This window comes from Adiantum capillus-veneris, chromosome 28, assembly GCF_014529385.1.
Source record: "Adiantum capillus-veneris isolate H3 chromosome 28, ASM1452938v2, whole genome shotgun sequence".
NCBI classification, from domain to species: domain Eukaryota; kingdom Viridiplantae; phylum Streptophyta; class Polypodiopsida; order Polypodiales; family Pteridaceae; genus Adiantum; species Adiantum capillus-veneris.
This window is the reverse complement of record NC_140958.1, coordinates 32,391,893-32,463,981: the sequence shown is the minus strand read 5'-3', so window position 1 is coordinate 32,463,981 and position 72,089 is coordinate 32,391,893. Positions and strand designations below refer to the sequence as shown.

Genomic DNA, 72,089 nt, shown 5'->3' with positions numbered 1-72,089 from the left:
CTCTACGTGTAGTCGTGCTGGGACAACTTTTTGTTCGCGTCAATTTTGCTCATGGAGAAGTATGGAATCAAATTTGGTCATCTTCATCTTTCTCGCTAGTCATTTTTCAAGCTTTAAAGTGGCCCAATTGGAGTTGTGCTCATCAGGTTACAACTAGTTCTGCAGGGTTATGGCTATGGCAGCCTAGTAAAGGGGAGTAAGCCCAAAGCTTTGCGGAAAGCTTCAAGCTTCTCACGAGACAATGCCTTTGTGAAAAGATCTGCAAGGTTGTCCTGTGTTGGCACATAAGCCAAGCCGATCTCTCCTGCTGAGAGCCTCTCCCTAACATAGTGGTAATGCACCTCAATGTGCTTGGTGCGAGCATGAAAAATTGGATTCCTCGCAACTGCCAATGCGCTCTGACTGTCAGTGTAGATAGTGTTGGCAGTGTCCTATCCAACACCCAAATCAGCTATAAGGCGTTTGAGCCATACACACTCAACCGTAGCTGTGAAGACTTCCCTGTACTCAGCCTCACAACTCGAAGTGGCCACAGTAGGTTGCTTCTTGCTCAACCAAGATATACATGAACTACCAAGCATGAAACAAAAACCACTTGTGGACACTCGCGTGTCAAAACAACTAGCCCAATCTGAGTCCGAAAAAGCATGTAAGTCTGGCGGCAATGATCCCCCCTTGGGATAAAACAAGCCAAGATGTAAAGTGCCACTAAGGTAGCGGAAAATCCTCTTGACAGCCTGCCAATGCTTAGACCCTGGGCTATGCATAAATCTGCTGACCTGCGAGACTGCAAACTGAATATCTGGCCTCGTGTTGCATACATAAATGAGGCAGCCAACAGCAGTTTGGTAAAGAGTGACATCAGCGGGATCGCCAGCATCATGTAGACTCAACTTCAAACCTGTTTCCATGGGAGTGGCAATAGGTTTGCAATCCTCAAGTCCAAACTTACATAGCAATGTCTCTATGTAACTTTTCTGACACAAGGCAATACCACCATCACACTGCTTAAACTGTATACCCAAGTAATGATGCAACAGCCCCAAATCTTTCATCTTGAAAGTAGCATTCAAATCAGCCTTAAATTCAGCAATATGTCTCTCATTTGGTCCAGTGATCAGCAAATCATCAACATAAAGAACCACAATGAGAAATACATCATCAATATCGCCTACATCTTCAGAACCAGGACGTACATCAATGCCCTGCACAATGTTCCAGACACCTTTTGACACAAGAACGTGTTGCATCATATAAGCCCACATAGGGTAGTTGTCCCCATCCAACCTGTCCTCAGCAGCAAACATCTTGAACACATCTGTGTTGTTGTTGTCAGCCATGGTAAATGCTGCACCTGATGTGAAAACTGCCCGAAAATAGGAGAAATGGAGCGGGAACAACTTGTGCTATATAGCACAAACCGTAGAAGACTATAAGGCACCTGTTATGCAGAAAACGGCACTGACAGAAAATCTGCACAAAATGACGAAATAACCTGTGCAGTACTGCCCGTAGTGGAAACGGAGGCCGAAATGAGCCCAAATCAAAATTCTGAGCAGACCGAGCTCTTCGAGCCCTCCCAAAATATTTGTCGACCTGCGAACACTTGCCAAAGCTCACTGAAATCGGAGAAAGTGAGCAGGCGTGTGCTGGAGCAGCTGGCGACTAAGCCTGGGAGGACGTGACCTGCTCTGATACCAATTGTTGGAATTAGGGTTGCAGAGAAACACACACAGCTTGGAGAAGACGAAGGAAGCTCAAGGCACACAATAGAGAGTGTGTTACTTAGTGCGCAATGGAAAGATAGATAGCCCTAGAGTGATGGGCGTATATACAATGCATGGGGGAAAAAACCTCCTAAAGAGGGAAAAAATGCCCCGACGGTCCTAGTGTGTTCACACACATCACTACCACATGTATATGGTAACAATGTTCTATCTTTTGTAAAGGATTGTCCTCAATGTCAAAAACAAACACCCATAGATGTTCTATCTTTTGGAGTACCTACAATATGTGTCTCATGGACAGATATTGATCAGAACAATGACTCGGCAACCTATCTTCAAGTGAAGATACAATACTGGGCAACCTATCTTCAAGTGAAGATACAATACTGGGCACCAATTTCAAAGAAGAAGAATGCAAGTGATGTGGAGATTTACAAGGATTGTTGGAACAAGTATTGGACAGAGAACATCAATGATCCTCAACGTTGGGAAGACACTAGCTGCATCATTTGGGCATGGAAGCCCAAGGGTAGACAAATTCCTTAAAAAATCAAGATTCCAAAGGCAATAATCCTCAAGGCCAAAGAGAGTCAGTTGAAACTTGATGAACATGAGGCACCATCAAATGTCAATGCAAATGAAGAGGAATGATCGCTTAGCATTCGCCTTTCAACTTTGTAATCTTCTAGCAATGGGTCCAATGACTCCACCCATAGCTATGGTCATTATCAACATTGATTATGGCATCCCACCTTTGTAATCTTCAAGAAATCTTATTCAATATGAATGGTTTTTTTTTTCACATTAGTCACCCAAGTTTTTCTTGCAACTTAAATTTTAATTGTTTTATCAAATGAAGCATGTGTGGGAAGAAAATTTTGGGTGCATGAGCATGTGTGTGTGTGTGTGTGTGTGTGTATGTGTGCACGTGCGCGTGAGTGTGTGTGTGTGTGTATTTGTAAACTAACATGTGCAAAAATACTCTAGTGTATAGTATGGTTGTTGAAAACGGACCATATTGGATCTTGTAGACTCATAAGCATCCACTAAACATTGTATCTCACTTTTCATATGTGCAACAACCTAGTACAATACAACCTTAACTCAAGTCCATGAGACACAAAGAATCATCCCAAATGTGTGAATTTTTCCCTATTTTCCTAAATAGGTGTTCTTGAAGAAAAAAAACAGTACCTACATCAAGAACATGTTACCATAGTAGGACTTCACTTTGCGGAACACCAAACTATGCAACGAATCTTGAGACTTGGAGTATTTTGGTCGACTATGAGGGGTGATGTTCTATCTTTTGTAAAGGATTGTCCTCAATGTCAAAAACAAACACCCATACCTCATGTAACATTGTTTCAAATGTCACATGTTCCTAAGTAGAGTAGCTATTTGTTTACTTACTTATCAAACCGAACATTTCCTTAGGAAAGAGAATTTGAAACTGAAGCAAGAGACTATGCTCTTATTGGGAACCAATTGTATCGGAGAGGTAAATATCAACATTTGTGTCTTTGTGAAAATGAAGACGAGTATATTTCGATTATAGAACAAGAACATGTGGGATTAGTTGGAGGTCACTTTTCTAGTGAGACCACCGCAAGACCAATCTTGATGGCAGGCATATGGTGGCCAACACTTTTTGCAGATATCAAAGAATATGTTCAAAGGTGTGATGCTTGTCAACGAGCAAAAATGCCAACACGTGTAGATAGCATGCCCTTAAGATCAATGATGTGGGCTAGAGCTTTCGCAAAATGGGGTATAGATTTTGTTGGGCCAATACAGCCACCTGGTTATAGAACCGAAGCTCAATATATCATTGTAGCTACGGACTATTTGACCAAGTGGGCCGAGGCTAAAGCAACTCAAAAGAATGATGCCATAACCACTGATGCATTCTTATATGAGTATGTATTCACGAGATATGGACTGCCAATAGAAATTGTCAGTGATCGGGAAACTCATTTCCTCAATGAGGTAATTGAGTATTTGCTTAATGAGTTTATGGTCATCAATAACAAATTAGCTCCCTATCACCCACAAGCAAACGGATGAGCATACGAATAAAATTCTTAGCTCGGTGCTGACTAAAGTGGTTAGTTCAGGAAGAACAGACTAAGAAATGAATCTCCATGCTGCTCTATGGGCTTATCGAGTTTCATTCAAAACAACTTTAAATGTTACACCGTTTAACCTTGTTTACGGTCTTGATGCCATACTGCCAATAGAATTTCTATTGCCGACATTAAGGGTAGCTAAGGATCTTGAGTGGACTGGACATGAATTGTCAAAAAAACTTGAAGATTTAGAAACACTAGATGAGCAAAGGCTAACTATTGTAGCTCACATCTATGCACAAAAGCGAAAACAAAAATAGTTTTCTGATTCCCACTTAATCACAAAAATCTTCAAGAAAGGGGACTTAGTTTTAGTCTATTCCCTTAACACTAGAATGGTAACCTAACAGGACATAAAAGTGTCCTTTCAGGGTTTTGGGAAAAAATTCCAAAACCATAGTAGATCCACTCATTTTGAAAAATCCTTTCATGAGCTTATAGTTCAATAACTCTTACATATGGAAAAAATGAGAAACTTGTAACTTTTCTCATCCCTTGGTCACTACAAGCAATTTCTTACGGTTGATTTCATATAAATAAGAGTGGAGATTTTTGTAGACATGAGACAAAATGCCCCGTTAACATCAATGGGTTGGTGACCAAAACATATAGTTGCTTTTACCTCACTATTTTTTTTTTGGGCAAAAAAAAAAGATACAAAAAAGTTGCATGTTTTCCATTCTACGGACCTATCATCAAAGTTTCTATAGTCACGCTCAATACAGATACTATATACATGTTTTCTTAGTTCCCTTTGGGCCTCTGGATTCAAAAGGAGCCATGCAGCATGTCAAAAGGATAATGGATCTCTTACAATTGGAACCTTGGGGGCAATGATAAAGTGCTAAATACAGCAAACATGAAAAAACTGGGTTTAGCATTATGACCTCTAGAAACCCATAGAAACTACTCAATATCTAGCCAAGTTTGTAGTTTATGATTAGATATGGTTACTACCTACAAACTACACACAATTGGCCTAAGAAACTAGCAATATTGAGAAAGTTATACTTGCTACTCTAAAATGTATCGTATTCTTCAACAATCAAAAAATTGAACCATCATCATATACTATGCTATATAGCATATTAGGTCCCCCAAAACTCAAGGAATATTAGCTTTATGTTATACATTACACTTACACAATCAAAATTGAATTTGGATATCAAGAAAGCCACCAAAAAAATCATAAAAGTCCTAATTTTGGCAAAAAAACAGGATTATGCAATTCTTGTAAATTGGCCATAACTTTCAATTTTAACACTCAAGCATCAAAAAATGTTGAGAACTATGAAGGCCTAACCTCTAGCCATCTAAACCTCACAAACATGAAGTTTAGAGTGGTATAGTTTCCAAAAATTGAAAAAAAGCCAAAAACAGGACCCGTTTTTTCACACAGTTTAGGTTCAAAAATGTTGTGCAAGAGTAAGGTTAATGGTGAGATCGATACTCAAAAAACAATGCTAAGTTTTTTTCAGCTCATAAGGCAACTTTGTGGATATATAGCACCTAGAAATTCATTTTCATACTCTTCAAATAATTCAAGCAAAATGGTCACTTAACAGGACACAAAAGTGTCCAAGGACATAAAAGTGTCCTATTACCATTCTAGTGTTAAGCAACACATTCCCAAGTTTAAGAAAAAGAGAAACGGACCGTTTATCATTGAAGATGTATCTCCGAGTGGAGCAGTAAGATTGTCTACCCTAGATGGTGAACCAATGACTAATTGGATTAGTGGATGTCATTTAAAGAAATACAATTTGCGGCTAACCAATGAATTGCTAGAAAGAATGCATGCAGCCACGCAAAGGAGGATTAAACGACAATAGGTTATTGATGAAACCCAAGAGGAAGCTCGGCTTCGGATACTCAAACGGAAGGTTGCTCTCAGGAATCAACAGATACCGATTCCCATCAACACTCTAGAAATAGATGATCGACAATGGGAATTACCTAAAGATGCAGTTTCAACAGATAACGACTCGTTAGACGGAATGGACCTGCGCATCAAAGTACAACTCAACAATCATAGCACCAATGCTTTGGTCGACACACGCGCTATAGTAAATGCAGTTAGTTATTCCACGTACAAGAAAGCAACAAGTCAAGCATTGACAGCAGTAGGAATAGCGACAATCAAAGGATGCAACAAGAACCCAACCCCAACATTAGGAGTAGTCAACTTGAAGACGGAATGGACCTGCACATCAAAGTACAACTCAACAATCATAGCACCAATGCTTTGGTCGACACAAGAGCTAGAGTAAATGCAGTTAGTTATTCCACGTACAAGAAAGCAACAAGTCAAGCATTGACAGCAGTAGGAATAGCGACAATCAAAGGATGCAACAAGAACCCAACCCCAACATTAGGAGTAGTCAACTTGAACGTGACAGTACATGGATGTTCATGTCCTCACCAGTTTGTATGCTTACCAGATGAACACATGAATGAGACGATGATTCTTGGAATTCCTTGGATGCGGACATACAAAGCAGTACCAGATTGGGATACAAATTAGCTCAAGCTATCACCTAAAGGCGGGCAACTCATTGTTCCAACTGCACCATGCAAGGAGGTGTAAAGAATGAGGATGCAAGAGAGCTACACAAGACAAGCACAAAGCACACAGAGATGGAAAGCTTCTTCTTCTTCTTCACAGAAAAGAGAGTACAAAATGACTAAGTGCTAAAGCTGAAAAGTAGCACATATGTACATGCGGTCACTAAGTCTGAACTCGCTAGAAGCGTACTAGGTTGGCACTATAAGTGTAGTCCAGTTGTAGAATCACTGACAGAGATCCTCCGTGTCGGTCACCTAACGCACCAGTGAGTAAATTCCATAAGCGGCCAAGACCCGTAGTGGATGCCAGCTCAAGGTGTAGAGCTCGACATCTCAACACTCCCCCTCGAGCTCTGCATGTCGCAGAGTCCAAGCATAGTCCGGAAACGTCGAAGCTTCTTAGCTCCGAGGGCCTTGGTAAAGATATCCGCTATCTGCTCCTCTGTGCTGACGTAGACCAAGTCGATGTCTCCCGCCAACACTCGCTCTCGAACGTAGTGGTAATGGACCTCTATGTGTTTGGTCCTGGCATCGAACACTGGGTTCCTAGCCAACTGCATGCTGCTGAGGTTGTCACAATGGATGAAAATCTGTTGGTCCACCTGCACTTCCAAGTCCTCAAGTAATGTGCGTAGCCAAGCTACCTCGCACGCCGCAACTGCTGCACCTCTGTACTCGGCCTCTGTGCTCGATAAAGCAACCGTAGGCTGCTTTTTTCTGCTCCAAGTAACAGCAGCACTCCCAAAAGAGAACATGAAGCCACTCGTAGATCTCCTATCAACAATGCTACCTGCCCAATCTGCATTTGTATACCCATACAATGCTAATGGTGCATCTGCTGCATAGAACAATGCGTAGTCAAGAGTACCTTGCACATACCTAAGTGTGCGTCGTACTCCATCCAAATGTGGCTTCCTCGGAAGCTGCATGAACTGACTCTCCAAGCCTACTGTGTAGCTCAAGTCTGGCCTCGTGATAGTCAAGTAGATTACACTGCCCACAATCTTCCTGTACATATTGACATCCTCAACAACATCACCCTTCTCTGCACTTAGCTTTGCATTCACATCCAAGGGAATAGAAATTGTCTTACAATCAGCCATACCATACTTTGACAACATGTCCAAAGCATACTGTCTCTGTGATAGCCATACACTTTCTGGAGTCCTGATCACCTCAATGCCAAGAAAGTAGCGCAACTCGCCTAAATCTTTCATTTCAAACTCCTGTTTGAGAAGACCCTTCACATGGTCAATCTCCATAGCATTGTCACCAACAATAATAAGGTCATCTACATATATGGTAATGACCACAATCCCCACATCACTCTCACGTACATAGAGTGAATGATCAGTATGAGCTCTCCTAAAACCAATACTGACAAGATACTTGGAAATCCTGTCATACCATGCTCTAGAGCCCTGCTTCAAACCATACAAATCTTTGAGAAGTTTGCATACATAATCTGGGTAACCTTGATCGACATAACCAGGTGGTTGATCCATATACACTTCCTCTTGAAACTCACCATTCAAGAAGGCATACTTTACATCCATTTGATGCATAATCCATCCTCTAGATGCAGCCACTGCTATGACAGCTCTCACAGTCGTCATCTTTGCCACTGGAGCAAAGGTCTCCTCATAGTCTATGCCATACGTCTGTGCATAACCCTTTGCGACCAGCCTTGCCTTGTGACGCTCAATGTTACCATCAGCCTTATGCTTGGTTTTATACACCCATTTACAGCCAATAGCTTTCTTGCCACTTGGCAATGGCACCAACTCCCATGTGTCGTTTGCTTCTAATGCAGCCATCTCTTCATTCATTGCATCATCCCAATGCACATTTCCAACTGCATCCTCAAAACATGTGGGCTCCACATCCTGTATCACCTTAGCCATGTAGGCTTGGTGATGCGCTAGATACCCATCATAAGTCAATTTCTGAACTAGATTTCTGACTCTATTAGATCTGCGCGGTCCTGGGTCACTCCTTTGCCCTCTAGCATCTTCTTGTACTTTCCTTACACCAGGTGTCCTGACAGCCGGAATTCCAAAGTCCTCATCAAGACTTTGTTCAGAACCATCTGAATCCATGTCTACATGTGAAAAACCTGATGATGCATCAGCCATAAAGAGAGGTTCATCAACCTTTTCCTTTCCTTTTCGTGATACATTCCCTGTACCTGTTGGTGGAGTAACCTGTGTATGTAGTCTACCATTCCATGGTTTCTCAACAGAGCCACGAGAAGAGGACTCTTGTGGTCCACTCAAAACCTGTGACTGTGGCCTCACATTTTTTACAACCACATCAGCCCCAATAGTGCCATGTGCATTACTGTACCAGCTGCTCATCTCATCAAAGACTACATCTCTGCTCACTCGTAATTCTCGTGTAGTAGGATTGTAGCACCTGTACCCCTTTTGTTCAAGGGAATATCCCACAAGAATACATTTCTCTGCTTTAGGATCCAATTTCCTACACAACTCATCTGGTACATGCACGTAAGCTATGCAGCCAAACACTTTCAAGTGTGCCAAATCAGGCTTTGTACCTGTAAACTTTTCCTCAGGTGTTACATCATGCACCGCAGCTGTAGGTGTCCTATTCATAATGTACACAGCTGTATTTACGGCTTCAGCCCAGAAATGATGAGGCATGTTCTTCTCATTCATCAATGCACGTGCAACCTCTGCAATGTGCCTGTTTTTCCTTTCTGTGACCCCATTCTGTTGTGGAGTATATCTGCATGTAAACTGCCTGCGTATACCATGCATTCGCAGAAAATCTGAAAAATCATTGGAGAAGTACTCTCCCCCTCCATCTGACCTCAATGTCTTGATTTGCATATCTGTCTCCTTATCAATCATGACTTTGAAGTCTTGAAAGTGACCAAACACTTCACTTTTGTTACGCATGAAGTAGACCCATACTTTCCTTGTATGGTCATCAATGAAAGAGACATAATACCTGCAACCATGTATACTTGCAGTATCGGTTGGACTCCAAACATCTGTGTGCACCACCTCAAGTGGCTTTTTACATACATTGCGCTCATGTGGAAATGAGCCCTTTGACTGTTTTCCAAACTGGCATGCTGCACACACTTTATGCATACCATCCACCTTGAATTTGGGCAAACCTTTTACAATCTGTTTTGATTGCATGCTGCACAATCTCTGCTCATTGACATGGCCAATGCGTTTGTGCCAAATGTCAACATCAGCCACAACACCTGTGCCCTATGCAAATAATGCAGCTTTTACCTCAGGCATATCTACATTCAGCGTAAAAATTCCGCCCACACATTTGCCCTCTGTGATCAGCTTACAGCCATTCTGGAAATCTTCTACATAACAGCCATTTGGATTGAAGCGAACCTGCAAACCTTGCTCAACCATTTGTCCAACAGAAACAAGATTCTTTGTAATGTTTGGGACATGAAGTACATCTGCTAAGTACTTTGATTTCCCACTCTTCGTATTTAGAGGTATGTCCCCTACATGAGCAATGGGGTGAGCTGTGTCATCTCCTGTCTGCACATAGCCTGACACATCTGGTTTGCGCATATCTCTAAACCACTCTCCACGAGACGTCATGTGATTAGAGGCACCTGAATCCACATACCAAACATCATCTTGGGTGGAATTCTCTGCAGTCATTGTATTCATTACATGTTGCATAACAAACATGCTCTCGTTTTTGCTGTCATCTACATCTCTGCTAGTAGATGCATAGTTGCCCTGTTCTCTCTTTCCACTTGCTTTTCCCTTTGGACAGTCACGTGACATGTGACCTCTTTCACCACAAGTCCAACATTCTCTGCTATCTAGAGTATGTTGCTGCATGCTTGATCTTGCACCACGACCTCTTTGACTCCCCCTGCCTTGAGACTGCTTTCCCCTGCTACCTGTATTGTTTTGATTTGATTGACCTTCCAGAAATTGGCCCCTGCAACCCCTTGGGCCTCGACCATGACCTCTACCTCTACCTCTATTGGAGTTAGAATAGAAGGCCTGTTCAGAATTATTTCTGCCATGAGAAGAAGATGTGTCAAGGTTCTTCTCCTCAAGAATAAGCATAGAAATCAAATCTTGGAACACGGGGATGTTGTCTCTTGTATTCATGGAAGACCTAAAATGTACATACTCATCTCCTAGACCATCCAAGCATGCACGGACAATGTCATCGTCTTCCACTGAGACTTTAATCGATCCAAGAGCCTCAATGATACTCTTGATCTTCAAGGCATAATCATTGATTGAGAGGTTGTTCCTCTTAGCCTGATTTAGCTCCGACTTTAGTTGAAGCTTCCTGGCCTTGGTGTTCACCTTGAACACTCTGCCTAAGTTTCTCCATGCAATGGCGGGGGTTTCAGCATCCTGTAGATAGCCCATCATGCCATCTGTGATGCTCATAGAAAGCCAATACATCACTTTGCTCTGGCCTTGTTGCCTGTCCCTCAAATCTTTCCTTTGTTCTGCTGTAGCATTTGCCTCGGGAATCTCTGGTTCCTTTTCATTGTCTCCTTCTACATAGTCCCAATAACCTTTTCCTTTTAGGAAATTTGTTATTCTGAACTTCCATGCAGGGTAGTTATTTTTCGCAAGCTTCTCACTAACAATCTGACTGAAACCGTCAGACATCTTGAAGCACTAAGACAAAATAGCTGCAATCTGCAAAAACCTGCAAATCTGTTGAACCTACTATCGTGGTACCTGTAACGCTTTCTACACTCAACGAGTGTCCACAATCAAGCGTACATACAACCACTGTACTTGTACAGTAAATCTCTGTATACTGCACTTTGGATTGCGAACGAAGGGATTGTGATGCTCTTGCTCTCTTAGCCTCTCTTGCCTGCACCAGGCTTTGATACCATGTAAAGAATGAGGATGCAAGAGAGCTACACAAGACAAGCACAAAGCACACAGAGATGGAAAGATTCTTCTTCTTCTTCACAGAAAAGAGAGTACAAAATGACTAAGTGCTAAAGCTGAAAAGTAGCACATATGTACATGCGGTCACTAAGTGTGAACTCGCTAGAAGCATACTAGGCTGGCACTATAAGTGTAGTCCAGCTGTAGAATCACTGGCAGAGATCCTCCGTGTCGGTCACCTAACGCACCAGTGAGTAAATTTCGTAAGTGGCCAAGACCCGTAGTGGATGCCAGCTCAAGGTGTAGAGCTCGACATCTCAACAGGAGGAATGGAAAGGAAGCAATCAGCAGACCTAACCACGAAGTAATCAACCTTCTCCATCCCCTTGACAAGCAAATGCTACAAGTAGCATGCAAGGAGTCATGCAAATTTGGGTACCAAAAGCACATCTTAAGGATAAGCCGATTCAAATCTGGGTGCCCAAAACATCACCGACAAAAACAAAAGAATGTTCCAAGGGTAAAAAAAACACAGAGACGAGCATCTTCAAGCAAGGAACCTAACTTGTAATGGATTTGGAAGAAAAAGGAGCACTTATCTTCTCCACAAACCGTAAAACCAATCAAGCAATGGTGAGTTAAGTCTCAAAAGACTCCACCACACCATACAACACCAAGCAAACCAAGCTACCAATGGCGAGAAAAAGCCCAACAACAGTCAAAAGTGCTACCGACATCTTAGGCAATTAGCGTGCTCAAGCATCCTGATGGTACAATCAAACAGAGAGCACACAAGCTACAAAATTTTCTCTTTGGAAGGCAACATCAGAAAGCCTCGACATCAGACGCCCTTGAGTTAATTACTCAAGACCCAGCTCTTGCACAACATAGTGGTTTGAATTGCATTGATCTTCAAAGCATGGTAGAGCCAACCACGGCTATGCATAGACACGGTTGTTCAACCCATGAACACAGTCGTCCCGGAATACGCCATCTAGGAGGAGTTGAAGGGCACTAAGTAATTAAGGGCAACGTTTAAAGAGGGAGAAAAAAGTTCGATGTTAACATGTGAGTTTTTACAAAATTACCTAATAATGCCCTCATAATTCATGATCAAGGAAAAATTCACTTATAATATCTTCCCGATGAGTGTAAATAGTGTATAAACTATCAAAAAATAGTCCTTTTTTGTTGTTTTTTATCACTTTTACTGATAATGAGAATTAAAAATAGAGAAATCCAACAGAAAACAAGAAAACTGTGTTTTTCAATGGATTTTCTTAATTATTGAATTTTCATTTTACTTTTTTGGAGCATTTTGTTATTTTCTTTGATTTTTTCAATAAACAGGTCAAAAATTAATAATAAATAGCAAAGAAGCTCAGACTGAAAAATGGAAGACATGATGGTGATCAAAAAGACAAGGCAGACAAGCATAAGAATTTTTAATGAAATCAGAAGATGGAAGCGGGAAGCTCAAATTAGGCCCCCAGACCTACTTTTGCAAAATTCTTACAAAATGAACTACACGAATCCGATCAAGGAAATTTTTGAGTTTAACATAGATTTAACGGCCTAGTAGAACTAACGAGGGAATTTGGAGAAAATTGGCTCGGGAAGTCCGGGTATAGATATCCAAGGTAAGCTAAAACCACCTCATTTCCACTTGTAGCCTTTGTAGACAGAGCTTTTCGACCTCGTTCGCGTGTCTTTTCCGGAGTCTATAGTTGCCCGTTTTCAGCGCCATCTCACACGAGACATGAGGGGTAAGTTCTTTACTCATCAATGATCCATTTTGTACGGCCGTTAGCTAGTCTAAACCCCTAGAAATCGAGTAGTGCATGAAGACCTACGACCAAAAACTGACCATAGCGGCATGTCAGCTCGACCAAATCGGATGGGATTTGAACTCTAGCATGCCCTAACATAATAGAACCTTTCTATATCATCAGTTGACCATTCGGCAGGGGTCGAGGGGTCCCCAGTAGAAAATCTAGGTTTCTGTAGATACTAGAATTTGGATCTGACTCCACAGACAGCTTGCCTACGAGGTTCATATACAATGTATATGATCGATTTAGTGAAATCAATCAAGCAAAGCTCTCTTAAAGCAGAAAACGGCTCGAAGGCTACAAAGAGTCAAATTCGACATATAGGGTCAAACTGACTCCAAATGAGCCAGAATTAAATGAGTTACTTCACGACTATGTTGCGGACAAGTCCAAAGCCTCAAAATTGACTGACCAACTCAACAGGCAGTAGAGTCACAGAAATCAGAGATTTCAGAGTCAACAAAGCACAAAGTGATGCCAGCTTGACCAAAATCAATTTAGGACTTGTTTTTGCAAAAAAATTGTGACTGCTGTAAATAATTGCGATTATTACTTTTGCACTATTTTTGCTTGGAAATTGTATCATCACCTCACCTATCATGTGTACACACCTATTGTATGCCAAAATCAAGTATGAGCCAAAATGAGCATCTATAACTTGGAAAATTGCCAAAAAATGCAAAGAAGTCTTTGCAAGCCAATTTTTGGGTTATGGACCACATTTCTTGATTCAAATCACCTCATATCTCATACACAGAGTCTATACAATGCCTAGAACCAATTTGTACAAAAAGAATGTTGATTTTGGTAGAAATGTTAATAATTGTGATTATTTACTTTCTAGCCAAAATGGGGGAGTTTTGATATTTTGCCATCATACATCCAAAGTACATGATGTGCTAAGCCCACTAGCCAAGTTTGAACCAAGTTGGAGCTCAAAATTTCAAATTTCCATTATATCGACTGTTTCAAAGACCTAAAGCCAAAAGCTGGAACCATTTTCACCCTATGCATCCAATTGAGCCCATATTTCAATCAGAGCATGTATTTAGTATATACTTCAAGCCTGAAATGCCAAGTTTGCAAAAAGTTGGAGAAATTACTCAGCTATAAATAATCGCGATTATTTACTTTGGTTGCAAATTTCTGTTTGAGCTTGACATTTTTGTTCCTTGCATGTTTTTATGCATCTATGCTTATTCAAAAATTGATTTGAAGCAAATTGGACTAAAATTGTCAGCATTTCAGACTAAAGGACACTTCAGAGAAAAATCCGACAAATCTGCTAACTTTGACACTCTATTCACTGAAAAGGAGCCATGCAAGCAGCAGACAGGGCCAAGAAGAAGCTCAACTAGAAAGAAAAGTTGCAGGAGCTACCCGCATACCAACTGGATACAGATGTTGTCAAAGCCGCCAAGGCAGCCTATCTTTCAAAAGAACAGCTCAAAGAGCATCACACCATAGTGTTCACCGCCGGCAGATTCAAGAGTGAAGAGGGACATCAGGTAGAGTTGTAATTCCTACCAAAAGAAGTGTATGATGTCGCCGCTAAGCCTGAGACCAAAGAAGCCAACCGCAGGCTAAGACTCATAGATTTCTATGAACAAGGAAATATTACTTACCTGGGTGCACCAAGAGGTATTGACAAGAAATTCATACCATGCCATCGGCATGGCCGACAACCTACCACCTACCCCAGACCAAAACACTTGGATAGTGTCAGCTTAACCATCTTCTTGAGCTACAAGATCGACCAAGATATCCTACAAATCTGATGAAGAAGTGGTTGAAAGCTCGCTGGAAAGTCACGGCAGTGAAAGCTCGAATAATGAAGAAAAGAGAGCACGAAGGGAGGAAATGAAGAGGAAAGCCGTGGCAGCATACCAAGAAGAGCCTGTGCAAAAGCAAGCCCGGTTTTAAAGAGAGAAACACGCATACCAACACAGACGACAAGCACAAGGAAAGGACCCCAAAAAAATGGGTTCCTAGTGGACTTAAGGGACCAAGGACCAAGCATCACACCTGGAAGCAAGCTGAAGAACTTGCTGAAGTACTGGAGCGGATGTACCAAGAAGCAGAAGCTTCAAAGCTAAAGGAAGCTGAAGAAGCGGCAAATACGGCAAAAGAGGCGGAAGAACATCAAGAGCATGCAGAAGAGACCACTGCACAAGGAGAAGCACAACATGCCCAAGGTGACGTGTCTCCCCGCATCTCTTCTTCTGTCTCTGAACACCAAGATGAACCAATGCCGAGCCCACCACCATCACCGGCAGTTAAAGACACAAAAAATGAGCCAACGAAAGAAGCAAAAGTTGAACATTAAAAGGCAGATGAATCTGCACAAGAACCAGAACACAAAGAGGCAGCTGAATTTACACAACGAGCAGTTGGATCAACTCAAGAGCAGCCAATAGAGAAAGAGTTAGAGACAGAAAAGGCAGCAAGTCTTGCAACGAAAGAGGACACCACAGAGTTTGAGCAGCCAAAGGAGCAAAAGGGAGAGGAACCACCCTCTACCGCAGCACAGCAAGAGAAGGCCGAGGCACCACCCTCTACCTCCACGAAAAAAGAACAGCCACAACCACAAGAACAACAGCAGCCAACCGTCCTGACACAACCAACAGACACCCTTGAGGCTGTAGAAACATCAAGACAGCTGACATGCAATGAAGACTGGCAATCGAGTGACGAAGTCATCCTGCAGGTTAACAAATATGCTAAGAAAATGCAGGAGATGACAGAAAGGCTTCGCTTAGCAACACTTGGCCATAGTCCATGGGCCAAAGAGTTAGAGATGGTGATTGATGCACTCCAAGGGAAGTTAGACGATAGACTTAATGTCATCACCGATCTGTAAAGGCAAGTGCAGGAGCTCAGAGCAGAATCTGAACAACATCAGCTCGCTAGATATAAGCAACAAAAAGAAATGGAGGAGCTGGGTGAGTTGCTTACCAAGCTGTCAGATGCATGCAAAGACAAGAATGATCAGTTGACGGAAGTTACAAATGAACTTCTCACTACCACCCTATCAGCTCAAAAAATCCAGGTACAGTTAGATGTAGCCAATGCTTCTCTATAGTACTCAGAACAAAGAATCAATGATCAGGCGATATTATTGCATCAAATACGCGAAAATCCAGCGGTTGCCTCGATCAAAGGTACAGACGAGGTCTACAAGGAACTAGGAAAGAAAAATAAAGACCTCGAGCTGGAGCTGAAGTTAGAGCAATCTCAACGCAGAGACCTGGCCTTGATGCGGGTCCAAAGACAAGATGAACTACTAAAGGAGATAGTTGAACTCAAAAGAGTCAACCAGCTACTGAGAGAGGGAAGGTCGGAAATGCAAGAAGAGGTAGGCACTTAGGAGCAACCTCAGATAGAGATACCCTCAGTATCATTTGCTGAAATGGAGACACAGTCCATAGTAGAGTTGAGTAGCGAGGAAGAGTTTCAGGTACCCATCACAGAAGAAGACACAGTGCCCATGGTCTAGCTCTCAAAGGGCTGAAGAAGATGCACTAAAAGAAAAAGCTACACAAGAGGTAGATGAGCAGTGGAAGGTAGCAATGGATTGGGAGCTGAGAGTACTTCATTTTGTCAATGTCACACAACTCACTCCCAATCAAATAAATGCACAATGGCACCAACAGTCCCTGTCCTACCCTCTGATTAAACTTGAGTTGCTACAGGTAAAAGAAAGGCATTACAGAGACATGCAAGTCACGGGCGTAGATAAAGACCACCCGAAGTGGAGGTTGAGCTGGTTGAACAAAACCCCAAGATACTTGATTCTGTTCACGAGAGCACCTGCGGCCCTGCAAAAAGATCCGAATTTTTGTCCTGTATCAAGAGTAAGGACCTGGATAGCACATGAGACACTACTAAGAAGCGGCCAACTTGGCTGAATTACCCCAGATTTCCTGCTCCAAAAAAGGGACCAGCGAACGATCAAAGAATACATGGTGAAAACTCTAAAGGGTGCCATGTCATTCTTTAAAAGTCTACCAGATTTGTCATGTGCTATGCTATATAAGATATGCCGAATGCTGCTCACATGCATCAAAGCGTTCAATGAGCCAGAGCAAGCGGGCACCCCTTGGATGTCATTCCTCGAGGGTAACAAAGGTTTGTGCTATGATCTTAGTGGCCAACCTTCCAAAGAAGTCCTCTATGGCTTCTACGCCAGATGCATGTTTCTACCTTCTCACAATATGGTGGCGTTCGAGGAAGCATTCTACACGAGATTCTTCACCTGGCGAACGAAAATATTTGCACCAGTGATAAGCAACTTCACATCAACGTTTGTAAGCTACTCAGCGGTGGAGCTCAAAAATAGAGTAACTATGCAGTTTTTGCAACAAGTGACAAATAAAGAAAGAAAGATCAAATACCAAAAGGCACTAAGTGCGCTTAAAGACCGCTTTTCCAGTCACCAACCCGAAGACTACTTCAGCCCATAAAGTTGTGTCAAGGGATGACACAGACAAGGAGGGGGGAAATGTCAGTAGCAAGCTAGTACAGATACCATTTTTCGGAGTTCTCATTGTAAAGCACTTATAATTTTGATAAATCATGAATATTGTTACTCCTATTTTCTCGGATAAACTCTGTAATTAATGAGCCGAGACTACAAGCTTCCAGATTGTATCAACATGTCATTACCCATCTTTGGTAGAACTCTCAGATTATTAGTTTTGACCACCAAAAACCTTGGCTAAGGTATAAAAGCCAATTTTTGGAAGTTATTAAAAAGTTTTGGATAATGAAATACACAGTGTGAGCTAATGGCACTCACTCCTCTCCTTCTCGCGCTTCCTACTCCCTCCCCGGTTGTCACATTGCAGTCGTGTTTGTTGCATTGTAACCACAGATAAGAGCTCTAAGCATTGACGTAAACACATCACAGTAATTCGTAGTTTTTGGCATCGCCGACTTGCGGCCTAATTCATCATAAGTAGGAATTTACACTTTCAAATAAAAAACTAAGCATAGGCGGGGTATTGGGGTATCATTGCTAAGCATTTAGATGCATTCTAGGTCGAAAACGACTAGGTCAAAAATCCATTGTTGTTAATAATCGCGATTTTGAAACTTGACCTAAAGTGGGGTTTGAGACCATAAGTATGTGTGCTTAGGTCTTATAAACATGTCCTAGAAGTTTCATATGTTTGGATGTCATTTGATGCTGTAACGGATGTGATTTGTTTGTCGATGAACGATTGGCTTTTGGTGATTTTAGTCACTTGAGTGTAGCTTGAGTTAGATGCGATTTGTTAATTGTTTTCTGAGAGATTGAAAACCTCTTGTAGCCTCTATACACTAGTTGAGTCAGCTTCATCCCATGGATTGACAATTTAATCGTGGTTCTCGCTAATACTGCAATAAGATAGGATGGTGAGGTTAGACATGCGTCCCACACACTCTTTGTACGGCATAATGCATACAACAATGCTATGAATTTCTCAATGCAATTATTATTATGATGATTATTTATACGTCCTCTTTGATCGATTTGCAAACAATAAGACACATCTAATTTCAAATGCCACAAAGAATAATCAACTTCTAAACTGAACGATGTCAATTATTTGCAAAAAAACAAGAAAGCAATAATATCTATGATTAGTCATTTCATAAACTAATAATCTTTCATAATAGATAATGTAGTCTCTGTATAAACCAATGCATAAAATAATGCAATGAAATCTTCAATATAATCACACAATTGAGGACTACTTGTACCCAGTCAAGAATTGTAGCCCTCTTATGCAACCAATTCAATATATAAAAGCTATTTTCACCCAATTAAGGATTATAGCTCTTATATTGTGCAATGACAATGTATATCAACTCAAATCTATGATGGTGAAAAATGCAAGACTTCAAGGATCTTTATATGCTTAGTACACTAGTACAAGACATCCAACCCTTGACTATCGGCTCGTCATTTGCATATGCTCATCTTTGTGAGTGCACGAATGCGATGCGTGTACGGAGAGTGAGAAGGAGAGAGGGAATACGACACAGGGATGTGGGTGGAGCTCCCAAATCTCACTGTATGAGCACAATGTGAGAATGAGTGAGAGATCCTTATTCTTTGTATGTATAAAGAATAAGGAAATAAACGTGGACAGTTGGACAGTGGCCGACAGACACTGGCAAAGCACAGTGAGGCACACCGCCTTTACCTAACATTCTCCCACTAAATGTTGTGTGCCGATAAGTGGCGAGAAGACTAGCCTACAACTAGTATATACAAGAGGTGAGAGAAGACGGCTCTCAACCTATGTCCACTAGCTCACTCTGTAACCGCTCTAGTGTAGATGCAACATGCATATCACTGGCGCTAGAGCTACGATGAAACTTCTGATGCAGGTATTGAGTGACGGCATGTATGGCTCCACAATGCACAATGCCAATGTCAGTCATCGCATGACTGACAACTCCCACTGCAAATGCACCAACCGCATAAGCAAGATCAGGTCTCGAGACCAAAAGGTCAAACATGAGAGATCCAAAAGCCGACAAAACATGCACTATGTGTGTCAACCTATCCCTATCAGCAACCTCAGTGCCATATGCATCCTCATCAGGAACCACCTGACTATGCATCATCATGTCAGCATCGTCTGGCAAAGGCATCTGTACTGAGAATGACTGCAGAATTAAAAAATCAGTAGCACTGCAATCACACACAGCTGTTTGAAGGACACTGTCGCCTTCAAATGTATTAGACACATCATAGAACAATGCATTGGTCTCTGGCTCAGCTGATGTCACCTCAACTAATGACTGACCAAGTTGTGCATTCCCAGAGATACCACTGTCTATGTGAACGTCACCACAAGACAAATGCACAACCTGGTCTCCATACAGCACATCCGCAAAAGAGACCCGCCTCATATCTCGCTCCAAACATGACTACAAATACACAGAGACTACACTGCCTCATGTGTTAGAAATATGCAAAGGATATACCATACCACTTCTATCACCTATGGCTATCACCAGTGATCCCCTATGCATCTGAAATGACTGCTCTCTAAGCATTACACAATGTCCACTACTCTGCAACTAATGCACTAAAATGAGACTCTGACTGAGTCCTGTTACATAACATACATCTTGTAGCATAAGAAATACACCGCATACATCTCCAACACCCTCTATGTCATATGTTGAACCATCAGCAAACTACACACAACCAAGTCTCCCACTAGAGAAAGAGAAAAATAAATCACGACGTGGCGTTACGTGAAAAATTGGATGCTCGTCTAGTAGAATATGCATAGACAATGTGCTATCCCAAGACACAAAGTAGTCTGAAGGCAAGATAGACTCAAAAGTGACATGCCCATCACATGCATAATCTCTAGCATATGTCCTTATAGTAGCACCATGCATCTACCTCTTTCGCTGCCTCATACGCCTGAAGCAACGACGCCTAATATGTCCATTGTGGCCGCAACATGTCTGTCGGTCGCGATCGTGAGCGAGAACCGCCTCTAGCCTGAAGCGTCTCCATGTCCATGCCAAAACTATGGCAAACAATGCTCGAGACTCGAGATCACAAGACTCTCCCACCCAAGAGAAAACCACTGTCTCAAGCAAATAAGGTGAGCAAATGGTCAAGCTCACTAGCATCTTCAATAGGCATACATTTCTGGTAAAATTTTGACAGAGTCTGCTTTGTAAAACTAGAGCAAAAAACTCAACTGTAAAACGTAATGGAGACAACAACAAATGCCCAAATGGCCAATCTGAGAATGTACTCATCCACAATCACCTCTCTCACAAAGTCATACACTGAGCCAAACCGCTCTAGCCGGAGTATCACGCAACGGTGCCACAAATGACATTCATATGTGAGTAAAAAGTTGCTGCCAAAATGTGTCAATGAATAAACAATATGCCAGAAAACCATAGCATACACAACTCCTATTGCTGTCAAAGTGGGAATATATTGACCATTGTACCATCAGAGAGCAAACTGCGAATACGCATAAATCATGGCGAGAAATCTTGTAAAAAATTCTACAGAGTTTCCACTAGAAACTGAGCAAAAACTCAAAAAATCTCACCAAATACGCATGACAATAGACAGTGTCTCAGAAGAAAAATCCACAAATGGTCTACATGCAATGCCAAAAGCCTGGCAAACTCGCTCACTCCTAACCGAGTAGCTCTATGGACCTGTCCCAAAAACATTGCAAAACTATAAACCTACTACCCTGCGAGCTATGGCTAACTCAAAGTGTATCCGCATAATGCATACATAGCATGAAATTGCACAAAACCATGCTAAAAAAGCTCTTTGAAATACCCCACATAGTCAAATAGTGCGCATGAAACCGCATCTGGATGTGTAACGTTCCGAAAGTCACATCCCAAACTATCACTTGCATAAGCAAAAACAAGGTGAATTCTCTCTCAAATAGCACTAGAGTGTTCCATAAATAGCCAAAAATGCAAACCGCATCACTCTCTACACTGTAGGAATCAAACTGCAAAACCTCGATATGTCGAGATTGTTGAGAGGCTGCTACAAAAAATTCAGCACTTAGAATTTCAAAATTTTGATATGACAAGCGCATCCGGAACATGCCAAAACCTCAAGGTAGACTCTTGGATCACATGTAGCTGAGTCCGAGTGTGAGAGATATGCCAAAAACCTTTGTTTTGGTCCAAAAACGCAGCATAAACTTGTTGTTGTTGTACTTGCCGTAATTCAGAGAAAAATTTCAAAAATGAACATCACCATTGTGTTTAGAATGTGTCAAAACCCCAACCTAGACTCCTAGATCATATCCATCCGACTCCGTGTGACGGATATGCAAAACACATTGTTTCGGGAGCCAAAAACAGCAAAAACGAGCTGCAACACTTCTTGTTCCTTCTCTTTTTCTGCAAAATTCAGCAATGGCTTGCTACACAAACTCTATACAAGTTGAATAAACATGCCTAAGCTGAGATCTAACACCGTCGAGCTGTATCCACCTCCGCTAAGCTCAAGCCGCCATAGTCGAGCTTCGTCGCTTCCGTCTCGTCGGGAAGCCGTCGCACATGCGTCGCCAAAGCTCTGATACCAATCATGAGTGTGAGAATGTGATGCGTGTGCGGAGAGTGAGAAGGAGAGTGAGAATACGACATAGGGATGTGGGTGGAGCTCCCAAATCTCACTGTATGAGCACAATGTGAGAATGAGTTAGAGCTCCTTATTCTTTGTATGTATACAGAATAAGGAGATAAATGTGGGCAGCCACGGGCAAAGCACACTGGCACACTGAGGCACACCACCTTTACCTAACAATCTTCTCAAACCAATTACAGCCCTCATTTGGACCAATGGCTTCGCCGCAATGAGCATGACTCTCTAAATTTTCAATTGTTTTGGTTTCGTACCCTTATGTTCCGTAAAGGATTTAAATATTTTTAGAAGTGGTTACTGAATTAAGAATCATGACCAACCCAAAAAAAGGACTTGTGACTCTGTAACCTTAGGTCAATTAACAAGGAGATGATTGTACCCGGCACTCAGATACACTCCCCAAGGATTTGCCTAGTCAAAACACCACGATAAGCACGTATATAATTACGTGCATCGAGGTCTTTTATTTTCTCGGCTGGCCCGTCGGGCTATTACCCGGCGGGCTTGTCGAAAAAATAAAAAAATATTGATGGGACCCTCAGGGAATATGATTTTAACCAACGGGTTAACCGTTTCTATGGGTTGTTGCAAGTCATCATCAAAGTCACGTTAACAATTAACGTGATCACATGTTTTTCTTGTGTAATTCCTAGAGTTATTAACGTAATCACACAATCATGATCACGTCAATGGAATCCCCGGGCAGAGAGAGAGAGAGAGAGAGAGAGAGAGAGAGAGAGAGAGAGAGAGAGAGAGAGAGAGAGAGAGTACAAGGAACCATGTGCTATGATCCGCTACAAATTGAAAGGAGTGGAGGAAATTGAGGGACAAGGATTGCTTGTGATCCATGAGCTTTGATAGGAGTTGTGCCTTGGTGTCACGTCCCTCTTACAAAATGTCTCATAAGAGATACTCCACGGGCAAATTACTCTAGATTAGTGTAGAAAAGTTTTAACACAAGCACAAAAGAGATGAACAGATTGTTTTCAGCCTATAAGTGTTGTTGTATGTGAGTGTGTGCCCTCTCCACGAACAAAGCAACCATGGATTTGGCTAAGGAACCCAATAGACAAAATAGACCAAGATGTGCCTAAAATTCTTCTAGGGCACCAATTTCTTATGAGTGTCTAATGTACTCTCTTTCCCTAAGAACTAAAAGGAACCTTGAGCAAATAAAGATCACTAATCTTGAGAAAATACAACATTCATTCCATTGCACCTTACATTGGTATCAGAGCTTTGGAAGTGTTCTGCATTACTCAAGGAAAGAACCACAAGAACCACAAGAATATTTTTTGCTTGTTGCGATCGGATCGTGCACTTAGCGGCCAGCCCATCGACGTAAGGTGGGAAAAAGCAACCTTGGTGTGAGCGCAAGGCCTCCAAGGGGTGCGCCCGCCGCAGAAAAGGGTAGAACTTGGGTGAAGAGAAGATCCTTCTCCAACGCGATTTGCAAGCGAAAGAAACCCTCAAGAACCTCAAGATCCTCAAGAACCCAAGAACTCAAGAACCTCAAGACCCTCAAGAACCAAGTTCCTCGTGAACTTAAGATCCAAAGATCCTAGTGCATGGTCGTCACCCGAAGCGGCATGGATACTTCGCATTCAGGTGATGAGCATGAGAGAGGCGATGAAGGATTCTCCCTACCAGGAGATTTTTCCAACCCTCCCCCTTCGCCATCTACACCACGAGTTGTCCTCACTCCTATGGAGATGATGGTCAAGTCGATGTTGGACATGATGGCACAACAACAAGAAACGAATCGAGTTGCATTGGCACAACTCACAAGAAAAGCAGAAGAACAAGCAACAAAGGACCGTGCACAAGAATCCAAGGACCGCGAGCGCGATGAAAGAAACGCCACACTTGCCGCAAAACAAGAAGAAAATCACCTTGCTCAGGACCGTGAGCGCCTGGCTCAGGCCGCAAAACAAGAAGAACATCGACTTGCTTTCGAACGCGAGCGCAATGAACGAGAGGCTCAAAGGGAGATTCGTCATCAATAATTTATTTCCCACATCCTAGCCTCGAAGACCGAACCACCCAAAGATCGTGGAAGTTCGTCAAGTGGCGCAAGCCACGACGCGGATTCCAACCATCCAGTTACAGAAAAGTTGACTTCCAGTAAGTATGACGGCGGTAAGATGGATGCTAAAGTTACTCATTCTTGGTTGCATCAATTTAATGCTTATTTTGCGACAACTAAGAAGACTTGAAATAGCAAAGTTTTGACGGCAGCTATGTACCTTGCCGGTGATGCCATCAATTGGTACCATGCATGGCAAGAGGCACAGCTAGCCGCGCACCTAGAGGCAGCCGACGATTTCACGCCCCTCTCCTTTAGTTGGGCTGATTTCCAAGACAAGCTCAAGGCGCGGTTTATGCCACCTCAGTACCTGGCATGATTGAAGGACGATTGGCGTGCTCTTAAGCAAAATGGTATTCCGGTTATGTGTTTTTCTAATCGTGTTTTGCAGCTAGGTACCCAATTACTCATGTTAGATGATGAGCGCAAAGAGGCTTTTCTCTTTGGATTGGATGAGTATATCAAGTAAGATGTCGAGGTATTCGATCCAATCGATCTCAACAAAGCGGTAGCGATTGCTCTCGCACAGGAGATGAAGCACAACAAGGGAAAGCCTAAGGAGAACAAGACTTCCACAAGAACCTCACAAACTTCTCAGAACCCGCAGAACGGTAAGAATGATAACTCCTCTAACCAATCTTCCAACAGTCTCTCATCAAAGAATTCTTCTAATGAATCTAAGGGTAAGGCTAACACAACTGCTAAACCTAAGCTTACTCCAGATAAAAAGGTAGCACAAGGAATTGTAGGAGGATACATCACTTCGGAAGAACAAAGCACTTATTCTAAGGAAGGTCGTTGTTTTCATTGTCACATTAATGGTCACATAAAACGAACATGTCCTAAGCTTGAATCAAATGAATCTAAAGAACCCACAGCACCCACTACATCTGTCAATGCAATGAATGATAACACGATTGTGTCCAAAGTTTCTCAGGACCCTCCCATTGATGATTCTCTCATTAAATGTTATGGTCGTACGTTGGGGCACCGTTTTGTCATATTGTTTGACCCAGGTAGTATGCATGATGTGATCAATCCCTCTCTTGTTGAGAGAGCCCGCCTCGAAGTAAGTCCGAGATCTCCTATCAAGGTCTCTGGCTTTCGTACTGGTATGGACGCTCTCATCACGAAGGAGTGCCTTGATGTGTTGTTTTTAATTCAACAGACTGGCTTCACTAGAAGATTTGTTGTTTCTCCTCTCTCAGGATGTGATATGATTTTAGGCATGAAATGGTTTCGTGAAATAAACCCTCTCGTTGATTGGGAGGATAACACTTTAACTCTCAATGCCAAAAGTGATTCTCCTACTATCTTTCATGGAGTGGACATTGTTCCTTCTCCATCTCTCATTGCTAATATGCAAGACAAGGTTGAAAGGATTCGGGACAAGGAGATTCTCTTAATCTCTTTTTCTCCATAGCATGATACACAGGATTTGCATGATTATGAGAAGCAGGATGATTTGGATGATAAAGATAAGCATGATGATTTGAACGATAATGATTTACATGATGATTTGGATGAAAAGACAAGCATGATGAATTGCATGAAGATGAAGTGATTGTTCACAAGAATGATGTGTTAGTTGAGGCTTTTTCTAGGGACGCTAACCTCGTTGTAGATTCGATCAATCACCAAGAATCGATCTTGGCTTTTGAGTCGAGGTTCGCAGATCCCCCACCAGAAGATTCGATAGATCCCAAAGAACCGATCTTGGCTCTCGAGCCTTGGTCCAAAGAACCCTCACAGGAAGTATTATGTGTTCGCATGATTGATACGCACGCATTGTTCGAGTGTTTCATTCGTGAAGGTTTCCTGTATTTTAGTCAGCATCGTTATGTGATCCCTTTTCCTAGGCAGGACATATTGTATGTTGAGCACGTTTCTCTCATGGATGAGCACGAATGTATGCGGATTGTTCATGAAAAGCTGAAAAGTTTGTATGTAAGGAAGTCACATTCCATGTCTCTTCCTTTGCATGACACAGTTTCTGAAAGATCACATGATAGTATGAGCACCAAACATGGGCATTTTCATTGTGATTTGCCATAGTTGATTGATCTCGATCAAACAAAAAAGATTCGACCTCATTGTTTGCATGTGTTTGATGAACGGTTTGTCACTCAGTCTCTATGTTCATCCACATTGCATACTCAGTCTTTAGAGAAGACAATATTTTTTTCCTTCACTTTGCATGGAATAGGTATGTTCATGGTTTTGTGTTGGAGATGGTTTCAAAAATTTTCAGCCATGGAGATTCTTGAAGACGAAAGAATCAGGATACTCGACGACAACATTTCTAAATTTTTACCTAGTAGTGCTTACTATAGGAGCTATTTTGGTTTAGAAATAAAAATACTACAATCGTGTGGGCTTTTACAACGTTTCTTATTGAGGCAACAAGGCCTGCCCAAAGAACATCAAAATATTGGATGCAAATCCACAATCTTACGACAACCCTTACGGATAAGGCTAAACCATGCTTGGTGTGTTCGACCTCTTCGCTTTTGCCAAAACGCATGGACGATCAACAAGCTTGGGCTTTTTTTTTTTTTTAAAGGTGTTTTGAGCATCAAACCTTTTGTACAAAACATTAAGGCACAGTGGCAAGGAAAGGGGCTGGGTTTACTCCCGTTTGGTCCTTCACCGTGGTTAGCAAAGGGGGGATGGTTCTATATATTTGGGACATTTGCTCCAGAGCACTAGAGCCTGCTGCTGCAGACGATGGCATTGAACCCCCGTGGGCTGTTGTATCCCATATGCTTATCTTTGGACTGAGCCCCTTGATGGCCTCTGCATTGATGCGCCCCATCTCTTGATACACCCCCCTGTCCAACAGCAAGAACTCGTGCACACTCTTGTAATCCCCATTCAACTCCTTCATCAGCTTCCCCAACAGCACACTCTTTGCCTCCGCCATCGCTATGATCCCCTCCGCCTCCTTTTGCGCCGCATACAGCTTCGCGTCCGCCCTCCTGATGATGGCATACGCCTCTGCATCCGCGGTTTGGCGTTGCGCGTCCGCCCCTCGCTCGCTCTGGTATGTGATGGCATCGGCCTCGCGTTGCTGCTCAAAGAGCTTTGCATCAGCAGCGCGCTGGCGTTGAACCAGTGCCGCCTGTGCTTCTTGCACTGTGGTCTCGTACTGAATGGTGGCTGGCACCACTTCATTCGCGCGGAGACGCTCTAATTCTGCTTGCGCCCGCCGGATTTCGAGCTCCCGTTGTAGCTCCGCATCTCGTATGGCAGCCACATTTGTGCTTTGTATCTTCGCAACCTCTACTTCTTGGGACCACAATGCAGATTTCTTGGCAAGCTCTGCATCTGCTTGAGCCATTTCAGCCTTCCTTGTGTTCTCAAAGATCTTGGTCTCTGCTTGAGTCTGCAGCTCTTGCTGCTTTGCCATCTGCGCTTGCTTGATTGAGAAGACCTTGGTTTCGGCCTCGACCCTTGCGGCGTTCTGCTGTGTAAGCCCTTGCCGCTCTTTGGCACCGACATCTCCCTTATACTTGGCTTCCGCGACCGCAACCTTGGCACTATTGGCAGCCTCTTGCTGTATCTTTTGGCCCAAGAAGGAGAAATACTCATGGCCAGGAACATCCACAAGCTGCTTGACGTTGGCATTATAGATGAGCAGCCCAAACTCATTGAGCTCCAATTGCACCTTCTGGAAAACCTCATGCTTGAACTCTTTGGTGCCTTTGAAGATCTCCTCCATGGTCATGGCAGCAGCGAGGACGCGCGTCTCGCCTTCAATGATGCCTTTGACAAGATCTTTGACATGGTTGGAGTGCTTGTCATGGGGGGCGACGAGGCGGGCGTATTTGATGAGGGCGTCCTGGTTCTCGGCTTTGGGGCCGACGGTGAAGACGGCGGGGAGGACGAAGGGGAGCTTTTCGGCGCTCATGGCTTGGACGTCGAAGTCGTAGTTGACGGGCATGAGGTCGATGTTGGTGCATTTTTGGCCAGGGAGGATCCAGGCTTTCTTGGCGAGCTTGATGTCGGAGATGCCCCAGCCAGTGATGGCCAGGAATTGGGAGGCACCTGCGACCTTCCACATAGTTAGGAAAGAAATGAGCAGCAGTGAGTGAGTGAGCAGCAGAGAGAGAGAGAGAGAGAGAGAGAGAGAGAGCTTGAGCTTCAGGAATCGAATCAGGGTATTGTACAATGTAGATAGGGCTAATACTGCATTGTGCACCTTTGCATGCAAGAGCTTTTTGTAGGTAAGTCTGCGTCACCCTAATTTGACTTGACAATTAGGCTTTCTGTTTTAAGGATTATTTTATACACACCCTAGGTCGAAGGCTCCATATTCATCATCAGAATCTCCACTTATTTTGTAGAACTCCATGGCAGGACTTGGGAGTACGCGGCTTCTGAAAAGTCAAAGTCTGCCAAGCGCGTTTCTCCTTCTCGCTTTAGACGAAAAATAATACCCCTGCAGGCTGCTTCTTGTTGGTTTTTGGATCAATATTGTAATAGCTTGTGCTAACTTTAGACTTTTAGCTTGCCTCGAAGAAAACCGCCAAATTTACACAAGTTTTAGTGTTAATACCGGCAAAAGCTTCAGATTTTTGACCTAAAAAGCGGTAGACTTCAAGTTTGCCCCGGTTAGGAAAATGTATTTTTCTAGCCCTGAAGTCTAGCATGCAATTAGGAAGGAAAGAATGTCAACACATGTGTAGGAGACATGGAGGGCACAGGCAAGGTTGTGCTCCTAATGCGGCTAGGGATTCAAGGTGTTCAGCTGGCGATTCTTCTTCAGAGCCATCAAGGCTGCTTTAAGACCATTCCCCCTTGAGTGTCCATTGTTTTAGGATTTGAATATAATGCCACGTTCATCCATTTTTCTAACACAAGCCATAAGGTGAAGGGGCCAATCTTGTGGCACCAAACTTGAGGAATTCTACGTTCAGCTGAAATCACTCGTAGAAAAAGCTTGCAGGTGACATTGTGCTCCATAATTTTGCCACTCCAACATGGAATTGATGCAAAAAAGTAGTATTGCATGTGAGGGCCACTAGAAGAGCAGGGTCAAACTAGTCTTACGATCACGGTAGCCAACCCATCGTTGTGATGCACTCTAAGGCCCCTGTCAGACTAGGGCACCCGCCCCTCTCTCTTCATGCTCGTGGGCACGCAAATGCAGTCACATGAGGATTTTCAAGAAAAAACCGTGCGTAGAAGGCAATCAGTCAGTGCTAGCCAGGTGATTGGGTATCCGCTTCCTGCGCTGACTGCCAGAGCTCGAGTCATGTAGTCTTGTTTCCCGCCTCGCCTTTTCGCAGATGGGCACCCGTACAAAAAAGTTGGTTGAGGGATGTTGCCCGCCCCTCTGACACGAGGTTCTGGCCATCTTTCGCTTAGGCAAATGGATGCGCGCCACCTCGGATTGGCCAACAATTGCTCGTCCCAATGTGACAGGGTCTTGAGATAGTTGTTGGGCGCTATATTATTGGGGTGCGCCATTCTACAGGGCCCCTTAGTATTTGGAAACATTGGTTCTTAGCATGATAAAGAGTTGGGCACATATACTAATGCATTAGCATGACTACTTATTTATTTATCTTTACCCCCTTGTCGTCAAGTCGCACTCGCCCTCAACTTACTCCGCACAGCCTCCCAAATTGGATTTTGCTACTATGTAGGGATTTACAGCTCCCAAAAAGCTACACCTATAATTAATCTCCGCACAGAGAGAGAGAGAGAGAGAGAGAGAGAGAGAGAGAGAGAGAGATCTCCCTCTCTTTTCAGGTCAATATGGCATTTCAATTCAATTCTTTCTCTCTCTACCCTCCTGCGAGAGAAAGAATTGAATTGAAATGCCATATTGACCTGAAAAGAGAGGGAGATCTCTCTCTCTCTCTCTCTCTCTCTCTCTCTCTCTCTCTCTCTCTCTCTCTCTCTCTCTCCAGGTCGTTCCAAGCAGGCTGCACTTGCATCCGCGATTTTGTGAACCTTGGTTGTTGTGCGACATAAAGGCAGAAGGCCATCTCCAACAACGGCAAACCCCCCCCCCGGGACCTCCTTGCTAGTGCTTGAAAAACTAACTATCTCTCTCTCTCTCTCTCTCTCTCTCTCTCTCTCTCTCTCTCTCTCTTCGCGCTCAGAGAGCATTGCCAGGGAGCTCAGCTGTCAACAGCCAGTCGCCTCTCTCTCTCTCTCTCTCTCTCTCTCTCTCTCTCTCTCTCTCTTTGTCTCTCTCTTTCCGAGCGCGCACGTGCAAGTAGTCCCTGTGACCTGTCTCTCTCTTTTCGAGAGCGCAAGTGCAGGCTACACTGAGTCTGCTCTCTCTCTCTCTCTCTCTCTCTCTCTCTCTCTCTCTCTCTCTCTCTCTCCGAGCGCGCACGTGCAAGCAGTCTCTGTGACCTATCTCTCTCTTTTCGAGAGCGCAGGTGCATTCTACACTGAATCTGCTCTCTCTCTCTCTCTCTCTCTCTCTCTCTCTCTCTCCGGTGTTCGGGAAAAATGTGCCTCAATTTAATATCGTGTCATTCTCAATTTCCAATATGCCGGTTCACGGCAAGGGAAAAAGGAGAAATTCCGCCCCATAATAGAGAAAAATAGTGTAAAAACCTGAAAAAGTAGCCTAATTTTCTAAAATTTCCTCTTAGTGCAAATGACAAACCCTACTTGACGGTGCCAGACAACCTCCAACAATGACACCCCCCCACCGGCCGGACCTCCTCACCAGTGCTCGATAAAAACTTTTTTCCAGAAACTTGGCAAACCTACACATGTGAAACCACAGAGGTAAATTGACAAAATTTGAAGGTTTTCTTACCTTCAAAATAAAAAATTTAGAGGTAAACTTCAAAATTTGTAGGTGGGACTACACTAAACCTAGGTTTTCTTCGAGCACTACTCCTCGCAATCTTTATAAGAGGGAATAAAGCACTCATAAAACTATAAAAGCAAGGGACACACGAAGAGAAAAGAAAAACAAAAACAAACAAACAAACTAACTAAATCACTTTGATTGCTTCGAAACAAAACTAGATAAAATAAAACATTATTAACTTCAAAATGTTTTCAGAAAAGGCATGTGTAAAATAAGTTGACGCAACTTACTTGGCTTAAAACAAGTACTCAACTTTAAGGCAAAAAAAAAAAAAAAAAGGATAAGACATCTTAAAAATTTAATCCTAGAAATCAAACTTCACACAACAACCTATTACGGAACACATTCTTAAGTCCTCAGGTAAGCTAAATATGAAATCGAAAAATGAATACTACTACAAACCTACGAAGAGCAAAGAACCAAACTTGACAATATGTGATCTCAACTTCACTCCTTGTCCAAACAGGAAGAATAAGATTATCACCTTTATCATGCATAGCTTGGACAACAGCTATGACATCCCTACTCACGTCGTCAGTGCCCAAGAGTAGGTACAGGTTTATATAGAGGTCATTCATGCTTTGAACGTACTCTACAAAACCAACGAGCTGAGTTTTTATCACCCTCCGGAGGTGATGGGCATACTCAGCCATGATAAAGGCTAGCAATTTTCAAGCTATAGTGAAAATACTAGAAGCTCTAAAGATCAAAACAACAACATAAGGTGTTATTAAGTCAAACAATAAGTGGGCGTTTTAGCTCCCCACTTCTATTGAATTTACTACTGATTATCTTGAACATTCCAAAGGAAGAAACACTAAAAATAAACTTACTACGATGCAAAAATGAATGAACTTTTTTCATGATTCTTTTGAATGAGTATCCTTTTTCAACTAGTAAAGAAATAAGATGGCAAGATTGAACAACAAAAGTAGATTTACTAGAACAAAGACGAGAAAATCTAAATAGTTGAGAGCAAATGACACTGTACTTAGCTAAAGGAGAAATGTTCGAAGAAATATGAGACATGCGGATGCTTTTTAGATTGGCATATTCTGGTTCAAGGCGCTTATCATAGATATCTACTTCTAATCCCAAGGGAGTCTGAAAAATCTTAAGGTCTAAAAAGGCACAACAATCACTATTTGTGGTACAGTTAAGTTCACAAAACTCCTTGGGATAAATCCCTCCGCCTATAGAACTCGAATTCAAGTACATAAAATCTTGAAAAGAAAGAACGTCAGGGACAAAAAGATCATCTACAAAGCGTCTTACATTGCATAACTTGTGCAAAAATATTGGGCAAGTGTTAGCAAGGACAAGACGCTCCATAAAATCAAACTCATAAGTAAAAAGGTACAAATTAGCAAGAAAAACAACACAATTGGTACCCATAGGGATACCAATTGTTTTCTTGAAAAGAGAGTCGCCCATGGTTATATATAAATTTTCCAAAAGAAAATCTAACCAAGATATGATGTCAATGTCATCTACAATCCTGGTGAATCTCTTTCTTCCTTTGTCTACATCTACATTCTTATTTTTCAGCCATAAGAAGGCAAAGTTCAAGGCTGACTTTTCTACTAGCAATGCCTTGTACCTATCCTTCTCAAGCTTGTACGCAAAAACTTTTGAAATAAGAGACTTGACTCTAAATTTAAGGTCCTCCAAATTTAGCTTCATGTATAGCGTTGTAAAGTCAAAAGTTTGGAGACATAAAGGAGAAGATTTCTCCTTAAGGCTTCTTGAAGAGTTCAAAAACTTTAAAACAGGAATCACACCTACTGAATCATTTAAAATCCAACTTGAATCGGTACGTACGTCTGCTTCCTTTAGCATATTATTCCACAATTCATTTACGCTAGGTAAAATGGCTTTGAAACAATAACTAAGCCATTTGGAAACCTCGGTCAAAGAGCTGTTACAAGAAGCAGCTATAAATCTAGGCTTTATAGGGTTCTTGTGGAACTTCCAAACGGTATATAAACAAGGTAATTTAGGCTGGCACTCGAAACCAAAAGACTCACAAAAGTCTTGATGTTTCAAGATAGCCTCTTGCATTCAAAGATCACAAACACTGTATGTCTGAGAATTTACTTCACCTAACAAGCATTCTAAATAGAACTTTTTGCACGTAACAACAAAGTTATTAGAGCACTTATCTACATAAGAGATTACAAAATCACGATGAAATTTCCTAAGAGCATCACGATTAGAAGAAGAGAAGTTGTTCTTTCCTAAAGAAACGTGTCGAGAGCAAGATGCTAATTTCAAAGAAGCTTTCTTGAGGATTACAGACTTCCAATGGGTAAAAATACCTTGAACTCCTAAAGACTCCTCAAACTTTACTACGAAACTAGAAATTCCTTTTTCTATGGCTTTGAGAAGGCAAGAGTCGTTTGAGGAAGGGAGCCTATATTTAGTACCTCTTGAGAAAAGGTCTTTCGAGGAATCCGAAGGAAGGATAGAACAATCGGCAATAACTACATGACCCAAAGCTCCATTTACGTAAGAAGAAAAGGCAGTTTTACTACAAGGGCAATCAATACTTGAGATTGCAAGCCTCTCTTGCTTTTTAAGATTACGTCCTATGTCACTATAGTTGAAAGCTTTTTAATTTGTCCTAAACTTTTCACATATTTGAAAGCTACGACAGGATGGTTCCATACCTTTCTCACACAAGGAGGGAGAGCATCCAAAGCTTCTTGAGATCTCAAAATAGAGCTTAATCCAATCTTGTCTAAGTCAAGGGAGGTAAAGATAGTTATCAACAAATCTTTCTTTCCAACCAAGGGATTTTTCAGACTAGGACATTTGGACTTCAGAAATTTGCCTAATAGTACTCGAAGTTGAGTACTATGAGACTCTCTTAGCTCCAAATCTTCATAAGAGTAGTTCTCAAGGGTATACAAGAGCTTAAATAGGATCCTTATATTATACCTTTCAAATATTTTATAAGAAAAAGAACCCAATTCCATGGCACTAGATAGGTAAATCAATCTCCGTTTGAAATCTCTATAAGCAAAAATTCTATGGTTAGAAGGGTCATCACTCTCAATTCTAGAGATTGAACCCCTAGGGAGACCTTGTACTCTACTAGAAATAGTGTTGTGCAAAACAACTGGATTGATTTCAGGGATAGAAGGCGGATCTGAACGAGAACCTTTAGGAATCCAAATTCTTTTAAAATGACTTGAAGGGAGAACTAACTCGGGTTTGGGATGCCTTCTCCAAAGCATAGGTTTCTTATGGTAAATTGTCTTATTTTTACGTAAAGAACACTTTCCTTCCAAGTTGAAACCTTTAGGGAAAAAAGTATGCAAAGTTCTCATCCAAAACAACTCTCGAGGCCACGTTGATTTATAGAACTCATTAGAGTTTCTAAAATTACCTTCTATGTGCTCAATGGGAAAACAACGAAAAGACTCAAACCCATGTTTTGCTATTGCCGCATACAAGGGTTTCACACTTTCACGTACGGTGCTCTTACTTTGAACTTTTCTCGCTTCTCTTACATGTTCCTGAAAACGAACAAAATCTGTTCGAAAAGTTTGGCCAACATACATCATAGAACTATCGTGAATATTATAAATAACATAAATAACTTGAGAGGTATGAACCGGACTCAGAGGACGATCTACCGCAAGATGTTTTTTCCTTAAACGCCTCAAACGATTGAGGGCTTTTATGGAAGAACTTGTGTAATGAGTACTAACTAAGACATTCTTAAAAGAAGCCCAACGAATAGGACCATCACCAAAAACATGCAAATTCTTCAAATTAGACTTAGCTAAAAACTTAAATCTTTCTTGATACAGACTATGACTACTTCTAGCTACTGAAAAGAAAGAAGGGTCGAAAAGACGTACCTGAGAGTCATCAACATTGCTGGTTGAAGCTGAAGAAGAAGTAAAAGTGTTTTTTATTTTTGTAGTAAGGTCAGTGTTTCAGATCAACGCCCGCCTCAAGGCTAACGATCCTAACACTAGATTGGTGCTAGCCACACCCCTCATTTGTATAGCAGGGTTGTTGCCAAGCATTGAGGTCCTTAAATAAGGCTGCTTGCTACACTCAAAAGATCATCTACAATAGCGTGCAATCGAGTGTCTGCGATCCCTTGCTAGAATCACTACTCAACCTCTCCTCTCACAAGAGATATTTCATGAAATCGCACAAGAAACCCTTGATCCAAAGGACCCAAATTAAGAAGTTATTTTTACTTTTTAAGAGATTTAAGAGAAAAACATTATTTATTAAAAACATGCAATCTACAAAGTTAGATTTATAACTTTCTCACCACAACAACCAAACACACACACGCAATCAAAAGCAAAAAACAACAAATAGATAAATCAAGACAAATTAAGAAATAAAGGACATAACACTCACACAAACCAAAATCAAAACGAAAAGAAGCTCTACACAGTAATTCAGGATACAACCAAAATTACAAAAAGACCCATTACTTATTATAAGAAAAAAAAAAGTTTATTTAAACCAAAGAATAAAAGTAATACACACATAAAATTACATCGACACACACATGAGTATAAGATCGATAGCTGTTGGGGTATGCACACCCTCCCAATATATCTTCATGAAGCTCAACAGCTGGTCACCACTTGGACGAAAATCAAAAAGATTTGCATGTCCGCTAGATGACTGAAAAATATACCTTCATAAGTTCAGAATAGTCTAAACTCACGAATTATAAGAGGGAGTAAAGCACTCATAAAACTATAAAAGCAAGGGACACACGAAAAGAAAAGGAAAACAAAAACAAACAAACTAACTAACTAAATCACTTTGATTGCTTCGAAACAAAACTAGATAAAACAAAACATTATTAACTTAAAAATGTTTTCAGAAAAGGCATGTCTAAAATAAGTTGACGCAACTTACTTGGCTTAAAACAAGTACTCAACTTTAAGCAAAAAAGAAAAAAAAAAGGATAAGACATCTTAAAAACTTAATCCTAGAAATCAAACTTCACACAACAACCTATAACGGAACACATTCTTAAGTCCTCAGGTAAGCTAAATATGAAATTGAAAAATGAATACTACTACAAACCTACGAAGAGCAAAGAACCAAACTTGACAATATGTGATCTCAACTTCACTCCTTGTCCAAACAGGAAGAATAAGATTATCACCTTTATCATGCATAGCTTGGACAACAGCTATGACATCCCTACTCACGTCGTCAGTGCCCAAGAGTAGGTACAGGTTTATATAGAGGTCATTCATGCTTTGAACGTACTCTACAAAACCAACGAGCTGAGTTTTTATCACCCTCCGGAGGTGATGGGCATACTCAGCCATGATAAAGGCTAGCAATTTTCAAGCTATAGTGAAAATACTAGAAGCTCTAAAGATCAAAACAACAACATAAGGTGTTATTAAGTCAAACAATAAGTGGGCGTTTTAGCTCCCCACTTCTATTGAATTTACTACTGATTATCTTGAACATTCCAAAGGAAGAAACACTAAAAATAAACTTACTACGATGCAAAAATGAATGAACTTTTTTCATGATTCTTTTGAATGAGTATCCTTTTTCAACTAGTAAAGAAATAAGATGGCAAGATTGAACAACAAAAGTAGATTTACTAGAACAAAGACGAGAAAATCTAAATAGTTGAGAGCAAATGACACTGTACTTAGCTAAAAGAGAAATGTTCGAAGAAATGTGAGGCATGCGGATGATTTTTAGATTGGCATATTCTGGTTCAAGGCGCTTATCATAGATATCTACTTCTAATCCCAAGGGAGTCTGAAAAATCTTAAGGTCTAAAAAGGCACAACAATCACTATTTGTGGTACAGTTAAGTTCACAAAACTCCTTGGGATAAATCCCTCCGCCTACAAAACTCGAATTCAAGTACATAAAATCTTGAAAAGAAGGAACGCCAGGGACAAAAAGATCATCTACAAAGCGTCTTACATTGCATAACTTGTGCAAAAATATTGGGCAAGTGTTAGCAAGGACAAGACGCTCCATAAAATCAAACTCATAAGTAAAAAGATACAAATTAGCAAGAAAAACAGCACAATTGGTACCCATAGGGATACCAATTGTTTGCTTGAAAAGAGAGTCGCCGATGGTAATATATAAATTGTCCAAAAGAAAATCTAACCAAGATATGATGTCAATGTCATCTACAATCCTGGTGAATCTCTTTCTTCCTTTGTCTACATCTACATTCTTATTTTTCAGCCATAAGAAGTTAAAGTTCAAGGCTGACTTTTCTACTAGCAATGCCTTGTACCTATCCTTCTCAAGCTTGTACGCAAAAACTTTTGAAATAAGAGACTTGACTCTAAATTTAAGGTCCTCCAAATTTAGCTTCATGTATAGCGTTGTAAAGTCAAAAGTTTGGAGACATAAAGGAGAAGATTTCTCCTTAAGGCTTCTTGAAGAGTTCAAAAACTCTAAAACAGGAATCACACCTACTGAATCATTTAAAATCCAACTTGAATCGGTAGGTACGTCTGCTTCCTTTAGCATATTATTCCACAATTCATTTACGCTAGGTAAAATGGCTTTGAAACAATAACTAAGCCATTTGGAAACCTCGGTCAAAGAGCTGTTACAAGAAGCAGCTATAAATCTAGGCTTTATAGGGTTCTTATGGAACTTCCAAACGGTATATAAACAAGGTAATTTAGGCTGGCACTCGAAACCAAAAGACTTACAAAAGTCTTGATGTTTCAAGATAGCCTCTTGCATTCAAAGATCACAAACACTGTAAGTCTGAGAATTTACTTCACCTAACAAGCATTCTAAATAGAACTTTTTGCACGTAACAACAAAGTTATTAGAGCACTTATCTACATAAGAGATTACAAAATCACGATGAAATTTCCTAAGAGCATCACGATTAGAAGAAGATAAGTTGTGCTTTCCTGAAAAAACGTTTCGAGGGCAAGATGCTAATTTCAAAGAAGCTTTCTTGAGGATTACAGACTTCCAATGGGTAAAAATACCTTGAACTCCTAAAGACTCCTCAAACTTTACTACGAAACTAGAAATTCCTTTTTCTATGGCTTTGAGAAGGCAAGAGTCGTTTGAGGAAGGGAGCCTATATTTAGTACCTCTTGAGAAAAGGTCTTTCGAGGAATCCGAAGGAAGGATAGAACAATCGGCAATAACTACATGACCGAAAGCTCCATTTACGTAAGAAGAAAAGGCAGTTTTACTACAAGGGCAATCAATACTTGAGATTGCAAGCCTCTCTTGCTTTTTAAGATTACGTCCTATGTCACTATAGTTGAAAGCTTTTTAATTTTTCCTAAAGTTTTCACATATTTAAAAGCTACGACAGGATGGTTCCATACCTTTCTCACACAAGGAGGGAGAGCATCCAAAGCTTCTTGAGATCTCAAAATAGAGCTTAATCCAATCTTGTCTAAGTCAGGGGAGGTAAAGATAGTTATCAACAAATCTTTCTTTCCAACCAAGGGATTTTTCAGACTAGGACATTTGGACTTCAGAAATTTGCCTAACAGTACTCGAAGTTGAGTACTATGAGACTCTCTTAGCTCCAAATCTTCATAAGAGTAGTTCTCAAGGGTATACAAGAGCTTAAATAGGATCCTTATATTATACCTTTCAAATATTTTATAAGAAAAGAACCCAATTCCGTGGCTCTAGATAGGTAAATCAATCTCCGTTTGAAATCTCTATAAGCAAAAATTCTATGGTTAGAAGGGTCATCACTCTCAATTCTAGAGATTGAACCCCTAGGGAGACCTTGTACACTACTAGAAATAGTGTTGTGCAAAACAACTGAATTGATTTCAGGGATAGAAGGCGGATCTGAACGAGAACCTTTACGAATCCAAATTCTTTTAAAATGACTTCAAGGGAGAACTAACTCGGGTTTGGGATGCCTTCGCCAAAGCATAGGTTTCTGATGGTAAAGTGTCTTATTTTTACGTAAAGAAGACTTTCCTTCCAAGTTGAAACCTTTAGGGAAAAAAGTATGCAAAGTTCTCATCCAAAACAACTCTCGAGGCCACGTTGATTTATAGAACTCTTTAGAGTTTCTAAAATTACCTTCTATGTGCTCAATGGGAAAACAACGGAAAGACTCAAACCCATGTTTTGCTATTGCCGCATACAAGGGTTTCACACTTTCACGTACTGTGCTCTTACTTTGAACTTTTCTAGCTTCTCTTACATGTTCTTGAAAACGAACAAAATCTGTTCGAAAAGTTTGGCCAACATACATCATAGAACTATCGTGAATATTATAAATAACATAAATAACTTGAGAGGTATGAATTGGACTCAGAGGACGATCTACCGCAAGATGTTTTTTCCTTAAACGCCTCAAACGATTGAGGGCTTTTATGGAAGAACTTGTGTAATGAGTACTAACTAAGACATTCTTAAAAGAAGCCCAACGAATAGGACCATTACCAAAAACATGCAAATTCTTCAAATTAGACTTAGCTAAAAACTTAAATCTTTCTTGATACAGACTATGACTACTTCTAGCTATTGAAAAGAAAGAAGGGTCGAAAAGACGTACCTGAGAGTCATCAACATAGCTGGTTGAAGCTGAAGAAGAAGTGTTTTTCATTTTTATAGTAAGGTCAGTGTTTCAGATCAACGCCCGCCTCAAGGCTAACGATCCTAACACTAGATTGGTGCTAGCCACACCCCTCATTTGTATAGCAGGGCTGCTGCCAAGCACTGAGGTCCTTAAATAAGGCTGCTTGCTACACTCAGAAGATCATCGACAATAGCGTGCAATCGAGTGCCCGCGATCCCTTTCTAAAATCCCTACTCAACCTCTCCTCTCACAAGAGATATTTCATGAAACCGCACAAGAAACTCTTGATCCAAAGGACCCAAATTAAGAAGTTATTTTTACTTTTTAAGAGATTTAAGAGAAAAACATTATTTATTAAAAACATGCAATCTACAAAGTTAGATTTATAACTTTCTCCCTACAACAACCAAACACACACACATAATCAAAAGCAAAAAACAACAAATAGATAAATCAAGACAAATTAAGAAATAAAGGACATAACACTCAAACAAACCAAAATCAAGACGAAAAGAAGCTCTACACAATAAATCAGGATACAACCAAAATTACAAAAAGACCCATTACTTATTATTATAAGAAAAAAAAAGTTTATTTAAACCAACGAATAAAAGTAATACACACATAAAATTACATCGACACACACATGAGTATAAGATCGATAGCTGATGGGGTATGCACACCCTCCCAATATATCTTCATGAAGCTCAACAGCTGGTCACCACTCGGACGAAAATCAAAAAGATTTGCATGTCCGCTAGATGACTGAAAAATATACCTTCATAAGTTCAGAGTAGTCTGAACTCACGAATTATAAGAGGGAATAAAGCACTCATAAAACTATAAAAGCAAGGGACACACGAAAAGAAAAGAATAACAAAAACAAACAAACTAACTAACTAAATCACTTTGATTGCTTCGAAACAAAACTAGATAAAACAAAACATTATTAACTTAAAAATGTTTTCAGAAAAGGCATGTCTAAAATAAGTTGACGCAACTTACTTGGCTTAAAACAAGTACTCAACTTTAAGCAAAAAAGAAAAAAAAAAGGATAAGACATCTTAAAAACTTAATCCTAGAAATCAAACTTCACACAACAACCTATAACGGAACACATTCTTTAGTCCTCAGGTAAGCTAAATATGAAATCAAAAAATGAATACTACTACAAACCTACGAAGAGCAAAGAACCAAACTTGACAATATGGGATCTCAACTTCACTACTTGTCCAAACAGGAAGAATAAGATTATCACCTTTATCATGCATAGCTTGGACAACAGCTATGACATCCCTACTCACGTCGTCAGTGCCCAAGAGTAGGTACAGGTTTATATAGAGGTCATTCATGCTTTGAACGTACTCTACAAAACCAACGAGCTGAGTTTTTATCACCCTCCGGAGGTGATGGGCATACTCAGCCATGATAAAGGCTAGCAATTTTCAAGCTATAGTGAAAATACTAGAAGCTCTAAAGATCAAAACAACAACATAAGGTGTTATTAAGTCAAACAATAAGTGGGCGTTTTAGCTCCCCACTTCTATTGAATTTACTACTGATTATCTTGAACATTCCAAAGGAAGAAACACTAAAAATAAACTTACTACGATGCAAAAATGAATGAACTTTTTTCATGATTCTTTTGAATGAGTATCCTTTTTCAACTAGTAAAGAAATAAGATGGCAAGATTGAACAACAAAAGTAGATTTACTAGAACAAAGACGAGAAAATCTAAATAGTTGAGAGCAAATGACACTGTACTTAGCTAAAAGAGAAATGTTCGAAGAAATGTGAGGCATGCGGATGATTTTTAGATTGGCATATTCTGGTTCAAGGCGCTTATCATAGATATCTACTTCTAATCCCAAGGGAGTCTGAAAAATCTTAAGGTCTAAAAAGGCACAACAATCACTATTTGTGGTACAGTTAAGTTCACAAAACTCCTTGGGATAAATCCCTCCGCCTACAGAACTCGAATTCAAGTACATAAAATCTTGAAAAGAAGGAACGCCAGGGACAAAAAGATCATCTACAAAGCGTCTTACATTGCATAACTTGCGCAAAAATATTGGGCAAGTGTTAGCAAGGACAAGACGCTCCATAAAATCAAACTCATAAGTAAAAAGATAGAAATTAGCAAGAAAAACAACACAATTGGTCTCCATACGGATACCAATTGTTTGCTTGAAAAGAGAGTCGCCGATGGTTATATATTAATTGTCCAAAAGAAAATCTAACCAAGATATGATGTCAATGTCATCTACAATCCTGGTGAATCTCTTTCTTCCTTTGTCTACATCTACATTCTTATTTTTCAGCCATAAGAAGTCAAAGTGCAAGGCTAACTTTTCTACTAGCAATGCCTTCTACCTATCCTTCTCAAGCTTGTACGCAAAAACTTTTGAAATAAGAGACCTGACTCTAAATTTAAGGTCCTCCAAATTTAGCTTCGTGTATAGCGTTGTAAAGTCAAAAGTTTGGAGACATAAAGGAGAAGATTTCTCCTTAAGGCTTCTTGAAGAGTTCAAAAACTTTAAAACAGGAATCACACCTACTGAATCACTTAAAATCCAACTTGAATCGGTAGGTACTTCTGCTTCCTTTAGCATATTATTCCACAATTCATTTACGCTAGGTAAAATGGCTTTGAAACAATAACTAAGCCATTTGGAAACCTCGGTCAAAGAGGTGTTACAAGAAGCAGCTATAAATCTAGGCTTTATAGTGTTCTTGTGGAACTTCCAAACGGTATATAAACAAGGTAATTTAGGCTGGCACTGGAAACCAAAAGACTTACAAAAGTCTTGATGTTCCAAGATAACCTCTTGCATTGAAAGATCACAAACACTGTAAGTCTGAGAATTTACTTCACCTAACAAGCATTCTAAATAGAGCTTTTTTCACGTAACAACAAAGTTATTAGAGCACTTATCTACATAAGAGATTACAAAATCACGATGAAATTTTCTAAGAGCATCACGATCAGAAGAAGATAAGCTGTTCCTTCCTAAAGAAACGTTCCGAGATCAAGATGCTAATTTCAAAGAAGCTTTCTTGAGGATTACAGACTTCCAATGGGTAAAAATACCTTGAACTCCTAAAGACTCCTCAAACTTTACTACGAAACTAGAAATTCCTTTTTCTATGGCTTTGAGAAGGCAAGAGTCGTTTGAGGAAGGGAGCCTATATTTAGTACCTCTTGAGAAAAGGTCTTTCAAGGAATCCGAAGGAAGGATAGAACAATCGGCAGTAACTACATGACCCAAAGCTCCATTTACGTAAGAAGAAAAGGCAGTTTTACTACAAGGGCAATCAATACTTGAGATTGCAAGCCTCTCTTGCTTTTTAAGATTACGTCCTATGTCACTATAGTTGAAAGATTTTTGTCCTAAAGTTTTCACAATTTTGGAAGCTATGACAGGATGGTTCCATACCTTTCTCACACAAGGAGGGAGAGCATCCAAAGCTTCTTGAGATCCCAAAATAGAGCTTAATCCAATCTTGTCTAAGTCAGGGGAGGTAAAGATAGTTATCAACAAATCTTTCTTTCCAACCAAGGGATTTTTCAGACTAGGACATTTGGACTTCAGAAATTTGCCTAACAGTACTCGAAGTTGAGTACTATGAGACTCTCTTAGCTCCAAATCTTCATAAGAGTAGTTTGCAAGGGTGTGCAAGAGCTTAAATAGGATCTTTATATTATACCTTTCAAATATTTTATAATGAAAAGAACCCAATTCCATGGCTCTAGATAGGTAGATCAAGCTTCCTCCCTATGGACCCTTGGGGCCTTCTGCAAAGCACTTGCACAATCATAGCTTTTAAATTGATCTAATGAACACCATGTAGCTATACGTAATAAAGATTCAAGGCAGCTAATAAAACTTACAATAAACTTGCCCATTCAGAACTAGAAAATGAAATTTCACTGAAATCCATGTGTGTACACCAAATTGTAAGTCAAGATAGGAAAGTACACGTGGAACTCATATTATATTGATATATGAAATTACAAAAGGGGCTCATTACAAGAGCCCAAACTCGCTGCCTTGTGGACCCTTGGGGCCTTCTGCAAAGCACTTACACAATCATAGCTTTTAAATTGATCTAATGAACACCATGTAGCTATACCAAATAAAGATTCAAGGCAGCTAATAAAACTCACAATAAACTTGCCCATTTAGAACTAGAAAATGAAATTTCACTGAAATCCATGTGTGTACACCAAATTGTAAGTCAAGATAGGAAAGTACACGTGGAACTGATATTATATTGATATATGAAATTACAAATGGGGCTCATTACAAGAGCCCAAACTCACTCCCTTGTGGACCCTTGGGGCCTTCTGCAAAGCACTTGCACAATCATAGCTTTTAAATTGATCTAATGAACACCATGTAGCTATACCAAATAAAGATTCAAGGTAGCTAATAAAACTCACAATAAACTTGCCCATTCAGAACTAGAAAATGAAATTTCACTGAAATCCATGTGTGTACACCAAATTGTAAGTCAAGATAGGAAAGTACACGTGGAACTGATATTATATTGATATATGAAATTACAAAAGGGGCTCATTACCTCGCGTCTTGCTTCAATATTAGGTAGGATGGAAGTTAGGACTGAGGCTGCTATGGCTTGTGGGTCTTCCACTCCAAAGGCTTGATTGATAGCTACATGGGCTAAGACCTTGCCACAAAAACCCATGCCAAAAGTGGCCATGCATTGCAAGGGATTTGTTTACAAGAAAAACTACTTGCATAGTCTGAGGCATAGTCGACAAGCACAAGCTAGAGCTTGTTGACAGCCTTCAAGACCCAGAAAAATGTCCATCAAGGTGCTTGTGGATAATGCAGATGTCACCCATGGGTAGTTTGCCGATGTAGTTTGCAAGCACTACTTCTGGGCCAAAAACATTGCTCTCTCCTGCCTTGCGAGTTGCCACACCTCCATCTCCAAAAGATCCTGCAAAATTTTGGGTTAGGAAAATACATTGCGATGGACAATTACACAAGGAAGACAATTATCGCATGCGTCGTCGTCCATAGTTAGTGTGAGGTAAAGGTTGAGGGACAATAGACTCTCATCAACAATGTTTGGGGCATCAAAGTGAAGTGACTCAACAAGAAGAGGTTGTTGATTTTCCACAAGATTGGCTTGGGTTGCCAAGAACTCCTCCTCCATGATGTTTGCCTGCTCTGCAATTGCAATATTTGAAGTGACCAAGGAAATTGTGTCCACGACTGCGATCACTAACTTGCATAGTTTTAGAGACATCATTTGGAATTGTAATATGAATGTAAAATGTCACAAGATTACCTCCAAGGCTTTGTAGAGGTATTCATTTCCAGTCTTACAAATCCACCGCTCGTAGTGGAAGCATATATACAAAGTTGCGAAAAATTTTAAGTACCATATCCAAGGCCCCTAGATTGTGTGATCACTAACTTGAACAGTTTCAGAGACATCAGTTGGCATTGTAATATGAATGTCAAATGTCACAAGATTCTCTTCAAGGATTTATAGAGATATCCACAACTCTAGGTGGAAGCATATATAGAAAGCTGTGCAAACTTTTAAGTATTGTATCCCAATACCTGAAGCCCCTAGCTTGCATCAATATCTATCTCCCTAATGCATACCCTCTATAAATCCCCAACTCTCTCCTAATAAGGGTTGTAATGCTTCAAAAGACATATTCTAGCATATAAACATAGTGGGTGTGACATTGAATGGTAGGGCCTTACATAAATGCATGAAAACATGCACGAGACAACATTGACTTAGACCTACAAACCTAAAATCCTTCTCAAACTTCAATGAGGAAAGAATGTCAAAAACCATCTTCTCCTTTATGGATAAGAGGGATGACAAACATCAGGGTGTAGTCACTCCAAGCTAAGAAGTGATCGCATGTCAATTTGACTAATCTTACCATAACAATGCTCAGAGGTGGGCACTATTGTGTGTATGTACAAGAAGATTCTTCTTTGCAATAGCATCGATGGTTGCACACTGGGAAGCATCATGGCACCAATGTCAACACGAAAATCTTGAAAGGTTCCAGAGAGACTTCTTAATTGTTGTTGCTCACCAAGTTTGATGAAATATATCTGCATAGACATCAAATGGCCCACAAGCTACTTATTAGAATACTTGAACACATAGGTCAACTCAATGCATATGTCTATTGCAACAAGAAAGAAAAACAACTTAGAGAAAGGTGGAAAAAGTCTTGGATTAGTGTGCCTTAAATGCATATTAGGCATTGAATACACATGCTGAACAACAACCACCGTCCCATTGATCCTGTGGTCTTTGAACCCAAGCAACCTCCCTTTCCAATGATGTTGATCTAAGTTGCCACAATCTTGAACACGATGAGTCCTTGGTGGTTGCACGTTGCATGAAGACCTAAGCGCCTTTGCGGAACACTTGATGTTACCATATACATGTGGTAGTGATGTGTGTGAACACACTAGGACCGCCGGGGCATTTTTTCCCTCTTTAGGAGGTTTTTTCCCCCGTGCATTGTATATACGCCCATCACTCTAGGGCTATCTATCTTTCCATTGCACACTAAGGAATACACTCTCTATTGTGTACCTTGAGCTTCCTTCGTCTTCTCCAAGCTGTGTGTGTTTCTCTGCAACCCTAATTCCAACAATTGGTATCAGAGCAGGTCACGTCCTCCCGGGCTTAGTCGCCAGCTGCTCCAGCACACGCCTGCTCACTTTCTCCGATTTCAGTGAGCTTTGGCGAGCGTTCGCAGGTCGACAAATATTTTGGGACAGCTCGAAGAGCTTGGTCTGCTCAGAATTTTGATTTGGGCTCATTTCGGCCTCCGTTTCCACTACAGGCAGTACTGCACAGGCTATTTCGTCATTTTGTGCAGATTTTCTGTCAGTGCCGTTTTCTGCATAACAGGTGCCTTATAGTCTTCTACGGTTTGTGCTATATAGCACAAGTTGTTCCCGCTCCATTTCTCCTATTTTCGGGCAGTTTTCACATCAGGTGCAGCATTTACCATGGCTGACAACAACAACACAGATGTGTTCAAGATGTTTGCTGCTGAGGACAGGTTGGATGGGGACAACTACCCTATGTGGGCTTATATGATGCAACATGTTCTTGTGTCAAAAGGTGTCTGGAACATTGTGCAGGGCATTGATGTACGTCCTGGTTCTGAAGATGTAGGCGATGTTGAGGATGTTGCAGGTCTTGCTGCAAGGATTGCAGCTGTTAGAGTTGTTTTGCCTACAGCAGAACAAGCTCGTTGGGATGTTAAGGATGCGCAGGCTCATGCATTGATTGCGTTGTCTGTGAAGCGCACCATTATTCCTCACATCCGTTCAGCAAAATCTGCAAAACAGGCTTGGGATATTCTAGCAGGTCTTTATGCAAGCCGCAATGAGGCTAAAATTGCTTTGCTGCGTAAAGAGCTAGAGTCGAAGATTATGCATGAGGAAGATGATATGGACACTTTCCTTGCTAGTGTCAAGGATATCAATGAGCAACTCATTTCTGCAGGTGAAGTCATTTCTGACAGTTCCCTTGTGCAGACTGTTCTTGATGCCTTACCAGATTCCTACCAGACTTTTGCTAGTACTTGGAGACTGATGACCCAAGGAAATCCTGAAGTTGTCAAGTTTGATGCATTATGCACATTGCTGTTGCAAGAGTCACTTTCTAGAAAAAACAGGACTAGGCAGCGTGCAGTTGAACAGGCTTTTATTGCTTCTCAAAGAAAGGGTGGTAACAGTAATGCAGCCACTTCTTATGGTTCTGCTGCGAGTGGCAAAAATTCTGTTCCTAATGCTTCTGCTGGCAGCACTTCGTCTGGCAATTCTGGTGATAAGGGCAAAAAGAAGATGCGTTGCCATTATTGTAAAGCCAATGATCACTTGATCAAGTCGTGTCCTAAGTTGAAGGCCAAAGAGGCTAAGAAGAAAGAGGGTGGTTCCACTGCAAATGCTGGTTCCACTACAAATGCAGCCATTGTTGAGTCTTCTGTGAAAGGAGATTGTGATGCTGATGTTGATGCAGAATGGGCTTTTAGCGCAGAGTGCACTTACAATCCTGCTGTCCATGATGCATGCTTGTCAGTTGCTGCAGATTCACATGTGTGGTATTTCGACAGTGGTGCTACAAAGCACATTACCTCACATCGTGAATTGTTTACCTCTCTCGAGTCTGTCCCTCATGGGAATTCAGTCACTTGTGCCAACAACGCCTCTTATCCAGTTCAGGGAGTTGGAAAGATTGTGCTCACTGCTGCTAATGGCAGTTCCTTCACACTTGTTGATGCACTTTATGTACCTGGGATCAAGAAGAATCTATTGTCTGTATCCGCACTTGCTAGACTTGGACTTGTAGTCAAATTTGTGGATGACAGATGTACAGTTCATGATCTCAGTTTTGGTGATGAAATTGTTGCATCTGGGCTTTTGTGCCGTGGGCTGTATAAGCTCACTTTGTATGACAAGTGTGGACAAAATTTTGCAAATGCTGTTACAGATTCAAGGGCTATTTCAGATGCAAAACTTTGGCATGCACGTTTTGGTCATCTGAATTTTGCCAGTTTGCTGCGTTTGCAGAAATCTGATATGGTTGCTTCTTTGCCGCCTCTTGAAGCACCTATCAAACATGTTTGTGAAGGCTGTATTCTGGGTAAAATGCAGCGTTCTAAGTTTCCAAAGGATGGTTCAGTTAGGGCAACATGCAGGTTGCAGCTTGTGCATAGTGATGTTTGTGGGCCCATGCAAACTCCGTCCTTGGGCAATTACCTGTACTTCGTGACTTTCATTGATGATTACTCCAGGCATGCATGGGTATTTCCGCTTAAAGCAAAGTCCGAAGTTTTTATGTGCTTCAAACAATTTTTGGCTATGGTTGAAAATGTCTCAAAATGTACTATGGGCACCCTCCGTTCCGATCGAGGGGGGGAGTATATGTCTCATGAATTTAATGCATTTCTGGCTAGTCGTGGGATAAAACACCAATGTACAGTGCCTTATACACCTCAGCAAAATGGTGTTGCTGAGAGGAAAAACAGGTCACTAACGGAAATGGCACGATGTATGGTCAAAAGTCAAGCTTTGCCGCATTCTTTTTGGCTTGAGGCCATCATGTGTGCCACTTATGTACTTAACAGGTGTCCTACGAAAGCTTTGCAGTCTATTACTCCATATGAAGCATGGCATGATAGAAAACCTTCTATTGAGCACATGCGTGTTTTTGGCTGTTTGGCATATGCTTTGGTGCCACAAGTGCAGCGCAGAAAATTGGATGATAAGGCTGTCAAATGTATTTTTGTTGGTTATAGTGCTGAAAGCAAAGGTTACAGGTTGTATCATCCGCAAACAAAACGTATTTTGGTTTCACGGGATGTAGTGTTTGTGGAAGATTCTGTTCAACCCTTGCTGTCATGTACTAGAGACAGTAATGTAAGCTCACAGGACATTTATGACACTTTGTTGCCTCTTTTCAGTGGTGGAAATACGAATGTAAGTTCCAATGAGGCAAATGTACAGCCTATGGGGGTTTTTGAAAATGTTTTAGAACAGCCTATTACTGATGCAGATGTACATGATGTACTTGATGAGGAAAGGGCTGAAAATGAGCACGCTAGAGGTATGCCAAAATGGCTGGTGCACACTTTGCGTGACAGTAAATTGGATGCACCTTTATCTAGTCGTACTCGTTCAGGCTCTCGCCATGCATCTTATGCATCAGATTGTTATGCTTTGGCTGTGTCTAGTTTACATGATGTTGAGGAGCCTCTGTCTTTTGATGAAGCACAGAATTCAGAAAATTGGATTGCTGCCATGAAATCAGAATATGATGCACTTATAGAGAATGACACATGGACTTTATGTGATTTGCCTCCTGGCAAAAAGGCCATTGGTACAAAGTGGGTTTACAAGTTGAAACGCAAGCCGGATGGTGAGATCGATCGCCATAAGGCTCGACTTGTTGCAAAGGGTTATGCACAACAAAAAGGCATAGATTATGAAGAGACTTTTGCTCCCACTTGTCGTATGACTACTGTGCGTTTTCTATGTGCATTGGCAGCTCATTTTGGTTGGGATGTACATCAATCAGACATTGTTACTGCTTTCTTGAATGGTGACATATTTGAGGAAGTTTATGTAACGCAGCCTCGCGGTTTTGTCATAAAAGGACAAGAGGACAAAGTGTGCAAATGTAAGAAGGCTTTGTATGGGTTGAAGCAATCTCCTCGTGCTTGGTATTAGAAAGCTGACACTCATTTGGTTAAACGAGGCTTTCGTAACAGTCCAACAGAAAGCACATTGTATGTAAAGCGTGAGGATGATGTATTTCTCATTGTGGTTCTTTATGTTGATGATTTGCTGATCACTGGACCAAATGAGAGACATATTGCTGAATTTAAGGCTGATTTGAATGCTACTTTCAAGATGCAAGATTTGGGGTTGTTGCATCATTACTTGGGTATACAGTTTAAGCAGTGTGATGGTGGTATTGCCTTGTGTCAGAAAAGTTACATAGAGACATTGCTATGTAAGTTTGGACTTGAGGATTGCAAACCTATTGCCACTCCCATGGAAACAGGTTTGAAGTTGAGTCTACATGATGCTGGCGATCCTGCTGATGTCACTCTTTACCAAACTGCTGTTGGCTGCCTCATTTATGTATGCAACACGAGGCCAGATATTCAGTTTGCAGTCTCGCAGGTCAGCAGATTTATGCATAGCCCAGGGTCTAAGCATTGGCAGGCTGTCAAGAGGATTTTCCGCTACCTTAGTGGCACTTTACATCTTGGCTTGTTTTATCCCAAGGGGGGATCATTGCCGCCAGACTTACATGCTTTTTCAAACTCAGATTGGGCTGGTTGTTTTGACACGCGAGTGTCCACAAGTGGTTTTTGTTTCATGCTTGGCAGTTCATGTATATCATGGTTGAGCAAGAAGCAACCTACTGTGGCCACTTCGAGTTGTGAGGCTGAGTACAGGGCAGTCTTCACAGCTACGGTTGAGTGTGTATGGCTCAGACGCCTTATGGCTGACTTGGGTGTTGGACAGGACATTGCCAACACTATCTACACTGACAGTCAGAGCGCATTGGCAGTTGCGAGGAACCCAGTTTTTCATGCTCGCACAAAGCACATTGAGGTGCATTACCACTATGTCAGGGAGAAGCTCTCAGCAGGAGAGATCAGCTTGGCTTATGTGCCAACACAGGACAACCTTGCAGATCTTTTCACAAAGGCATTGTCTCGTGAGAAGCTTGAAGCTTTTCGCAAAGCTTTGGGCTTACTCCCCTTTGTGGACTGATCCTGTCCTCAGGGCATGGCACTTCCCTTTACTCATGTGCCAGCTCTCGTTCACCGCATCACTCCAGGGGGGATTTGTTACCATATACATGTGGTAGTGATGTGTGTGAACACACTAGGACCGCCGGGGCATTTTTTCCCTCTTTAGGAGGTTTTTTCCCCCGTGCATTGTATATACGCCCATCACTCTAGGGCTATCTATCTTTCCATTGCACACTAAGGAATACACTCTCTATTGTGTACCTTGAGCTTCCTTCGTCTTCTCCAAGCTGTGTGTGTTTCTCTGCAACCCTAATTCCAACACTTGAGGCACCCACTCCCCATTAGAATCTCTAGTGTTGTACAGGACAACCCTATCTACCTCATCTTTTGGATTTCTGTGAGCAGTAGAGTTTGACATTGCTACACAGAGGAAGGGGCTACAGTAAGAGGGTTTGGTGGTGGTTTTCAATGAGCTAGAGATGGAGGAGGAAGAAGTAAATGTTTTTGGAGAGAGGGAGATACAGAGGATTAAACCTTTAATGGAGAACCTTGGAGTGTAATATTGCAGCCATGGCAAGGAGACAAGAGGTGGTTGATAGAGTTTTTGTAGGTGCTCCAACCATCGGAAGCTTGGAGATGATGAGCTAAGAAGGTGTACCTGAAAGGGTAAAAGAGGGTTGGAGAAGTTAACCCCAATGCTGCAACCATAGCCATAGATAGCTTATAGATGATGGGCTATGAAGTGGTAGAAGAAAGGGTAGAAGAGGTGCTTGGCAAAGTCTCCACAAGTGCTGCAGCCATGGAGATCTTGGGGAGAGAGGATAGTGGAGATGTAGATGAAAATGGGAAAGGACGTAGAGAGAGAGTGTGTGTTTAGATTGTGAGAAGCTATGGAAAGCTTCTATATGTGTTGCATCTATGGAAAGCTTCCATATGTGATGCAACCATAGCCATGGATAGCTTGTAGATGATGGGCTATGAAGTGGTAGAAGAAAGGGTAGAGGAGGTGCTTGGCAAAGTCTCCACAAGTGCTCCAGCCATGGAGATCTTGGGGAGAGAGGATAATGGAGATGTAGATGAAAATGGGAAAGCACGTAGAGAGAGAGTGTGTGTTTAGATCGTGAGTAGCTATGGAAAGGTTCCATATGTGTTGCAGTTATGGAAAGCTTCCATGTGTGATGCAGCCATAGCCATGGATAGCTTGTAGATGATGGGCTATGAAGTGGTAGAAGAAAGGGTAGAAGAGGTGCTTGGTAAAGTCTCCACAAGTGCTGCAGCCATGGAGATCTTGGGGAGAGAGGACAGTGGAGGTGTAGATGAAAATGGGAAAGCATGTAGAGAGAGAGAGAGAGAGAGAGAGAGAGAGAGAGAGAGAGAGAGAGAGAGTGAGTTTAGATCATGTGTTGCGGGTATGGAAAGCTTCCATATGTGTTGCGGGTATGGAAAGCTTCCATATGTGTTGCGGGTATGGAAAGCTTCCATATGTGCTGTAGCTATGGAAAGCTTGGAGAGAGAGAGAGAGAGAGAGAGAGAGAGAGAGAGAGAGAGAGAGAGAGGAGGAGGAGGAGGAGGTAGAATGGAGGGTAATGGATGAGAAATATAGATTTTGGTAAAAGAAATTAGATTTTTGAACATGTATTTGGTAAGGGGAGCTTTTGGGGAGTGAAAAGTGAGATTTAGAGATTTTTTTAAAACTTTGAAATTTTAGGGTTACGTTATGGACGCCCATGAAAGTGGAGGGAAACCCCCCCTCCCCCCCTTTTCTCTCTCTTTCTAGGGGACAAAGCTATAATGAGGGGAACAAATTGGCCACCATGCCCCCTCCTACCCTACTTTTTGGAGGCTATAGTTGTGGCCACTACCCTCTTCCTATTGGTCCATGCTTAATCACCCCTTAAGCTAAAGGGCCCTTTTGGGGTTCATATTTTTTCTAATGATGGGGTGTGGGAGGAAGGTCAATGGCAAGGCTACGTCCAAGGAAAGCCAAATCGCTCTCACTTGCTCTTGCTATGTCGAAGCTGAGAAATTCTGGTCGAAGCCGTCTTTCGCCACCAGATGAAAGTGCTCGCCGATGCCATAGACGCCAATAGTCAAGCCAATGCGAAGCTGAGAAGAATGCAAAAAGCTAAAAAGCCGTTGAGAGTGTGGTCGCCAAAATCGAGGCGAGAGCCGATCATGTGTGTGTGTGTGTGTGTGTGTGTGTGTGTGTGTGTGTGTGTGTGCCGAGGTCGCCAGAGCCGTAGTCGTTGATGCTTGAAGCCATTGATACCAAAAAGATGCCTTTCAAGAGAAGTTCTCTCAACGGGGATGAACTAGCTCTTCGATGCCGAGAGAGCTGATCCGTGAAAATACGATGCTAATGCGGCAACCCGAGAGATGGGAGAACTACCAAAGCTATCCGGACACTTATTTTAGGAATGGTAGGCGAACTTGGGGGAGGTGAACAGGTAGCCAGCCAGGGAGAGCTGAAGAGCCCGAGAGAGACAGAGAGAGAACGAGAGAGCAAGAGTTGACCTAGCTTGCCATCACCACATATTATGTAGAAGAGGGGGGGGACCGGGGGGGGGGGCTTCCTACACTTGCCTCTCAAGCAACAATGCTAGAGCTCATATTCATATGCCCCCAAGAAATGACATCCATATGAGTAAATTATGTTGGGGTGAACACTATGAGTAAATTATGTTAGTGTGAGCATCACTCCTCCCTAAAAAATGATGGATTTATTATTGCCAAAGGTTTTTCCACTCATTAAGGGGTTTTTGTTATTGTAAGATAAGCTCCTAATGGATGTTGGAGAGAGGCATCAATGGAGGGAAGCTCAGAAGAAACATGATACTTGAATTGACGAGAAACTTTATGACAAGGCAAACCTCAAAGATAGGGAAGCTATAGGCAACACCTACCAGAGAGGAAGTTAGATCCTCTCTCTCTCTCTCTCTCTCTCTCTCTCTCTCTCTCTCTCTCTCTCTCTCTCTCTCTCTCTCTCTCTATGTCTCTCTTACATCCGTACACAAACCTCTTGGGGTATGGCCACATAGCACCACCGGAGGTGGCGCCATTGTACTATAGAGAGAGAGAGAGAGAGAGAGAGAGAGAGAGAAGAGAGAGAGAATTATTATCCATGAAAAGAGAGAAAATTAGAGAAAAACAAAAATTTGTCTGTTGAAATGAGCTACAAATCAAATAGATAGATAAGAAGAAACGACGTCATCGTCTACGGGCAAAAGAGAAAGGCATCAAGCACATCTCTCTCTCTCTCTCTCTCTCTCTCTCTCTCTCTCTCTCTCTCTCTCTCTCTCTCTCTCTCTCAATGTAAAGCATATGTAGATAGTGTTGGCATGCCTAAGCACCACGAGAGTCGATTGCGTTGCCAAAGGCCTTACAGTTGTACTGTTGGTAAGAGCGAACGAGACCCACCGTAAACGAGTCGTGCGAGCTAACACACACACGGATACTGACATATTGTCGGTTTATTTTCTCATTTCTCATCTTTGTGTATGCTTGCAAGTTGCAGGCTTTGTAGCTCAGACTCCTGAGGAGGGTTAGAAAAATACATTTTTCCTAACGGATCAAAATAAGGGGAAACTTGAACTTCTCCCGGTTTTCAGGTCAAAATTTGATGCTTTTGCCGATAATTACACTAAAACTTCCGTAAATTTGCTGGTTTTCTTAAAGACAAGCTCAAAATCTCAACGGCATTGTATAATTTCAGCCGATTAAAATATACTAGACCCTTGTTTTTTTCTAGCACTGCTCGGAGTCCTGAGCTCAAGCATACACAAAGTATAAGTCAATAAACAATAGATTTTAGGGCAATGTGCAAGCATGAACGCCTAGTTAATTTCATTGAAAGCCAGAATCGAAAGTTCGAAACGCACTTTGTAGACTCCAGACTTTTCACAAGTGACACGTTATGCTCTCCAAAACTCTGGACTTGACTCGCGACTCCTGGATATGCCCTGGAAATGAGGCATAATGGTCAGGTCCTGGATATGCCCTAACGTACAAAAGGCGTATGAAATCTTCAGCAATGCAGCATTTTGAAATCTCTAGCAGCTAGATCACGTACTCTGTGTTCTATTGGATAAAAAATAGGATTCCTGTCTACATCCCAAAGAAGCTACATCCGCTGTTGCTCATCATATCATGTCTAAGGATCCCCTGGGAGAGAAGAGTTTACTGGTCAACGAGCAATCAGCTCTAGCCACCGTGATCGCCAAAATGAAATTGGAGCTAATCTCTGTAGATAGCTGATTCCAGTGTTGGAATTTAGAGCTACTAGTAAGTCGTTAGTTCAGTTAGTTAAATTGGAATGGAGACTAGAAACTGGATTGAAATAGTTATTTGAACTGAAATAGTGGACTGGAATGCGAGACAGACTGGACATTTGAAAAGTGTTTCAAATTCATAGTATAGAGATGATCAGCACAAAGTATAATTGATTGAAGCTCAAGTATTTACAATTGCAGTAATGATTACAAGATGAAGTTACACACGAAGAGATTGTAGCTGACAATATATAATGGGTCCTATTTATAGCCTTCTAGAAGTTACTGTAGTAATTGTTGATACTTGCTGTCGTGTGACTGCTTTACTGTCCGACATTCTAGGAGACAATTCCCGCCTGCTGAAGCTGTCTTCGTCTTCCACATATGGCCACATAGCACCACCGGAGGTGGTGCCATTGTACTATAGGGGGGAGGGGGGTGGGAGGGGGGAGGAGAGAGAGAGAGAATTATTGTCCATGAAAAGAGAGAAAACTAGAGCAAAATAGAAATTTGTATGTTGAAATAAGCTACAAATCAAATAGATAGATAAGAAGAAACGACGTCATCTTCTACGGGCAAAAGAAAAAGGCATCAAGCACATCTCTCTCTCTCTCTCTCTCTCTCTCTCTCTCTCTCAATGTAAGGCATATGTAGATAGTGTTGGCATGTCTAAGCACCACCAGAGACGATGCCGTTGCCAAAGGCCTTACCATTGTACTGTTGGTAAGAGCAAACGAGACCCACCGTAAACGAATCGTGCGAGCTAATACACACACACACACTCACACACTCATAGTGACATATTGTAGGTTTATTTTCTCATTTCTCATCTTTGTGTATGCTTGCAAGCTGCAGGGAGCAGGCTTTGCAGCTCAGACTCCTGAGTCGGAGTCCTGAGCTCAAGCATACACAAAGTCAAAGTCAATGAACACTAGAACGTGCGAGCATGACCGCCTCGTTAATTTCGTTGAAAGCCAGAACCGAAAGTTCGAAACGCGCTTTGCAGGCGTTATCCTCTCCGAAACTCTGGACTTGACTCGCGACTCCTGGATATGCCCTGACGTACAAAAGGCTTACGAAATCTTCAGCAATGGAGCATTCTGAAATCTCTAGCAGCTAGCTCAGGTACTCTGTGTTTTATTGGATAAAAATTAGGCTTCCTGTATACATCCCAAAGAAGCTACATCTCCTGCGTGCTCATCATATCACCTCTAAGGATCCCCCACCCACTCTAGTCACAGTCCCATATCTCACAATGTGGAAGGTAGCAGGCGCCTCCCAATTCCTGGCCATCACTGGCGTGGGCATCTCTGACATCAAACTCGCCAAGAAAGCCTGGATCCTCCCCGGCCAAAGTTGCACCATCATCGACCTCATGCCCGTCAACTATGCCTTCGATGTCCAAGCCATGAGCGCTGAAAAGCTCCCCTTCGTCCTCCCCGCCGTCTTCACCGTCGGCCCCAAAGCCGAGAACCAGGACGCCCTCATCAAATACGCCCGCCTTGTAGCTCCCCATGACAAGCACTCCAACCATGTCAAAGACCTTGTCAAGGGCATCATCGAAGGCGAGACACGCGTCCTTTCTGCCGCCATGACCATGGAGGAGATCTTCAAAGGCACCAAAGAGTTCAAGCATGAGGTTTTCCAGAAGGTGCAATTGGAGCTCAATGAGTTTGGGCTACTCATCTATAATGCCAACGTCAAGCAGCTTGTTGATGTTCCTGGCCATGAGTATTTCTCCTTCTTGGGCCAAAAAACACAGCAAGAGGCTGCCAATAGTGCCAAGGTTGCGGTCGCGGAGGCCAAGTATAAAGGAGATGTCGGTGCCAAAGAGCGGCAAGGGCTTACACAGCAGAACGCTGCAAGGGTCGATGCCGAAACCAAGGTTTTCTCGCTCAAGCAGGCCCAGATTGCAAAGCAGCAAGAGCTTCAGACTCAAGCCGAGACCAAGATCTTTGAGAACACAAGGAAAGCTGAGATGGCTCAAGCAGATGCAGAGCTAGCCAAGAAGTCTGCATTGTGGTCTCAAGAAGTAGAGGTTGCGAAGATACAAAGCACAAATGTGGCTGCCATACGAGATGCAGAGCTACAGCGAGAGCTCGAAATCCGGCGGGCACAAGCAGAACTGGAGCGTCTCCGTGCGAATGAAGTGGTGCCGGCCACCATTCAGTATGAGACCACATTGCAAGAAGCACAGGCAGCACTGGTTCAACGCCAACGCGCTGCCGATGCAAAGCTCTTTGAGCAGCAACGCGAGGCCGATGCCATCACATACCAGAGCGAGCGGGGAGCGGACGCGCAACGCCAAACTGCGGATGCAGAGGCGTATGCGATCATCAAGAGGGCGGATGCGAAGCTGTATGCGGCGCAAAAGGAGGCGGAGGGGATCATAGCGATGGCAGAGGCGAAGAGTGTGCTGTTGGGGAAGCTGATGAAGGAGCTGAATGGGGAATACAAGAGTGTGCACGAGTTCTTGCTGTTGGACAGGGGGGTGTATCAAGAGATGGGGCGCATCAATGCAGAGGCCATCAAGGGGCTCAGTCCAAAGATAAGCATATGGGATACAACAGCCCATGGGGGTTCAATGTCATCATCTGCAACGGCAGGCTCTAGTGCTTTGGAGCAAATGTCCCAGATATACAGAACCATCCCCCCTTTGCTAACCACGGTGAAGGACCAAACCGGAGTAAACCCAGCCCCTTTTCTTGCCACTTTGCCTTAACTTGAAGCCGGGACGATTGTACTATTTTTATTTTTAGGGGAAATTACCAAAATACCCCTCTAATTTGAGGAAATTCCCAAAATACCCCTCAAATTTCAAAAATTCCCAAAATGCCCCCGATAATTTGTCATAAATTCCCAAAATGCCCTTCAAATTTTCCAAAATTCCCAAAATACCCCTGGTTGTGAGACTAAATTTCTCGAAAAATAATTTTTTTTGTAGGTCTTCACAAGAAGAGTGATTGTCTATCGTACAAGATGCTAAAACTACAATTTGAGTTGGTTACGTAGGCTTTGGAGATGAATTGCTTCATTATTTTTAGACATAATTGCCTTTTTTGCGATGGTAACTGGTGACAAATTACATGCTGAGCACTCAAAAACGGATCTCAATTGTCAGAAATGAATGAAGATTAGAAAATATTGAACATTCCAACCAAAATAGATACAAGGGTATTTTGGGAATTTCCTCAAATTAGAGGGGTATTTTGGTAATTTTCCCTTATTTTTAATGTACTATTTGTAACGAAGAAGAAGAAGAAGAAGAAACGTTGTACATTAGACATGGAGAGGCCAATAAAAGTCTACTTTACAATCAACTCTATGTTTTCAAAACCAAAACCAAAACCCTCCATAATTGTTTCTATCAAAGTGTTTCCATCGAGCAGTATCACCCTTCGGGTACCTCACTGGTTTTGTAATCTCCCCCAGAATTTTGTAACCGTGTTTCTATCTAATACATTCCCAAAGCTTTTCATGGAAAAAAAAAACCCTCCATAATGATATGTTGCTCAATGTTATGTACATAATGATACTGTAAGGAATAAGTACACCCTTTTGTACCATCTTTGTTAGATAGGTACCCTTTTTCATGGAAATTTTACTTTTCAAATTGATAATCCCCTTATGCATGTATAGTTTTTGTGAAGGAGTACGAGCGGAAGTGCGACGCGAGAGAGAGTGCGAGAAGAAGAGCATGACGATATGGTGAACTCACTCTACTGTAATGTGTAGAGCATAGTGAGTTCTTATTAGGTTTTTACAAAAGAATATGTGTACATACCTAGCGGCCCGCCCACTTACCTGGGCGACCACATTGGGCTTTATACCCCAACAACCTCCCACTTAAAGTCCAATGTGGTACTTTAAGTGTGAGAGAAGCTACTATACAAGCTAATATACAAGAGATGTAGAGAAGTGATGTACTACCCTACACCTAACTGCTTGCGAAAATGCGCAAAGCTCTCTGAGGGAAGTCCTTTTGTAAGTAGATCAACAGGATTTTCTGTGGTGTGAACTTTGACAAGCTGAAGTTGCTTATCCTCGAGCATTTCCCTGATGAAATGATACTTCACATCCACATGCTTTGTCTTTGAGTGATAAACTGGATTGCGAGCCAATTGTATAGCACTTTGACTATCACAATATAACATAGGCATCTCTTCTTTGATTCCCAAATCTGTTACTAGTCGATTAAGCCAAATTGATTCTTTGCATGCCTCTCATGCTGCAACATATTCAGCCTCTGTAGTAGACTGAGTAAGACAATCTTGTAATCTAGAACGCCATGATACTGCTCCACCAGCCAATGTAAAGACATACCCTGACGTAGACCTTCGGTTGTCTAAGTCACCTGCATAATCTGAGTCTGTAAAACCCTTTACACTTAGCTCCTGACTCCCATAGCATATACGCATACTCTTTGTAGCTTTCAGGTATCTCAATATTTCTTTCACTGCCTCCCAATGTTTCTTGCCTGGGTTTGACATGTATCGACTTACTACTCCCACTGCAAATGCAATGTCTGGGCGAGTAGTAATCATTGCATACATCAAACTACCCACTGCAGACGCATATGGAATCTTATCCATTTCAGCATGTTCTTCCTCAGACACAGGACAATCTTGTTTGCTAAGTTTCACATATGGTGGCAATGGAACACTCAGTGCCTTTCCCTTCTCCATATTGAAACGTTGCAAAACCTTGTCAATATACTCTGTTTGAGATAACCAAATCAACTTCTTGATCTGTCTCTCTCAATGCGCATACCAAGTATATGACTTGCCTCACCCATGTATTTCATGTCAAACAATTTTGCCATCTTTGACTTCAAAGCTGAAATTTCTTCCAAGTGCTTGCCAGCAATCAACATGTCATCCACATACAAAATAAGGATCAGCCAACTACCATCCTTAGCCTTCTTTGTATATAGACAGTGATCGAACTCACTACGTTTGTAGCCTTGAGAAAGCATAAACTTGTGGAATTTATGGTACCATGCCCTCGGTGATTGTTTTAAGCCATAAAGACTCTTTAACAACTGGCATACCCAATCTTCCTTGCCTTTCTCAACAAACCCTTCTGGCTGCTGCATGTAAATTTCCACATCTAAATCACCATGCAAGAACGCTGTCTTGACATCTATTTGGTGCAACACCAAATCTAATATGGCAACCAATGCAAGAAAGCATCTCAATGTAGTCATCTTGACCACCGGAGAGAAGACTTCATCAAAGTCAATGCCTTGTTCTTGCTTAAAGCCCTTGGCAACAAGCCTTGCTTTGTACTTTGGTTGACTATCATGAGCGGTGATCTTATACCTGTAAACCCATTTACAAGGTAGAGCCTTTTTGCCCTGTGGTAATTTAACTAGCTTCCATGTCTTGTTTTTATGCAGAGCTGTCATCTCTGATTGCATGGCCAATTGCCAATTCCTGAAGTCCTTCATTTGCACTGCTTCCTTGTAACATGAAGGCTCATTGCAATCAGTCAACATGACATAGTTCATAGATGGAACAAACCTATCAGGAGGTCATGTGACACGTCCAGATCTACGCACAATAGGTGGCTCAGGCTCAGCTACAACCTGTGGTTCCACTCTATCCTGTCCTTGCTCCTCTTGAGCCCTGACATTTTGTTTTGCACGTGCAGGTCCATCTTCTTGGAAGACAACTCTTCTAATCTCCTCAACCCTCTCTGATTTAGAATGATATTTGGATTCATTAAAGTGAACATCATTGCTGCGGACAACCTTTCTGGATTCGGGATCCCAAAGTCTGTACCCCATCTCACCAGAATTACCATAGCCTAGAAAGATGCACTTTGTACTCTTTGGCTCAAGTTTGTTCCTAAATTCCTTTGCAACGTGAGTATATGCCTCATAGCCAAAGACTCTGAGATGCTTGTATGAGGGCACCTTGCCTGACCATACCATCTCTGCCACTAAATCCTTCTGCAAAACCTTGCTAGGAGATCTATTTATGAGATGAACAGTTGTTGATACAGCTTTAGCATTTAAGCTTCTTGCCACTCTGATTCTCCACAAGTGTCACAAACGTTTTGAAAACACTAAACGCTTCATCCTTGTGCTTGAGAAAGTAAACCCATACTTTCCTCGAGTAATCATCTATAAATGTCATAAAGTAAGAAGCTCCCCCTAGAGATAGGTTAGGCATAGGTCCACACAAATCACTATGAACAAGTGCCAACTGTGTATCTCTTCTACTGCTTCTATGCTTATGTGGCTGCTGTGTTTGCTTACCATACAGACAATGTTCACAGAATTCAAAATCATTAAATGAAAAGCCAGGCAAATAACCAGAACGAGACAAGATTTCCATTCCCTTCTTGGACATATGTCCTAACCGGCTATGCCACAAAGAAACGTTCGGCTACTCGGTTACATTGATTACATTTTTAGAGACATTTGATACATAAATCATGTAAAGTCCTCCAGACTTTACTCCATGTGCTACTGTCATAGAACCCTTGGATATCTTCCACATGTTCTGTCCAAAAGTGGTGACGTAGCGAGCATCATCAAGTAAACCTGTGCTGATCAAGCTCTTTGTAATTGCGGGAACATGTCTCACATTCTTCAGCGTGAAAAAAGAACCATTCTGAAACTTCAATTGAACATCTCCAACACCTAAGATCTCACATGTCTGCCCATTGCCTAGCCGAACATGATCTTTAGTGGTCACATAAGAGGTAAACCACTCCTTGTTTGGAGACACATGAAGTGATGCCCCTGAGTCTATAATCCAGTCACTCAGTGCATTTCCACCAGATTCTGTAAGAAGAGCTGAGTCCATTGTATTCTTCAAGAAGTAGATGTCTCCTGACACTAGACTGTCATCCTCTGCAACAGTGTTTGTCAAATTTATTTCTTGAATCTTCATTGAGGACTTGTTCTTCTCACCATGGTCTTCAGCTTTCTCTTTGCCTTTTTCTGCTTTCCATTCTTTGCAGTCTCTTTTCATGTGACCCTTCTTGCCACAATGGTAGCATTCTATGTCACTCTTGCCTTTAGCACTGCGGGACTTGCTACGAGATTGATTCCTCTTTTCACCTTTGTACTTTTCTTTGGTCCTTCCCCTGACAACTAAGGCTGTTCCTTTGCCTTTGTCCATTGTCTTTCTATTGGTTTCTTCAGTAAGAAGACTTCCTTCTACACCTGCTATGTTCAAACCATCTGGAGGTGCAGAATTACTCAAAGCTGTGCGAAAAGTGTCCCAACTTTCCGGTAATGTGATCAACAGGAACAGAGCTCTAACAGGTTCATCAAACTTGACACCTTGAGCTGACAACTGACTGTAGATTGTGTTCAATTCATTCAGATGATTGGACATAGGTGTCCCTTCTTTCATCTTCAAGTCAACAAGCTTCTTAAGCCAGTATACCTGTGAAGCTGCACTCTGCTTCTCATAAAGATCACTCAGCTTTCACTACAAGAGGTTATGTGCTCTTGTGACGCCTATAGCGACGGAAATACACTGGGTTTTTATAACCCCCGGCGTCGCTATAACCGTCGCTAAAAGCGTCGCTACAAGAGCGTCGCTATATGCGTCGCTATAAGCGTCGCTATAGGCGTCGCTATAGACGTCGCTATATAGCGACGTCTATAGCGACGCCTATAGCGACGCTTATAGCGACGCTCTCACAGAAGAGTATAGCGACGCATATAGCGACGCTACAGAGCCATAAATAGCGACGCTTATAGCGACGCTTGAGAGAATATTTTTTTGGTGGCAGGGCATTGAATGCCCTGCCACCCATCAACCATATTGTACTTGATTCACTTTTTAAAAAAAGTGCAAAGGTAAATAATAGACCCAAAATAGTCACCCACAAGACGCATTGTTTGCAAAATTGACAATTGTACACATCATAGACAAACTGAATTGATTGGCAAATGTAATAATGACAATTGTACAACATCATAGGCATAAAGAATTGATTGGCAAAAGGAATTGCGGTGACAAATGTAATAATATACATGGTTCAAAAAGACGTATAAAATCCGTCTCATGATACATAAGCTATGAGAAACCCTAAACTAATGCTATCTAGCTACGGCTAAACTGACGTCGTCTAATCAGACGTCTCATCGCGTCCAAGCGGCGTATCTGTCGGATTCTGCAAAAAAAGACAATAAGACAGTTTTCAGTAAGTATAAACATATAACGACATTTATAAAACAATACAAAAAATAAAAAAGAGTAAACCCTAATACTAACCATGCCGCCGCGAGAACTGAGAATGTCCATCAGGGCGTTTAAGCCCTTCCTGCCTGCGTACTCGCGCTCGTACGGTGTGGGATCACGTCCTGTCATCGACCACTGTCAAAATATACAAAGATTTCATTATGTTAGAACTAAAAAACTCATAAACCCTAAACTATCGAACATGCATAAAGAGCAATGTGAAAAGACTTACAAAATCGGCCTCAAATGATGCCCATCCACCGCTCCCCAAGTGGTGCGAGCTCCCTGCCTCTACTCGCGCTCTGGCTGCATCCTTTTGTTGCTTCCACTTGTCGGGATTCTCGCGCGCTGCTTTCTTCGCATTCTTCCAATCTTCTTTGGCCAGCCAATCTGGCCTATTCCACCCATTCTTGATTGCTTTTTGCACTTCGGAACGCTTGTGTTTGCAGTATTCGCGCATTCGAATCTTCATCAGGTCTTCATTGAAGCGCTGATCCCGTGTTGGAACGGGAAACTCATCATGAAGTATGCTGATGACTCTGTTTTTTAAATCACTTGGTACTTCACTCCATTTGTTTAGTATATAGTGTCTAAACAGCTGAGAGCAAAGACCACGCATGCGCGAGATCACCTTCTTGCCGTCATCATCCATGATGATGCCGCCGCTGATGTCGACGGAGTAAGGCAAGCCCTCTGGCCGGTGACGCGTGAACCTGGGTGTCCCGGCAGGGGTCTCTAGCGGCGTGTCGATGGGGGTACGGACGTCAGGTGTCTCCACCGGCATCTGGGCCCCGAAGCGAGGAGTGTCGAGTGGGGTGGCTCCTGGCGGAGTAGGTAGAGGTGTGTAGCTTCTAGGAACAGTCAGCCGTGCAAAACCTGGCGTAGACGGCGATGCTGTGGCTGGTGTGGGGGCGGGCAAAGAAGGGGAGGGTAAAGAGCCTCGTCGAACACGAGGCGGTGTGGAGGCATCGGTGGCGGAATCCCCACAACAACCGCCACCGCCACCACTAGAGCGCCGGTGTCTAGACGAGTGTGACGCTCGTCTCGTCGACGCCGAAGCTTCGGAGCGCGCCGAATGCTCCGAAAGAGAGGGAGATGCGGATGGTGTAGGAACGCGCGATGATGCGCCAGAGCGATGACGCTCCACGTACCACTGTCTCTGCTGCGGTGACAAAGAAGAAGAAACTCCTCATCATCCATACCTGCATTAAACACACGAATATTTAAACTTAATATTGAATGAATAGAGTAGACAATGACGCAAAGACCATTAAATACAATGACGTAATGACGCATATAAATACAATGACGCAATGAATCGAGTGGTAGAAGAGGCAAGTCGAAAACTCAGAATTTTCAATCAAAAGATGTGAGCGCGAGTAGAAAAGAGCGTTACACACCATGGAAGCTACTTAGAGAGCTAGAGCTTTTACAGCACGGAGCAAAATTGTTCAAATACAATATTTGTGGCTTTAAGAGATCTCTCTCTCATCCTCGCATAACTCAGCATAACTTCCTATATCTATATAGAGCTCTCCGTTTAAACACATATCCTCTGTTTCATTTTGTAGCTCCTCTGCATGCACCCCATATAGAGTAGTAGCATCTTGATGCTCGTCTGGCACCACCGCAGCGGCTTCTGATTGAGCATCTTCTCTGATCTCCTCCATTGATGTCGTTGTGATTGGCACATGGTAGCCTTCATACGTCCTTGCACTACGAGGGGCTAACTCTATGACGTACCACCAGTTTGATGTAGACTTTGTAGGATGAAATACTACCTGCCAGAGCCACATAACTTACATGAGAGCTTTCAAGCACATAACTTGTAAAAGGGGGATGTTAACTATTTATATACTTACTTGTTCACAATGCTCGGGTAGTACGAAAGTGTCTCTTAGGTCAGTCCATTTCTTAGTAGAATCCACCTCAAGAAAACCAGACTCTCCTCTACGCACAGTAGCGTTTCGACCCTCCATGATTATCTTGAACCATTGCACGTCGAACAAGTCGACAAAAAATCCTCTGTAATCGATCCTCAAAATCTCTTGCAGCGTGCCGAAGTAAGTGAGTTCCGCCACCACGGGATCTGCATCAGAGGAACGTCGTCGACTAGACTGTTCAAATTTTGCCATGATTCCACAATCTTGAGTAAAACGCTTTTTGTCGATTCGTTCCACCCTAAAATGTCGACCTTTACACCATGCTGCTGTGTATGACTTATACTACAACGAACAAAGATTATGAGTGGCCGTTCAAACGTTTATAAATAAAGTCACTTGCTAGTCGTACATTGCAAACTTACCTTGGTCGCGCAACCCCGAGAGTACTCCCACTCTTCTTCAGTCACTTCGTCACCGCATTGTTGTGCGCTTTTCAATTGGTTGTGCAACCATCTTAAGCTCATGAAGGTTGGTAGGCTCTCCAGAACCGCTGGATAGTGCATCGGTGGTCGTCTTCCCTGTCTCCACTCGATTCGTGCCCTTTGTCGCTCTTGCTTTGCATCCTCATATTGTGAAATCTACTTTTGCATCACTGGATTGTGAAGCATGCAAAATCGGTTGATTTTAGCCTCTAGATCTTCCGTCATCTTCTTCTCAACACCGAGATTGCACATGACAATCCCAGATATGCGCTCATCATCTATGGTTCGCCATAGCGTGTCCCGGGATTTATCAAATCCGTCTAGCCACTCTCCAATGTACACTAGGGACTCTGATACCAACCAACCTTCTGCCATGCTACCCTCCGGACGTGCCTTTTGACGCACATATCCCTTAAGCGTTTTCATGAAACGCTCTAAGAAGAACATCCATCTGGAATGAACTGTGCCAGCTATTTCCACCTCATCAACTATGTGAATAAGAAGATGCACCTGAATGGTTAGCATTGTAGTAGGAAAATGTTTCTCAAACATGCACACAAGCTCCGCAGCATTTAGTTTGGCGAATGGTATGGAGTCTACGTCGATCTCCTTTTGTGAGATCCATTGCACCAGCTTTGCAAGTTTGTAGATTGTGTTACGGATGTCGAGAGACAAACATCCCTCAATGGCAACCGGTAAAATAAACTGTAAAGTATGTGCAGCAATGATATTAAAGTCCACATTTTATGCAATGATATTAAAGTCCACTATGAACGTACCTGACACATTTTATGCCAATCGTGTGACTTCAAACCGGTAAGCTTTCCTTCTTTAGTAAAACACGTTCGGAGCGAGTGCATTACGCCAGTGGGGGTCCGCAAAGATCGAATGGCCTCTTTTACTTTGCGTTCTTGGTCTCCTGTGAAAATCCATGGTGCTTTAGGGAGTTTTATCGATCCATCAGACGCTGTTTGCGGCCAATATTGCTCCATACGATCCACATTTCTAAGGTCAACTCTGGCTCCCAAAGTATCTTTCTTGCCGGTCAAATGGTCCCATAGTAGATTACCCACATTCTTGAATATGTGCATTGGATCGAGCAAGTGATTGATCACGAGTCGAGGCCAGTATGGTAACTCGTACCATAGAGATAGTCTCTTCATCCCTGGAGGCAATCCGTCATCGCACATCTCCTTCTGCTCTAACCATGCTTGTGCAGACATCCTTGGTGGCTCTCTTCCCAAAAAGCCGTCACGTAACACATGATTCTCCGGAAGATACGCTTGATGACCTTCGTAGATTTGCTTCTTCAGTGAGGGTGCCCTACGTGCATTCAGTCTAGGTCCACATGTGACACATGCTCTGTATCCGCTTGTTTGAAGCCCTGCATGTATACACATGATAATAGATCAACTATGGGGAAAAACAAGATTTACAGTGTCTGAGAGAGGAGTGTCAATAGATCACCTGAGCATTCTGTTAGCCCGGGATAGTCATGCATGGTCCACATTAGAATACCTCTGATCAAAGCATTCCGTCGTCCTGTGTGTCGGCTCATATCCACCACCTCTATGCCAATCCACAATTGTTGTAGCTCTTCCAATAGTGGACGAAGATACACATCCATATTCCCCACTTTATATCGCCCTGGCACAATCAAGCTTAGCCATAGGTGCCCCTTCTTCGTAGTCAACCACGGGGGAATGTTGTAGTTGACGATGACAACGGGCCATACACTGTAAGATGTTGATCTTTGACCAAATGGATTTACGCCATCCATAGCCAGGCCTAAGCGCAAATTTCGAGCTTCCCTGGCAAAATCCGACCATGTTCCATCTATATGTTTCCAGGCTGCGCAATCTGCAGGAATTCGTAGCACACCATCCGAAGATTTATTCTCCTCATGCCATGATGCTAGGGCGGCCATGGACTTACATTCGAAGAAATGCTTGATGCGAGGAAGCAAAGGAAAATGTCGCAAAACCTTTTGTGGAATTTTTGTCCCGTGGAGATCTACTCGATATCTTTCGGAATCACATTTCGGACACTTCTCCATGTCTGTGTATTCCCCTCTGAAAAGAATGCAGTCATTAGGACAAGCGTGGATAGAATTGTAATCCATCCCCAAGTTTCGCAAAATCTTTCTTGCTTCATCTCGGGAATCTGGCATCACATTGTCAGCTGGTAGAATGTGCTCTTTCAGCAATCTACACAACATAAAAATATGATACAGTCGTGTAAAAATCTATCAGATCATTATACACCATGAGTTCTATTAAAGTAAACTAATTGTAATAGATCACCTGAAAAGCGCTGTGACGCTAGTGTCACTCCATCCAAACTTTGCCTGCATGTTGAGAAGAACCAGGAGTGCTTTCAATCTAGACATACGTGCTCCATTATACAATGATGTATCGGCTTCACTTTTCATATCATCATAGATAAGCCTTTCTGAATCCATGATCGTCTCGATCATTTCATCAATCTCGGGCTCAAACATTGCCTCGTTGGGAATGTGCTCTGCATGATCATCCCCCGAGCTGTCAGAGGCTACATCTTGTGGCCTCACATATGCTGCTTTACCAAAGCGCCTGCGAATACGTCTATTGGGTTGCAAGATTGCTGCTTGTTGGCCAGCGTCAGAGTCCGACGAGTTATAATTGGCAACAACTCGATCTATAATAGATGGATCGAACTCGCCAAATTCACGAACGTGCTGCAAAGAAACACGTCTTGTCCGTCGCACAGCATGCTTGCATTGATTACAAGGACATAAGACCCTCGTTGAGAGATAGGTGTTTCGGTTGGACGGTCCCACATCCTCGTCGCTACTCATAATGAGGATAAAAAACTTATAACCTAGACAACAAATTTAATATTCTATTGGCATTCTTCGTCTTATCTCTCTCTCTCTCTCTCTCTCTCTCTCTCTCTCTCTCTCTCTCTCTCTCTTACCTCACATTCTCTAGTCATGTCCAATCCCCGCACACCTCGGTCTAGAGGTGCACGGAGATCAGAACCACCGGGTTATAATCTCGTCTTTATTGGTCAATACCTATATTTGTGGGTACAAGAAATCTAGACACCCACGCCTACATGATACTGCATGTAGTGGACAAAATCCCTTTGCCTCTTCTCTAGCTGTAGCACTTCACTTCATCTTAACATCTTTTCACAGTAGATCTTTTCACTGTTCGTCTAACTCTAAACCCTAAACCGACAGTAATTCTTGCGTGGACTCGATCTAACGTAAATAAGCGTAAATCTAAATAAACGTAAATCTAACTAAAAATAAAGCTAAATCTAATTTAACGTAAGTCTAATGACTAGAGGTTGTCTAGATGGTCATTGTGTCGGGGATGTAGTGACTCTTGCCGCCCTGAAGATCCACCTTCTTCCCTATCTTCTGAAGACATTTCACCAGTACTTTTGGATCGACGGAGCCCACTATGAGTGAAGGCAGCAATACCCTATATTCCATTGAGGGCTTTCTTCACCCGCTTCATGCAGGCATCGCAGTCTATGGAGACCCGCATCTAATCTAATATAACATAAATCTAAATCTAGCTTAAATAAACGTAAATCTAGTTAAAAATAAACCTAAATTTAATTTAATGTAAGTCTACATATAACCTAATCTTTAACGTCTTTTAAGATAGTTTCCTACGACGTTATAACTCTCTTCTTCCTGTGTGTGTGCGCGTGTGTGGATGTGTGTGCCAATAAAAAGAGATAAATGGTATAACCTTTCTATCACCCATGCCAAGTATGATAGATTGATTATGCCATTTCTCTCTTGAATAATAGGTCTTCAGTTCAACTCCTCGTCGGCTAGATCTTTACGTCTTTTAATCTTAATTAGTTTCCTACGACGCTCCCTTAGTTTCTCTTTCTTTCTCTCTCAATGTGTGTGCGTTTTTTTGGATCGTATGCATGTTTTCTTTCTCTTTTCCTCTTTCAATGTGTGCGTTTTTTGTTTATGCATGTTCTCTCTCTCTTTTCCTCTTTCAATGTGTGCATTTTTTGTTTATGCATGTTCTCTCTCTCTTTTCCTCTCTCAATGCGTGCGTTTTTTGTTTATGCATGCTCTCTCTCTCTTTTTCTCTCTCAATGTGTGTGTGCATTCTTTGTTTATGTATGTGTGTGCGTTTTTGCACTCTCTCTCTCTCTCTCTCTCTCTCTCTCTCTCTCTCTCTCTCTCAAAAACACTATATGTGTGTGTGTATGTGTGTGTGTGTGAGAGAGAGAGCGAGGGAGAGAGAAAGAGAGGAAGGGAACATGAGAATGAGGAGAGGGAAGGAGCATACCTGTCTCTCCTTCCTCTCCTCGTGTGTGTGTGTGTGTGTGTGTAAAAGAAAAAGAGAGAGAGAGAGAGAGAGAGAGAGAGTGAGGGAGAGCGTTACCTGCTCTTTGCTTGAGGGCGTCGAAAAACTCAGATCTGAGATCTGAGTTTTTGGGCGCGCTTGGTTATTTTTTTTACCCCAGCTGGCGTCGCTATGAGCGTCGCTATAAACGTCGCTATGAGCGTCGCAAATTTCTTTGTAAATTTGCGACGCTCATAGCGACGCCGGGAATTTTTTTTTTGAGCGTCGCTGTGTGAGCGTCGCTAATGTGAAGAGCCTCTTGTAGTGTTTAACCATGCTTGATAAGCCGACACCTCGTCTGCTACATTGAAGTAAACGCTTTCTGCCAAAGTCAGCATAATGGTAGAAAGTGCCAATTCATCCATTTCGCTCCATTCATCTTCGTCCATATCTTCTGGTTTTATCCCCTTGAGCTTTATAGGTTTTATCTGCTTCTTTTGTACCAACACGTGCCAAATCTGCTTCTTTCACAATGGGAAATTGGTTTCATCCAGCTTCTTGATATTGTAAAGAGCAGTGTCCTGTGATCCAGCCATAGCTACGCTTCACAGTGGTTTACTTTCCTGGGAAAAATTCGGCAGAGTTTCCCCTGTAAACTGACCTCTGAACCAATATCAACCTGTCAAATGAACCAAGAAAGCTTCAGATTCTGCATAAATTTCGGCAGAGTCTCCTTTGTAAAATGGCTCTGGTGTACTAAAAAAACAGACCAAAAAATAGTTCAAAAAACACTGTCTCTCTAACACTGTAAGCTGTGGGTAAACCTGTCCTGCACCTGTACTGTCTCTGACTGTCCTGTCACTGTCCTGTAAGCATAGACTGCGACAATGCCTCAACGGCAGTAAAGCAAAGATGCAATCCCAACTGTCTAACTCACAGTCAATACATCCTAGCTGCCTATCTAAGGGTGCTTGAGGGATCGCTCCAAGACCTGTATCACCGAAAGGATCTCAACATTCGAGAATCCCCCAGCTCAATAAAACCTCACTCGACCCTCAACAAAGGCTGCAGTAAATCTGACAGTACATAGACTTCCCACAAAGTCATACATCCACAAATTTCCCACTGTACGCTGTAACCGCTGCGGCGGTTGTTTGCTGCGTGACTCACAGCCAGCAAACCCTCAACAGACATTCATCATCTCTGACAATACATCCCATGTGGAAGTACCTGCAATGTTAGGATGAAATTTGGAATATCAAGCAGCAAACACAAGCTACCTGATGAACTAGTGGATGTCGCCTACAGTCTGTGTGTAGATGCGCCCGTGTCGTATGTGACACGCCTCCAAGAACTGTGAGCCGTCCTTCGATGTGTAGACAGCCACAAATCAACACTCTGGGAGTGTGGATATCCTCAGCACCTGCAGTCGTAGGCCGAAAACCCCAAATTTGCAGAGTCGGATCTGCACCCGCTGAGACCACGTAGTCGAAAATGGCCTGTGCAGAACTTTGTCGAAGCTGAACGGTGGCCGAGATGACCTCAGAATGAAATTCTGAAGCACACCTAGCCCTACGGGTCTTCCCACAAGATTTGGGGCCGTGTCTTTGCCTGTCGAATTTCACTCCAATCTGAGCTGGTGACTCTAGCCTCCTGCAGTGCTTCCCCGAGCCTCGATCTGAGCTTTGATCCCAGTTGAAGGAGTATGAGCGGAAGTGCGACGCGAGAGAGAGTGCGAGAAGAAGAGCACGACGATACGGTGAACTCGCTCTACTGTAATGTGTAGAGCATAGTGAGTTCTTATTAGGTTTTTACAAAAGAATATGTGTACATACCTGGTGGCCCGTCCACTTACCTGGGCGACC

At 42.1% G+C, this 72,089-nt stretch overlaps 1 protein-coding gene and 1 pseudogene across 1 annotated transcript; one reads left to right on the top strand and one right to left on the bottom strand.

Annotated features, from left to right (window-relative positions):
• Positions 1–26,747: 26,747 nt before the first annotated feature.
• LOC147420250 (flotillin-like protein 4) lies at positions 26,748–28,758 on the bottom strand. The gene has a single exon (XM_086504285.1). It carries the CDS (start codon positions 28,434–28,436, stop codon positions 26,970–26,972), a length of 1,467 nt encoding a protein of 488 aa, XP_086360411.1. The 5' UTR covers positions 28,437–28,758; the 3' UTR covers positions 26,748–26,969.
• A 27,053-nt stretch (positions 28,759–55,811) lies between these two features.
• On the top strand, positions 55,812–58,355 carry LOC147420249 (flotillin-like protein 4 pseudogene; annotated as a pseudogene).
• The last annotated feature ends 13,734 nt before the right edge of the window (positions 58,356–72,089 follow it).

Bases quoted from the DNA above. Each gene is read 5' to 3' on its own strand.
- LOC147420250 (XM_086504285.1), bottom strand. From the start codon at position 28,436: ATGTGGAAGGTCGCAGGTGCCTCCCAATTCCTGGCCATCACTGGCTGG.